This window comes from Ursus maritimus, unplaced genomic scaffold (genome assembly GCF_017311325.1).
Source record: "Ursus maritimus isolate PB19 unplaced genomic scaffold, ASM1731132v1 scaffold_15, whole genome shotgun sequence".
Classification (NCBI taxonomy): domain Eukaryota; kingdom Metazoa; phylum Chordata; class Mammalia; order Carnivora; family Ursidae; genus Ursus; species Ursus maritimus.
The window spans coordinates 41720851-41792939 of record NW_024423897.1 but is presented as its reverse complement, the minus strand read 5'-3'; positions in this window follow the sequence as shown (position 1 = coordinate 41792939).

Genomic DNA, 72089 nt, shown 5'->3' with positions numbered 1-72089 from the left:
ACATAAAAGAAAGACTTTCTACTTATCAAAAGACACCAAAAGGCAAGCTTCAGCATGGAAAAACATATTTGAAATACATATATTTATATGAAATATGTAAAATGTATTAAGAAATTCAAGAAATTTGTCAGTAAAAGTCAGATATCCTGGAGAAAATGAACAAGTTTTGAATAAGCCTTTCACAAAGATATCCACATAAAAAATATATTTATGAGAAAGTTAACTTCATTAGATGTCAGGGAAAAGGCAAATTCACACTATTTTCTACCCATCAGAAAAACTAACTTGAGAGATATTTTGTTTTGTTTTTGCTGAGATTCTGAAGTAATACCAATTAGCTTATACAACTAATAGTTGTTTAAGTCAAGAACTTTCTCATACATAACTTCTTAACTTCATTAGATGTCAGGGAAAAGGCAAATTCACACTATCTTCTACTCATCAGAAAAACTAGCTAACATTTTTGAACACGTATGAAACTGTCAACTTACGCTAAGTGACTTACATGTAATATCTCGCTGAATTTCTACAATAATCTTCTGTGCCAAGAAGTGCCATTATAATCCCTCTTTTATGGATAAAGAAACAAATAAAACCATTGGCTTAGGAAAGCTATTTGTAAATGGTCAAGAAGTGCTGGGAATGGCCAGCAATCCCTGTACCAATGGATGAAAGATTACTCCAAACTTTGCTGTGAAAGAGAGGAGAAGGCAAGGGAGTCAACACTCAGAGATGAAGACCCTTTGCTCTTCTTTGCTCCCGCTTTTATTGGTCCTTCAGGATAATCACAATCCTTATCACTGTTCCTCAAACATGAGATGTGTGACAAGGGGTCTTACTGGAACTAGGAGGATCTGTTCAAGGGAAAACGATATACTAATCTGTATGTTCTACGAGTTCTGCTAAGCATAGCCTAAGGGACAATGCCTACATCTCTCAGATCACAGGGCAGCTATTTGGGCTAAGAAAGCTCCAGGGGAGGCATTTCCACGGCAGAGTGGTCATGTAGGCCTCAGCATTCCAAAGACCTATGCCTGTCTCTGAAACCCTCTCTCACCCCCTGCGGCCTCTGTGTTACATTTTAGCAAGCCAGGTGTTATGGCTAATTTCATGCTCTACATGAACCCCAACAAAAGAAAGTTTTAAACCCCATCTATCTGATACCTAATCTTTCTCTCTCTAAAATAAAATCCAATACTAAGAATATTTTTAGTTTTTTTTCTCAATATGATTCACTTTCTACCCTTTAACCTCATTCCATAGCATTCTCTTTCTCTCCCATTATATTCTATGATGCTGAACTTTCATTTTTGGGACCTAAAAACCTAAACTCCTCAAACTTAACTAGCTCTGGAACTTGTTTGTTTTATATTAGGAAAAGTCTTCTTTCTTCCCAATGTACCTCGCCCTATATTGTGTTACACTTCCCTGTGGTATAGTCGTGGCACATTTTGGCTCTGCTTAGAACAAAGAAACCCGTCATGTGTCCAAGACATAAACTTGTTTCAGTCAGATTCTGGAAAATGTGGGAAGTTTGAGTGTGTTCCCAGGCATATGTCAAGTAGGTGGGAAATACATAGCTATGCCTACGGTATATTTACCAAGTAAGAAAGCAGATTGCCAGAGAGGAGGTCAGACACTGATCATTGGGTTTTTTTTATGTTAACTAATGCATTTTCCTTTGTAGTTATCCTCTTCTTCCTCCATTTCTTCTTATTTGTCATTTAAATTAATTTCTTTAAAATATTCATGATATAGGTCTTCAATATATAGAGAGGAAATCTGAAATTCACTGATGAAGGATTTAGGGACATTCACACAGCTACTACCACTCACACTGGAGGTCTGAAAACAAATAACTTATCTGATATCAAAGGTTTTTAATATTTTGTATGGAAATTTTTAGAAAGACATTATTTCCATGTTCTCTCTTTATCTCAGCCTTTATTTCTACGGATGAATAAATCTGCAAAAGTTTCTCTTTAGCCACTTATATTAGTTTTCATTTTATTTAGCATGTTGTGCTATGCTCAACACTATAAAAATTATTAATTAATCAAATTTAATGTCATGTAAAATACCTTTTTATTTATTTTACTTCACTTTGTCTTAACTTTCCACCCCCCTTCCCAGTACACTGTAAGATACTCTCCCTGAAAATATATTCTTCAAAATCTTAATGGAGAATTCATTGTTAAAATACTCTATCACTGTTATGCTGAAAATGTGCCTTACAGAACAAGCGACTGTAGCCTGATGCTGAATTAAGCTGCATTTTGACCAGAAAAAAAAATGAAACTTGCTTTATAGCTATCAGTGGGGAAGCATTCTACAACCAGTCTTCAAGGAGGTCTTTGACACTCCTTCTACACCATCCTTCTACACCATCAGTAAAAGAAGCTTTTTGGCAAAGAATAAGCAAAACCTCTTCTTTTAACATTAAATTTGATATATTGATCTATATTTGAAAAGATAGTTTGAGTGATTCAAAATTTGCATATTTTTACATGATACCTACCCTCACCCCACCTTTGGCATTCAAAGTGACAGTTAAGAATAGTAGCAGGGAGTAAGTGCTTGGAATGCAGTTAAATGCAGCATAAATGGATCCTTTTAAAGAATAACAGTTTTAATGGTTACTTAACCTACATATGACTCCATTTCTTCCTACAGAAAAATAGGGATAATATTTATCACTCATAAAACTTTTTAATATGTCACCTCATTAATCTCCTACCCCTTTGTGTGACCCTGAGAGAGAAAAGCTCTAGATAAAACACAAGAGCTATAAGGCTGGCACTCAATTTTAGATACAGAAACTGATAGACCCAAAGGCTTGAGCTATTGCTATTTAAAGCTGTTACGGGAGCTGCAATCTTTCACAACAAGCTGGAACTAAGTAACCTGGACTTTTGTCTCACTAAGTTACTTAAAAATATAATAAGTTGGTATATAAGGACGCACCAAAGCAATCAATATTTTGTGAAATTGCCAGACTGTAATGTGTTTTTTAAATGGCATTAGTGTTAAATGCATTAACTTTAATGAAGAACCTAGAAATGGTCTCTTAATAACCTTATTGGGATATGACTACTTTTAAATGGCTTTTACTTTGTCCTTGGAATTCATATGATGCATGTGACAGAGGCTTGTTCAGTGCTAACAGAGGATTAGAAGAAGGAAATTAATTAAAGCTTCCTTGCAACGTTTTCCCCTTGAGCTATTCAGTATGCTGAAGTGGTATGACAGGGTACCATCCTTTCTCTAAATCTAGTCATTAAATAACTCAATTGGGTTTAAACACACATCCTTTTTTTTTAAATTAGACCATAATTTTTCTCCTTGTCTTTCTAACCTGACCCCTTGGAGCCGCTGCCACCTCTGTCATTTGTAATTACTTTTAGCTTCCAAGAACAGGACAGCCACAAAGTGTGTCCATGTGTTTCAGGCCCACCAATTCACTTTCTTGAGACCTGTCTTCAATTGAGATGACAAATTTAAATAGGTTAGGGACATTTGTTTAACTAATCCCCTGGACAAATAAGTATCTAAAATGATTTCCTAGAACTGAAACCATAGCTATCAGTTATATTCTGTGATACTAGATGGAACACAGATCTATGACTCTTTTCAAATACTGTTCATACCACACTTTAATAATTCTAAGAACTATTACTTTTCAATTTTATATTTAAAAATGAATAGAATCATTTGTCTTTAAGTTCTCACAAATTGCAATGTTCTCTGTTTTTAAAGCATTCTTATAAATGTACTAATTCTTTGATATTAAAAACAATTACTTATAAAATGAGATAAAGATAATATTCACAAAAGAAAGTTGACTTTCCTTTTCCAGAAAAAAAAAAAAAAGGAGCATTGGACTGTAGCAATGACATGTGAAAGTAAATTAGGATATAATAGTTGTTGAAAAATTATATCAAGTTTGATGTTTTCAGGTAAGCAAATATAAAGTTCCTGGTTCCTTACTTACTAATCTCAATCAAATAAAAAGCCCAAGTTTTAAAATGTCTGCTTTAAAATGTCTGCCCTTTTGATGTCAAGGATGAAGATATAAAGACATCCCTCTAAATTTAAGATTAGACTTTCAGCCTTTCTCTTTTTCTTCATCAGGATACTGTTTTACACATGCTATTGATGAGGAAAACCAAGCTGGAAAAGGGGAACATGGCTTCTGTTTAAAATAATTATTTAGGAAATCAGATACAGATGATCAGTGGTGGAGTAGAATTAATAATGATCTCTGACCAAAACAGAAATCAGAATTTGCCCACCTGAATTAAACTCTATTTAAAACATTGATACTATAATTAAAGCTGCCTGTGTATGTGTGCATGTGTGCGTATGTGTACATTCACACACACAAAGCACTGTTCATCCAAATTGTTAATATACTTTGTTGACTGCATTATAGTAATAAATCTATGAAAAATCCAGTGCTATTTTTTATAATTTTTTATTATGTTATGTTAGTCACCATACAGTATATCCTTAGTTTTTGATGTAATGTTCCATGATTCATTATTTGCGTATAACACCCAGTGCACCAAAAAGCCAGTGTTATTATTCTTCATTACATTGGACTATATTTTCTGAAATTAAGAAACATGAAATTGATCACACTGACAAATATTACCTAATTTCTCAGGCTAATATAAAAATAAAGAAATCCATAGGATATGGTTAATATATTTGTTTATTCATTATTTTCATCACTGTAAGACTGACAGTTTTATTCTTCTGCAAATCAGACATGTTCGAATGTTGATCAACCTGATATCTGAGATTAAACACTTAAAATACATCAAAATGCAAATTTGCCCAGCTCAAATGTATTCAGTTTTTTTTCAGGATAGTGACAATTACGATAGATAGTTCCAAAATAATATCCTGCAAATATTTAATGAGATTCAGAAATATTATAACACATTCATGCAAAATTTTACTCAAATCATTAGTGAAAAGCATAGTAATTCAACTGTCTTAAAACATGTACATAACATTGCAGAAAGGATCAGAAACATTTAAACTCTCAAATAAGTCTAAAATCTCTAACTTGTTGTACATAATAATGAAAGATATTTTACCTGCTAAAAATGTGAATCCCAAACTTTCAAGATTTCCTGTAAGGAAGCAATCTGTTTCCTTATAGAATTTCTGATACATAGTTAAAGAGTATAATTGCAGTTGTAAACTTTCTTTTTTTAGTCTGAACATAAAAAAGTTCATCTAAGTCATAAAAAATACAAATTTTAATTAATTCACCTACCAGTTATTTCCTAGAGCTCCTTTTTTTAATAGACTGAATCTCAAAATAATCCCAATTAATATAGCTCCCTACGACATTCAAGTACATCATTTATAGTAAATTCAGGTAATGAGTTGGCAGCTGATAGGAACCCCCAAATACAGAGAAAATTCCATAATGTTTGCCTAGATTTAGGTGGGCATTCAAGTATGATGCAGTTCCCAGGAGTTACAGTGATTTTATAAGTTGTCTACGGTGGGATTTCTCAATATTCAATCCTTACAACACTTTAATCAGAATCAGCAGGAGTGCTTATTTCAAACGTGAATTCCTAGGTCCCACCAGAGACCAAATGAATCAGAATTTATATGGTAGAGCATGAATTTGGACTTTAATCATTTGTCCAAGTGGTCATTATGCACATTAAGTTTGAGAATGCATGTGCATTCTTAAATCCAAGTAAAGAATATATGGTATATATATCAAATAGTTCACAAAGCTGTCAGTCGCAAATAAAGCAGGTTATCAAGTGTTGATAAAATAGTTTAAGTAATGTTAACAACTGTAACCTGCTTCACAAACTGAGTATAAATAAGGAAGATTTTAAGACTCAGAGTACACCAAGGTCATGGACCTTCTAGCTTTGGTGATTTTCAAGCTTGCCTGATAAGTCTCATGGGATGCTTAGTAAACTACAGATAATTATGTCTCAATAGAACCTACTGAATGAAGATCTCTTGGAGCAGATGCCTGGTAATCAATATATTTAACTATCTAGTCTGGTGACATTTATCCTCAAGGAAGTGGGGATATATTCCTAGTGTATTCCCAGGCTGGCACTACAAAATAATCATAGTAACTTTGACCTTAATTGTTAAAATTTCTGAATTGCTAGTGTGGCATTATATCCTTAATTAGCACAATTACTTTAATCTGTTAAATTATGTCTTTGATATCTATTAGGTACACCCTATATGCTCTTACTTTTTTCTTACAAAGAATTGACTTAAAACTGACTTCCTATTACTATTCTTTTATTTGCATAAGATTGTTTTTAATGAATAATCACTAATGCCTTCAATATTTGTACGATCTAATCTGTGAGATGTCTGATATGATTTTTTCTACATGAATTTTCAAGTTTCTTCACATATGCAAATGCATTGATAGCAGTTAATAAATATACATATATTTTCCATAAATTCAGTATCTCAAAATATTTGTATACATTATGGCATATGATAGACCTAGAAATGATTACTCTTACTAACATACACACATACAAGTATGATTGATTTCAGGCTTGTAATTTAGAAAACATTGTTAGTAACATGAATAAAAACAGAAAAACTAAAATTAGGAATCTCTCAGTTGAGGAAACCATTATACAACTACTTAAAAATAACTGTAAAATTCAGTTGTCTACATTCAGAGTTCATTACAATCCATTTAAAACAACAACAAAAAGCAGTTCTTTAAAAGATTCTCCTTTAAGAATAAACTGTAGTTTAGAAAGGACTAAAAGCAAAGCCACCTTCACAGGTTTCAAGATATACTATAAAACTATAGTAATCAAAACAGTATGTAACTGGCACAAAAATAAACACATAGATCAATAGAACAGAACAGATAGTCCAGAAATAAACCCACACCAATATGGTCAATTAATCTATGACAAAGGAGGTAAGCATATACAACTGGGGAGAGAGAGTCTTTTCAATACATTGTGTTGAGACAACTGGACAGCTACATGCAAAAGAATGAAACTACATTACTTTTTTATACCATACACAAAAATAAACTCAAAATGAGTTAAAGACCTGAATGTGAGACCTAAAACCATAAAAGAAAACATAGGCAGTAATCTCTTGCACTTGGGCTGATAGCAACATATTTATGGATATGTCTCCTTAGAAAAGGGAAACAAAAGCAAACATAAACTATTGGGATTACATCAAAATAGAAAGCTGCTGCACAGCAAAGGAAACCATCAACAAAACAAATAGGCAACCTACTGAATAAGAGAAGATACTTGTAAATGATATATCTGATAAGGGTTTAGTATCCAAAATATATGAAGAACTTATACAACTCAACACCAAAAAATAAGCAATCCAATTAAAAATGGGCTGAGAACTCAATAGACATTTTTCCAAAGAAGACATACAGATGGCCAACAGACACATGAAAAGATGCTCAACATCATTCATCATCAGAGAAATGCAAATCAAAACCACGATGAGATATCACTTCTTACCTGTCAGAATGGCTAGTATTACAGAGACAAGAAATAACAAGTGTTGGTGAGGATGTGGAGAAAAAGGAAACCTTGCACACTGTTAGTAGAAGTGTAAACTGGTGCAACAACTGTGGAAAACAGTACAGAGGTCCCTCAAAAAATTAAAAATTAGAATACTATTCCACTACTGGGAATTCCCTAAGAAAATGAAGACATAAATTTGAAAAGATGTATGCATCCTTATGTTTACTGTAGCATTATAGCCAACATATGGAAGCAACCAAATATCCACTGATAGATGAATGGATAAAGAAGATATCACACACACACACACACACACACACACACACACACACACACATACACAGACAGACCCCAATGGCATGTTACTCAGCCATTTAAAAAAAATGAGATTTTTGGGCACCTGGGTGTCTCAGTTGGTAAAGCGACTGCCTTCAGCTCAGGTCATGATCCCAGTGTACTGGGATTGAGCCCCAATTTGGGCTCCCTGCTCTGCAGGGGAGCCTGCTTCTCCTTCTCCCTCTGCCTGCTGCTCCCCCTGCTCGTGCCCTTATACCTCTCTCTGTCAAATAAATTTTTAAAAAATCTTTAAAAAAATGAGATTTTGCCATTTGCAACAACATGGATGAATCTAGAGGGTATTATGCTAAGTGAAATAAATCAGACAGGAAAAGACAAATACCATACAACTTCACTTATCTGTGGAATCTAAAAAAAACAAAACAAACAAGCAAACAAAAAACAGACTCTTAAATAAGGAGAACAAATTGGTAGTTGCCAGAGAGGAGATTGGTGGGGGCATGGACAAAAGAGTTGAAGGGGATTAAGAAGTACAAACTTCCCAGTTATAAAATCAGTAGGTCATGGAGATAAAAAGTACAGCATAGGACATATAGTTAGTAATACTGTAATAATGTATGGTGACAGATGGTGACTGCCCTTATTCTGGAATGCATTGAGTAATGTATAGAATTGTTGAATCACTATGTTGTACACCTGAAACTAATATGGCATTGTATATCAATTATACTTCAATAATAAATTAAAAAGTAAAATAATTAAAAGTATAGCCATCCTGCCTATTCTTTGACAATGTTTTCTATGCTGAGAAGCAGAGACCACAAAAGGCAACACCACATTCTGGTCTTGTGAGTGAGACAGAATGGCAAGATTTGGGAGATAATGCTGGACTAATCATATCCTGAAGACCAACTATGTCACTATGTACACAATAAATTTAAAAAATATATTAACTGGGATACATTCACTTGGAGAATTTGAAACGGCAGTAATTTTTCCCCAATTATTATTATTTTACATCAGTAGAATCTTTTTAATATCTTTAATAATTCTATTATTTCTAAGACCTCCAGAAAAAGGACACTATAGTTCTTCAGTTTATTGCAATTTTTTTTTTTAAAACTGTGTCAGCTCTAATACTGAAACTATAATACAAATCTTTAATTACTGGCACTATACTATAAAGCACAATGAAGAACATCTTTAAATAAAAAGAGGGTAGGGGAAACTGAGTGGCTCAGTCGAATGAGTGGCCTCCAACTCTTGATTTTGGCTCATGTCATGATCTCTGGGTCATGAGATCGAGCCCTATGTCAGCCTCCATGCTGGGTGTGGAGCCTGCTTAAGATTCTCCCTCTCCCTCCACTTCTCTCCCTCCCTGCAGGCATGCTCTCACTCTCTCTCCCCCCTCTCTTAAAAAAAAAAAATTAAATAAGAAAGAGGGTAGCATTTCACTGGGGAATATCCAACAGATTTTCTATCTTTCCATATCTTCATCCAGTGATGGTGTTTTATAGACTAATTTCTAAACAGATGCAATTTTTTAAAAAACGATGAAAGCCATGTTTTGCTCAGGAATACTACTGTACACATATCATGTTGGTTTGTCTGACAGCAGATACTAGTTTGCCCAGTTTCAAAAGGCAAAACACTAAGTTTTGAGTTTAGTTTTGTCCAGCTTGTTTCTCCTCACCCTGGAGAATCTGGTGGCTTGTATTGCTGAGAGAACACCAGGTCACCCCCATTTTTCTTTCACAGACGAATCCACCATGACAGAACATGGATGTCCTTAAGATGCAACCTTAGCAAATAGCCTCTCACAATTCCACTGGATATCACAATGTTCTGTTTGATAAAATCTGTTGCTTCTTTGATTTTATTGTTGATTTCAGGTGCTTCTTTATTTGCTCATTTCTTAATCATGTCTTCTTGCTTTATGTTTTTCAACTCTATCCCTGTTGATCTGTACACCACCACCGTGATTAGAGAATCTGAAGAAGAAAGCCACTTCCTACTGCACATGCTCTGTTTTCCAACTTTCTAGAACCAAAATCCTGTACAACAGGCAGTCACTCCACCTATTACAATCTGGGTGGCTACTGGGCATTTTTCTACCTCAGATCCTGAACTATGGTCAAACACTCAGTTCTACCAGTGGTGTTCATCTTATATACTCAGTTAAATGCACCACTTAATAAGAATCATCACCACTTTCTTTTTTAAGATTTTATTTATTTATTTATTTGAGAAAGAAAGAGAGGAAGAGAGAGCACGCGTGCATGCATGCATGAGCAGGGAGGGGCAGAGGGAGAAGGAGAAACAGACTCCCTGCTGAGCCGGGAGCCTCATGTGGGACTTGATCCCAGGACCCTGGGATCATGATCTGAGCCGAAGGCAGCTGCTTAACCAACTGAGCCACCCAGGAGCCCCTCATCATCATTTTCATATTCAAGTGAAAGAAGCAACATCAACATTAGCCTGGTCTTAGAATCTAGACCCAAGTTGAGAGGACTCAGGTGTCAATGAGGAGTGGAATTGGATGAGAGGGTCACAGACACAGAAGCAAGAGCTTTAACACCTAGGAGAGCCATTAAGACTAAACAAATGGGGTTTCTAGGTAAAGCAGTCTTCTGGTACTGCAATAAATTAAAAGAACTTCACATTTCTCCCTCTCCAAGCATTCTCAACCTCTTTAATTAAAGGCACTTACCGCTTTCCTGCATTTTTAAAAATTAAGTGATTTACAAAATGAATTTATTTCTCAAAAAAAGTCTTGCCTTGGCAATATAAATATGAGGACAGTTCCAACTGTTAGCTCCTCAGAGGTGCTTGTTACAGGGTCTTTAGAGTCTATGCTACCTGGAATACCTGATAGCAGTTATCAGTGCAACAGGGTAAGTTCAGTGCAAAGGTATAGCAAAAGAAAAAGTAATACTGACAGCAACTATGTCAGGAGCAAACACAAGTATTCACACACAAACGTTCACAGACTTTTACTTAGTCTTTGATTTAAAAGACAGATTCTCTGTGTCTGATCAATGTGTCTCTTGGGATGCACTAAAACGAAATTCAAAAAAAGCTAATTCAAATCATTGTGGAGTTATAGACAATACTGGAAAGCCTCTAAAACACTGAGAGAGAGAGGGAGAGGGAGAGAGGGTGAGAGGGTGAGAGGGTGAGAGAGAGATAGAGAGAGAGAGAGAGAGAGAGAGAGAAAGGAAAGGGCATAAATGCACCTACCAGGCCGGGTTGCAGAAATCATGTTTTCCAGGAGTTGAGAATAAGAGTTGGGAGAATAGAAACTTCAGGGCAGGTGTTTCATGTGACAGATCTAGCAGATATTATATATAAGAAAAGATGTTAAATATGTTGGTTTTGTATTACAAACAAAATTTCTTTACCATCTCTGAGAGCCTGCTGTCAAGATTTAATATTTCATGAGTTTCCTCTCTGTCGATACCATTTTCTTTTCTATACTGGTCAACAGATAACTGTAAATTATTTGTGTTTCATGATGATGGGTATAATGGTAATGATAGCCAGAACAATGATAGTGCCTGCCCATTTCTATATACAATGAATTCTGTTGGAAATACCTATAAATATTTTATAAGCTGTATTACTTGGCTTAATAAGATCTGTGTTATTGTAAATAAGTAAAAACACACTACTCAATATGAGATATTAGTTACTATATTTCTTTTTTAAAAATTTCTTCTTCTTTGCTAGCTTTAAATGTTTTATTTCTTACAGATCTGATACTGATTTGAATATTCTTATATGTAGTGGAGTTACCAGTTTATGATGAATGATGCTCACTCTAGTGTTCAGACATGTTTTGACACATCTAAATTAGGGTGAGGAAAGTTCTTCCAGGACATGGAATTCCTTCTTTAGCAAAAACTGTGGGATGGAGACTTACTCTGAATAAAGAAGAAGTGGAAACTGGAAAGGTTAAAAAAGATTAGTCTAAAAATAAAAACTGTCATTCCCATTATTCTCGAGCTCAGACCGCAAGAACATGTGAATGCTTGGCACTAAGTAAATGGATTAGAAGAGACACATCTAATTTCTAATCTGTAATATACAAGTGAAAAATAAGATACCACCATTGGTGATGATGGAAGTGTTGTTTGTGAGAAGGGCTGCTGTATCGGTTATGATAGTATCTTTAGTAAAAAAACAAAAAACAAAAACATCAGTTTTGGGGTGGTAATGGAGGTTTAAAACTTGTTAGATAGGGAATCAAGCTTCTCTGCATATATGAACATATAAAGAAAATCTATTATTCCTTAAAACACCTGCATTATACCACTTTAGAGGTAAAGGATGGTTTCCTCCTTTATTAGAGCTTCTATTGATAATATATATTTTCATTATAACATCTTTTAAATGGTCTAAGTGGAAAGATTCCAGGTATCAATAACAGGGAATCCTGAAGTATAGGTCCTAAGGGAAATATTTTAGTTAAAGATGGAGCTGGTTAGAATCTCTTCTTACGTGAGAGGAAGGAATTGGAACCACATCAAGTCACTGGTTAATTTGTAGAAAGAATAAATGCCATAGGAATAGAAAAAATAGGAGTTGGTGAGTAAGAAAGGCAAGTTTCATTAAGATTTTGTTCTTGGAATATGTATACCCCAGAGTCTGTATGATACTTTTCATTTTATTTTAATTGATAACACATTTTTTCTATATTTACAAGGTTCCATAGCTCATATTAAAAAAATTTATTTGAAATATCATACATAATATTCTTACACATCCTGACATAGCATAGTTTTTCTCAGCTGCTGTACTACTTCTCCACTCTCCAACAATAAAACACACAAAAATACCTCATTGTATCCCTACTGCTTTTAAATTTTTAGAAAAATCTAAAATTACTGTTTAAAAAATTATTTAATCCATAAAAATAAATTTGTTATTTTGTGACACTCATTATAGGAGGTATTAACTATACAAGGTATTAACCTTGCAATTCTACATTTTTTCTTTTTTTAAAATTTTATCTCCTCTTGTCTTTTAACATCCTTTCATAATTCCGTCACCCTTTCGCTCACAAGAAAAAAAAAGTGGCATTTTTAAATATCAAGTAATATGTGTTAGAGCTCTGCTAAACATCTCATCACCAGTTTGTTGCAAGAGATTTATAAATCAGATTTTCATTAAAAAAGAAAAAGAATCAACACCATATGTTGTGCTGAATCCCATGCAGCTGCTGCTACAGCAGCTTAATAACGTGTAAACAGGAAGGCGTTCGTTACTTCGTACAATATACAAGACTGTAACTCCTTTCAAATATGATTTTTTAAAATATTAAGATTAAAATCTAAGAAAGCATGGTAAAAGGAAATAACTTAGAAGTGTTAACATTTATTTTATAGAAAAGAGAGTTCTCTTTGAATCAGAAGCTAAATGAGTATCTATAACTAAAATTAAAACACCAAAGTACTCTTGAAATTGAAATAGAAAAGCAGACTCGAAGAAGAATGTTGTGTATTAATGCATCTCCTCTAGTAATCTTAACTTTATTGCAATGTACTGTTTGCCTAAATATCAATCTAGTTGGCACTTTTATTACAATCCTGCAAATGGAAAGAGAGCAAATGAACCATTTACTGCCTTTATTTTCTAAGTATAATCATGTTTCTGTTTTCCATTCAATGATAGTCAACTTTTTTTCCCCTCCAACATAAAACATTCCTGAGTGTTAATGATCAGTTACGGTAAGAGTTTGCTATTGCGCCCGATGCTTATTTATATTACGATGTACAAAATGCCAGAATCAATTATTTATAAATTTTAGTTGAGAGGTTAGGAAATAATGCCCTATTGTAAAAACTTCCATAATTTAAATAATGTTTATGGGCCAAGCACATATGAGATATAAACTCTAACCTACATACACATCTTAAATTTACTGGATTTAAAATAACACTATAGGAGAAAAATCTTTTTTAAACACACCATAAAATAAGATAGTAATTTTCATTCTAAATGTTCATTTTCATATAGAAATTACATGCTTTCCTTCCATTCAAAAGAAACACCTCAGAATGATAATTAATTTTCCTGTATTAATATAAATTTACCTTATTTCTGCTTATATTATCAAAACAGATGAGTTCATGAATTACTGTGAAAAAATATGTTCTTGTCATAGAAATAAGACAGGTGGCTATTTCCTTCTAGTATGAGGATATTATAAGAATAATCTGCAGACCAATATTTTTATTAAATATAGACAATGAACCTTCAAAAATTACTAACAAAATGAATATAAAATATTGTATGTGATGACCAAGTGGGCTTCATTCAAAGAATGAATTGTCAATTTTATGTATGAAAATTATCAATGTAACATAATAGATTAATGAGAGTTAAATGACACACGGAGCACAAGAAAAACCATGTGCCACAATTCAACACCTTTTCATGATAAAGGTGCTCCAAAAGCTAGGAAGAAAAGCAAAATTCCTCAACTGGTTAGAGAAAACCTATGAAAAATTCACAGCTTAAATCAAAGTTCATGGTGAAAGACTGAATGCTGTATGCCCTAGATTAGGAACAAACACATTTACAGTAGAATGAAAAAAGAATTAAATTGTTCAGAAAAAATATGAAAAAAATACAACATAGAAATTAACAGCTCTTAGTGTTTTCCCATCTCTGAGGCTTCACCTTCTTTTAAAGGCTTACCTAAGTCAGTCCCACCAGGATGATCTCCCTTTTGATTAACAGAGTGGGCTTAATAGTAAACTAATCACAGCAGTGATGTCCTGGCGTAGCCAGACTGTACTCCTACTCCAGGGAGGGAGATGATGTAAGTCAGTTACACCAGGGGGCACGAATCTCAGGTGGATATCTTAGGATCTCTTCTACTACAGGATCCAAATACAGATGTTAATTATCATGATTAGTTTTTGTAGTCATTTTATGTGCTATTTCCATAATTTACTGTAATCATTTAAAAATACTTCAAGTATGCTTGAAGCATTAAAAAAAGGTGCTATTGTTTTAGAGGTGCACCACATTTGTTAAACATTTTAGTCTAGAAGTTCCTTCATCCTTCCTCCCAAAGGAAATCATTATCCTGATTCCTGACAATATATAAATTCTTACTCTCAGGTAATTTTGAAAATTAGTTCTGGAATTAGCCTTTCTCAATTTTTTTTTTTTACATTTTTCCTTCTTTTCATTTGCTTCAAAACTGACATCTCATCCTCCCCCTACAAAGCATGATAACAACAACAAAAATATGTATTTCCTTAGAGAAAATGAATGATTCTTAGAATTAAGAGGAGAGCAATTTCACTTACTAGCAGAATGTTGTAACTATCTGCTCCAACACCATTCCTTATCCCAGCATTCACTTCACCAGGTGTTTGGTGCCTCAAACAAACTCACAACTATTGAGAGTTCAGATAGCATGTGTGATATTATCGATGTTGCTTGTTCATTTTCCTACATTAGTGAACACTTTTGTCTTGATAGGGAAAAACTGATAGTTAAATCTAGTCTCGAAAATCATTTACATATTTACAAATTTGATGAGCTTATCTTGTAATAAATATTATTTGTTCTTGAGTTTCAATCTTCGTATCATTCAACAAGATTCAGCCTTCATTTCGTATTTCTAGAGGAGTTACTATTACTAAATTTAGTGGTTTTTAATGTTCATTTGACTCCCATAAATCTAACTTCAATAATACATATGTGAAAGAGACAGAAGAAGGGAATAAGAGGATAAATATGAAAACTTGAAGAACAGTGAGAAGTTGAGAAATAGGGAAAATGAGAAGGGAGAAAAGTTTACATTGCCTGAAAAATTCAGTTGTGATTGAGAGAGTTATTAATGGCATAGTGAATACTTTATGTATCGGTTAATTTAATTCATGAATATAGTGATTGATTTTTTTTTATTTTTTAAATAACCGGGTGATACACTGGGTTTATCACAACCCGACTTTTATTTTATTATTCCTAAATTCAGGTTTCAAAATCGTAAGTTAATTCTGTTAAAAAATGTGTCCTTTTATCTTGATGGTTATCAGGTAGGCTTACAACATGAAATTGTAAGTCAGTACGACGTTTTTATTTTGTTAAGGTTTTTATTACAGGAAGATACCCAAACTTTTTCATTTTCTTGTTAGTTTTATAGTCTTTTACTATTCTCAATCTTTTTTTTTTCAATATTATCTGACTATGTCATTATTGCAATTTTTTATTTAGGTCTTATCATCTGTTTGGCGATCCAAACTCTAGAGCTTCTCCCAGGAGTTTGAATGAAGCCTCTCTTTCAACTAACATCAACGTTCAAACTCTCACTGTTTCCGTCACTTCTTTATGGCAGTTTTTACTAAAAGCACTAACCAATACATCTCATGCGAATAACTCGCTGTCTCAGACATCTTTTCTAGAGAATTTCAATCTAACCAAACTTCTATCCATCAACTCCTTTCCTTTCTCATTCAACCTGCATTCCACTGAGAAGTGCTATTCTTGACAACCAACTTTGCAGTCTCTACTTTCCACTTCACCAATCCTTACTGACAATTACTAAGAAATCTAAAATGGGTACAAGTAGATCTTGTCTTTGTGGCAAGAGTTCACCTACCCCCAACAGGTGATCCCACTGGGAGAAGACAGAGGTTAGAAGAGTCATTGTGAGCACCCTCCCTACTTCATTTTTTATACTTGATTACGTCACGGCTTTCAATCTTTCGGTTGTTAAATCTAACGACACGAAGACAAAATTGTGCAAGAAGTAATGCCTGCATCCTGCCCATGTCTTTAAAAATGGCTAATTAAATAAAACCTGGAGTGGGCAGTGCATTCACAAATTTAAAACATCAAAAATTTGAAGAGTTTTACTTTAAACCATGCTTGGGTCATTTTGAAGAAGAGTAAAAACTTACTAAATGTTATATTTAAACTCAGAGAATTTCTACAAAATTTCCTTTGCATTTCCTCTCCCAAATTACATTTTCCTTTTCTGAATTTTGCATCTGGTCCCCACAGAAATTCTCAAATTTTTATCATTACATCACAATTGTTTTTTATAACCTACACTATTATATCTAACTGATTTACAAATAAGGAAACAGATTTTTTTAAAATGTCATTGTGTTAAAATAATGCCAACATATTTAATTACGACTGGAGTGAAAGTTCTTTCTAAAAATTTAGTAGTTTTAAGAGGCACCTGGGTGGTTACGTTGGTTAAGCATTCAACTCCTGGTTTCGGCTCAGGTCATGATATCAGGGTCCTGGGACTGAGCCCCTCTTCGGGCTCCATGGTCAGCAGGGATTCTGCTTGAGGATCCTCTCTCTCCCTCTTCCTCCGCCCTTCCCTTCGCATGCTTGCTCACTAAAATAAATAGACAAATCTTTAAAAATTTCTCTTAGATTACACGTCATCATGCATCACACAGTGATCAAGGCTGTAAGAAGGGGGCATCAAAGTGTTAGAATATTTAAGCATAAGAAATTTGGAATTTGTAAAAAAAAGTTCTAAGGTAGCCTTTAGAGTAAAATATATGATTTAAATTAGTTGAGCATCTCAGTTTCCCATGTGAGACCTAAAATGAGGAAAGGCACAGTTGCCAATATGAGTAAAATGTGTGTGCGCGCGTGTGTTTGTGTGTGTGTGTGTGTAGAGGGTGGTACAAGGGGAGAAACAGTAAAGATGTCTTAACTAGAGGTATTGGTTTGAATAGTTAAGAAATACGCATGACTGGAAAGAACACATTCTGTCAGTTACGGAAGTCTTAGATGTCTAAGGGATTTAGCCAGATTACAAAGACACTATGAAATAATGGTATTTTGTCAAAGAAATTGAAGCTGGCACATGAACTCAGAGTAGATCATTTGGAGGTACTAGGAATGGACATTGCCAGAAGGAACTGAAGCCTTCAAGTCTGGGAAGAGGGCATGCTGGACATGATATTCAACGCAAGAGAAAGGTCTAGGGAAAGAAGAGGCATAAGAGCAATTGGAAAATAACTTTTCTTTTATGACTATTACATTTGTCTGGTTGGGAGAAAATTAAAGTGCAAATATTTTGAAAGTTGTTTTGAATATATAACTAGAGAAACAAGTTAAAGCACTCGTAAATATGAGGGGTTCTTATCATGAAGGTGATAGTTGAAGGCATAAAAATAGATGAGCAATTTGGGAGAAGTATTCAGTGAGAACAATGGAGTCGTGCGCTTAGACTATTTTGTGGTGATACTCTCAGAAAAAAAGTCACACACGACTCAACAGAAACTTGCTTACTAGTGAGAAACCTGTGCCACAGCAAACTGCCCCAAGAGTCCGCACTAAAGAAAATAAATGGTTTGAACACTTTTACTACTTGCCTGCCATCTGTTATTAATTGCAGTGACTGAGTGAGTGACTATTTGTATAGCTGCTATAAAGTGAACTAAATTTCAGGAATAAAAAATATATGGCATTCTTTGAGTCAAAAGTAAAGTTGACGATTAAATTAAATACATAAAAAGGCATTCCTTTTAAATTGCACTTTAACTTCTGGGGTTGAAAATATTTTTCATACTTGCAGCAAAATTCATCCAACTATATTTATAATACAAGAGAACAAAACTAGAGAGACATAATTCAAAAACTGCAGAACAGAAACTTTCCATTTGATTAATTCCTAGAATTTGTTGATTAAGGTATCTGTCAGCGTATAAAATCATATTTTTATTTTAGCTTTGTTTTTATTTAATAAATAGCATTGGTTCCTTTTTAAGTGAAAAACTTAGAAGACTTACTAATTATTAACAATACTTAATGTCTACCAACTATTAAAATTACAATCATGACTGATTCAGGTTATATAATAAATCTATTAACAGACTTTGCTTTGCAAGACATATATCATATAATCATATACATATACAAGATAAATCATATACAAGATAAATAAGGAAAATAACAAAAATTTTATTGATTTGTTATTTCTAAAAGAAACACACCAGTCACTTATCTTAATATTAATGAAAAATTACTATTATTATATCATTGCATAAAGATTTTGAAAACATTCTCATAAGTTCACATGGAAATTCACCCTGCCACTTCAAATAGGCAAATAGGAAAATGGTGAAGAATCATTTACATAATGGACAAATGTAAATTCATTCTAGTTGTAGAGAGAAGCTCCCTGCTGTCTTGATTATATTATGCTTTCCTGCTGCTACATGAGCTCACACAAAACTGAAAAAAAAAAATTAACATTGTGCAGTTATGAGTTTGAAGCAAAGAAACAGGAGTGCAATCTTCCACTGATTTTTTCACCCCTACAAATCTCAGCTCATGAATTATCCTTGCTACAGATTTTGACACATAAAATCATCTGCTTGAAAGATAAACTATATGGAATGGCACATATGAGAATCCAGCTTTAACTGCTAACTTTAAAGAATTTAAGATAAAGGAAATTACATTTTATTGTGGTTGCTCATGATTGTTTGTTCAATGAGTTGTCACAGAATCCAATTTCCACATTACCCATTTTCTGTGTAACAAATTGATTCTTTTGTTTCATTTATGGTGAAGTGATATTTCTACAGTCTTCTTAACTTATTATGAAAAGTATTTCCTAAATCACCAGTCTTACAGAGGATGAAACTTATCTATTTACATAATAGTACTTGTTCAGTTATAATCAGTCGTAAGTACATGACGTGCAATGAGTTGACAGTATGAGAAATCTATTTCTAGTGACATTTATTTTACAACACGATTATATCTCACATAAATAAAATGGAAAATAATCTTACTTAATAAAAGTTAGGAAATAAATACAAAATAAATTCCAATACAACACGCATAACCCAAAGAGACTCAGTGTTCTAGAATTACTATTAATTAACATGTAACTCAAACGCTAAGTCTTCCCCTCCCACTATTCTGTGAATGGAGAGTATATGGTGTAGTGGTTATGAGCCAAGTCTACCTACTCAGACATTCTATGACTTTCATCATAAGAAGTTTGATCTCTGACAAGTTTCTTGATCTTTTGGTGACTCAGATTCATCACTGAAAACAGAAGGAACAGTAGTTCTTACCTCATATACTGTAGTGATAATTAAATGATAATCCAGGTAAAGCATTTCAACAATACCTGGATCAGATAAAGAGTTCATTAATAATTATTATTGTCATTTACATTATTGCTGCTACCACTATTGCTGTTGGTGTTACTACCATACATGTGTATTTTTAAACTTCCAAGGGAGTTCTATTCTTGTTCAGAAATTGTATTTCCAGCTCAGTCTGAAATCACCAAAATGGAGTTTTATCGTTTGCAACTGCTAACATTCTACAACTATGTCAAAAAGTGTCTTTTTGCTTTACTCTCCAAATAGTCAACAACAGCTCTGGTTGTATGCAGTAAGCAGCTACTTAAGATTTGGGCATAAGGAGGGAAATCATTAACCAAACACCAACAGCAAATTACTTACCTATGGAATCTCTGGCATGATTATATTCTTCAGAGTGTTCCTAGAACCCAATTATCACCTTGTAGCCTCTCTCAGCCCTTTTGTTTACACATTTTTCTCTTTTTCCAAGTTACCCCAAACTCTAGGCTTCCCAAACCCTAAAGGATAAATAAAAAATCTCTTTAGATGAAAATCAACTTAAACTTACTATTTCAAGTCAGACCATTTATCACTTGTCAATTTACTTAAACAAAAACAAGACAAAACAAATGAACTTTTTTTTTTCTGGCAGGGGTTGGGAACAGCAAGAGATATTAGGAAAGCACACGGTTCAGAGCTGGGGGCCCAGGGGAGACAGACTGCTACCACTAAGGCACCCCCTACTTCCTGCTTCCTTTGTCTTTGTTTCTCCTCCTTCAGGTGCTTGTCCTGCAAAAAAACATTTTACTCCCATGATTAATTCTTTAAGTTGCCTAAGACTTATTCACATGCATTTTGATATAAAAATTATTTTTCTTTAATTAATTATTTGCATAATTCAGCCTCCACCCTGTATAGAACTTTGCAAATCTCAATCCTTGTATTCATGTGCTTTGTGAGTAGCAATTGGTTTCCTTGAGATAAAACCAGTTCATGATGGGCACCTCAGGCTTCATGTTAACCAGTCGCCCTGTTTTACTACAGCACAGTAGCAAAAAGAATTGATTGCTCACAAGAAAAATTATATGTAGAATCTGTCATACTTTTGGTCCAAAATTCCAAAGCTCTGCTCTGTGAATCATTTATACCAGCCTACAAAATGTTCCATGCAACATTGCTTCTGCCACAGACACTTAAAACAAATTGGATCTGTTGGGTCATATGGTCCAAGTATCACAGCAGCTTTCTTGGCAGATGGACTTTTTGCAGAGACTTATTCTTGGTCCCACTCAAAACTGGCAGCTTTTGAGGATACTCAGTAAATGGGCATGAGTAATACAACCAGATCATGTAAGTGGCATCCCAAGTTAACAGAAGCCTACAGAGGGTTATGATTTCTCTTAATAGTAGGAGGGGCTAGTGGCAGCAATTTGACATTCAACTTGAAAGGGATATTTCAACATGCCTTCTGGGATGGACAATCTAGAAATTTTGTGGAATGCATTTGCCAAACTTTGGCATGCATGTGCCTTGTCAAACTCTAGAGTAGCTGATATCTCTTATTCACTAGATTCAAATTATTACCTTATACATGTAATGGATAAACATGACATCCTTTTGAATTGATAAGTGTTTTAGGTCACTACAGATTAGACTATGACAGAAAGCTTAACAGTTGATATAACCCTGTGCTAGAACAGTGCAGATATATTTCTAGGCCTGTTTGCTGAAAGCAAAATTACATCTTGTATTCTTTGCTAACAAGCATAGAGAAAGAGAGCATTTTCCACATTTACTGCTGCCTAGAAGTTGTCAGGTGATACAATGATTTGCTCCAGCAATGAAACTACATCTGGATCAGCAGCTGCAACTGGAGTCTTTGCATGATTGTATTTTTGATAACCCACTTTCATAATTATCATTCACACCTGTCCTCTGCACAGACAGAATAGGTAAGTTGAATTAGCTGTGGTAGGAATCCACTCCAGCATTTTTTTGTCATTCGGCAAACTTTTATTGAACATCTAATATGTTCAATGGACTGGCTAACCCTAAAATCAAACTTTATTCATAATATCTCTTGAGAGATATTCCCTTGACAGCACTGTTCCAATATATTTTTGGTTTTGCTTTAATTTTTTACTGAGATATAACTGATATAAAACATTATATTAGTTTCAGGTGTACAACATAATGATTGAAATTTGTATGTATTGCAAAATGATCACCACAAAATCCATCACCACACATAATTACAATTGTTTTTTCTTGTGATGAGAACTTCAAAGATACAGTCTCCTAGTGACTTTCAAATAAACAATACAGTATTATTAACTATAGTCACCATGTTGTATGTTATGATAAGATTTTCAGAAATATAAGCAGGATAGAGAAGACAAGGCTTTCTTTCATGGTAATAATAGAAGCTTTCAGTTCTCTTGTAAGAAACTTGAACAGGAAAATTAATGTCCTGAGCTCATTATTTTCTTGCTCCAAGTTTTCCAGCCCCTTTACATGCTACAAACAAACAAAACAAACAACAAAAAGTCTTCCAAGAGTAAAAATGTATCTGCATGATTCTGATGTGATTTTGGAACATAGGCAAGGTTCCGTGGGGTGAATTCTGGAGCCGACGACCAAGAAAGAATTCTTGAGACATCTTTGGTGCAAAATGGTGGTGTATTAAAGCACGGGGACAGGGCCCATGTGCAGAAAGAGCTGCTACCCGGGGTTGTGAGGGGTAAGGAATTATATACTATGGGATTGGGGCAGGTAAGGAAAAGGAAGGTTTCAAAAGGATTTTCATACCTTAAAGAAGATTCACAGGCCTTGTCCCTTGTTGTCAAGTTAAGGTAGTTTTTCCCTCTAGCAATGCATTAACATGAAGACAGTTGTGAGCTGCCTGGAGGAACATTACACTGTGCCTGCTTCAAGTATCTGTCAATGGGCTGCAGATTATAAGGACATTTAATTGTATCTACATTTCCTTCTGGAAGCTAGGTTATTGATAGAAATGCTTTGATCTTGTAAATCACGGAGACATTTGTAAACTGAGGGAGACTCAGGTCTTGCAGGACTGTGATCTCTGTAAGTTAACTATTTGTTTTTCCTTTCCTTAGCTTTAGGACAAATGTCACATATATCCCATGGGAGGGGGGTTTGGGGGTGTCAGCTTCTGCTTTGTCCTCAGCTTGCCTTCTGTTCCCTCATCAATTCTGCCTTCCAAATTTCTTGCAAACTGCATCATTTGGCCCATTCTAATCTGTAATTGTGTAGAAAAGAGAATTCTGGGAAAGGAAGTGTCAGCCTAAGAAGATCTACAGCTCTCATCCAACTCTACCCGGGGTAGTACAATCTACCACAAAGAACCTTGTTCAAATCATTGTGCAGGAGAAAGGAAGGTGGGACTTGGAAAAGGCATGCTAAAATGTGATTATAGTACGAGATAAAGTGGTATAAATTATTAAAATAAAAAACAAATGCAGAACAACCTTGAAAATTCCCTGAGCAGACAAAACAGTATAACCATACAAACAAATTTAATTTAGCTTATTTTGCAAGACTAACTGACCTGGGTCATTTGTTGCTTATAACTCCGAACACCATAAGCAAAACTTAAACTGTCCCCAGCACTGATATGAGGTAACCACTAACCAATTCCCTGTTATTTAAGAAAATTACAATACTGTAACCAATCACTAGAAAGAATCGTCACTACTTTCTCACTATACAGGCTGCTTTATAGCACTATATCCCCAAGCCTTATTCCGTGTTTTGGTTTGAGTGCTCGCAGTTTACAAACTGTCTTTTTTGATGTGTGCAGGATAAACTTTTACTAATTACTACATCAGTAATTCATTGGTTTTACCTCTGTTATTTCTGAACTTTGGACAAAATATATTTTGAGACAGAAGATGTATTAATTTGTATTTACTCTAAAATCAGTGGAGATAAATGATTGTGTAGACTGAGAGATGTGGAAATAGTTCACAGGCGAGACAGATTTTAAACTGGGCCTTAAAAATTATTTCATGGTGTAGACAGCCAGGAAGAACAGACTAGAGCGAAGGAGCAGAACATGAAAATTATAAAAGCATCTAAGTATCCTCTTTGTTGTTGATATCACGGATCCAAGCCTCCAATTATTTTTTTTTAACTTTGTTAATAAAGACTTCAATTCCATTTAAAGCACATATTATTTAACAATAAAATTATTCTGACAGTGATATGTTTTAATCTATGAATTTGTATCTTAATTTTAGTTGAAGCCCAGTGAGTATCTTTGTGATTGTTTCTTTAAATTCTCCATCAAGCATGTTACCTACACCTGTTTCACTTAGATCTCTGGCTGTGTCCTCATCTTGTTCTTTTATTTTGGAGGAATTCCTCCATCTCAGCATTTTGTCTAAGCCTCTGCCTTCTTCTTTGTATTAGAAAAGCCGGTTATGGGATGTACTGTATGGTGACTAACATAATATAATAAAAAATCATTAAAAAAAAAAAAAAAAAAGAAAGAAAAGCCGGTTATGTGTCCTGGTTGAGAGTAATGGCTTTTATGAAGAGGTCGTGTAGGTCCACGGCCTGGCGCCTTGGGGACTGTCTCTGGTGCGTGCTGGGTGCGCTCTTCTGGTGTATTTTGGCTGCTCTATCCTTCAGGCTTGTCATCTGCAGAGGCTCTTTTTCAAGTTTTTATTTAAATTCAAGTTGTTAACATATATTATAATATTACTTCAAGAGTAGAATTTAGTGATTCATCATTTACATATAACACCCAGTGCTCATCACAAGTGCCCTCCTTAACACCCGTCACCCAATCAACCCATGCTTCTACCCACCTCCCCTCCAGCAGACCTCAGTTTGTTCTCTGTAGTTAAAGTCTCTTATGGTTTGCTTCCCCCTCTCTTTTTGTTTCTCTTCCTTCCCCTATGTCCATCTGTTTTGTTTCTTAAATTCCACATATGAGTGAGATCATATGGTATTTGTCTTTCTCTGAGCTATTTCACTTAGCATAATACTCTCTAGCTTCATCCAAATCATTGCAAATGGCAATATTTCATTCTTTTTGATGGCTCAGCAATATTCATTACACACACACACACACACACACACACACACACACACACTACATCTTCTTTATCTATTCATCTGTCGATGGACATCTAGGCTCTTTCCATATTTTCACTATGTTGATAATGCTGCTATAAACACTGGGGTATGTGTATCTCTAGTTCTGATGAAACCCACTCATATTCACTATCATTTTTTAAAATAAATATCAATTAGTATTAGTACTAGTGTGAGAATAGAACTGACATAAAACCTTTCAAGGACTAATGGGAAAGTAAAATTTTCAAATATTTATTCCAAAAATTAATACTTTTAAATAATTGTACATTCTTATTTTAGGATGTATACTATAAATGATTATAGGTTTAAACATTTGCTTTAATAAAAGAAGACTAATGACTGAAGAAAAATGTATTTTTCTTTCTTTCTTTCTTTCTTTCTTTCTTTCTTTCTTTCTTTCTCTTTCTCTTTCTCTTTCTCTTTCTCTTTCTTTCTTCTTTCCTCCCTACCTAAAACATGGCATAAAGAATGTAGCTCCTATTTTGGGAGCCACTTTCAAATGTCCTTTAGTTCAGACCTGAGACTACTTCCCAACACTGCTGATCTCCAACTCTGGAATTAGCTCCCTTAGTGTTTTCTGCTATTTGTCCTTGCTTTTCAACTGAAGTGGCTCCTCAGATTCTTTCCTCTGCTCTCCTAGTTGGGTTTATGTCATTTGGTACCATGTACTAATCTTATTTATCTCCAAGGGATCCTAGAAAAAAACATATTAGTACTTCATGGTGACTTTCGAATTCTCTGGAGAGCAGCACTGAACGCAGACTTTTTGTTTTATCCAGAAACTTTACTGGAGTATGGAGTTAGGATGGGGAATTCTCCACAATCAGCAACTACAATAATTAAATGTCCTTAAACAGAATGACAGCCTTTACTTAAAAATTCAATGTCATCATCCAAAAACACTTTCTTTCACAAGAAATAATTAATTAAACACCATTTATAGAGCATTACTGATAAAAAGAACATGTATACTTTCTAAGTTTTTACGGCAGACATAATCTATAACGACCCATGAGTTACATGTTCATATGCAACTTTTTCTCCCCTAGAAATTTTTTCTTTTTTTTAAATTCTTACTGTGGATATTTTTTATATTTTTAATATAAAACATATGTATGAAGTCATATTTTCCTGTTAAAGAATTTTCATTAGAGTTCTCACATAGAATCAACACAGCTTACAATGCCCAGTCCAAACTAGTTTACTTCTGTTCTCACTTTCATTTCATCTTTTCCCATGTTCTTTGGTCTCCCCCCCCCCCCCCCCCCCCCCAGCAAAATAACAATAAAAACAACCTTTTCTGCATGCTTTGCTGTCAGGCAAGTGGGACTCTGCTAAAGGTTAAAGTTCCTTTTGTTTCTTGTTTCCCCCCCCCCCCCCCGCCCAGTTTTAAAGACATGTTTTCCTCTTCCTTCCCTTGGAACATTCTGCCACTAGACCTCCTTCACTTACATATCTTCTCAGTTTTATCATTGCAAGGGGTCTTTAGTTATTTTTGGTAGTAATGACACTTACCATGAGATCTACTCACTTAACCAATTTTTAAATGTACAACACAGTATTGTTAACATAGGCACTATGTGCCACAGGAAATCTCTAGAACTTCTTCATCTTGTATAACTGAAACTATTCAGGCTTAAAAAAGAAAAACAGACTGTCATATGTGACAACACAGATGAACCTGGAGACCATAATCATAAATGAACTAAGCCAGTCACAGAAGAACAAACACTGCATGATTTCACTTTCATAATATATCTAAAATAGTTACATGAATGGAATTAGGGAATAGAATTATAGCTGTCAAAGGCTAGGGAAGGAAGAAATAGGGAGTGGTGGTTCAACAAGTCATTCTCGACCACCAGACTTGCTCCTCTATCACTCTCTGGAATATGTTCTATTTAATTTTTTTCTTACCATTTATACCTATCTAAAATAATTCTACTCATTTTATTTTTGCACATATTTTTCAAAGCCTATCATCCACTGACCGAATAGAATGGTTTTGAATCCCAGGTATTTGAAATTTGCATTTTTATAATTTTTATTCCAATTAGAATATACACTTGATTTTTTAAGTTATGTAACAGAAATCAGTTAAAAATTAAGTAACAACCCCCATTTCAGCATTCCCTACAAGTACCTCAGTTTCCTAGAGGCAAATGCTTTTAATAGTTTCTATTTTTATTTATTTCTTCTTCCAGTGGTTACTTAATGTTACATATTTTGAAAGTGAAAACTTGATAGAACTAAAGTAAACCATGTGATTTTTGAGTAACTAATGGGGTGGTTAACTAAATTTTTAAAATATGAAGGGAAAGGGAAATATTATGTTAGGGACTTTATTATGTATCTTTTCCTTACCAACTCAATATAAAATTTATTTATAATGCTTTTTTCCCCCAAAGTAATAAAAGAAAATTTAATATCATGTAGCAAATATTTAAGCAGGAGATGAAATATTATCAGACTTTATCTCTAATATCCAGGTAAATCATGTTATGTGTCAAGAAAAGTAGCTCTTAGATAGAGATAAATTGGATTTAAAGAGATAAATCCAATCAACAAAGGATTCTTGTAACAGATTGAAATGTCAAAACCTAAGATGATGCATTAAAGAGACCAGTTTTGCAACTATAACAAAATTATTCTAAAGTGTTTAATTTTTTTTAATTTTACTTTAGCAGCTAATTTAATACTTGATGATAGACTAAGACTAAAGAAATGAAAAAGTGACACTGTAGATTTATTTTTAAAATGTTGTAAAACAAACATTGGTTTATTGTAAATGCAGCATATTGTACTATGGTATTGATAAAATAAAATATATCATATCTTAAGAGTGTATATTCATAGCTACTCTATGTTTCTGTTCTTTATGTTTTGCTTGGGAAGGACTTTATTTATGTTACAAATTTGTGAATAAGTTGTGGGATTTTATGGTTGGAATTAAGGTATCCCAATCAATAGTTTATACAGTCCAATCACTTCAATTCAGTATTAGAAGGAGCATAAAGAATTTATAGTGCAGAAGTAAAATTTTAATCCTTGTTTGCAGTCTCAATTCATATAATATTACATTATATATAACATATTATGTTTATATAACGGTCACAATATATTAATATATTCATATGTTCTGTTATTATGTATAAAATGAAATTGTATTTACTTATGTTTAATGTTTATAATTAAATTCAATTTTAAGGAAAATACTTTAATCTTTGGCTTTCTGGAAATTAAAAAAATAGACATAATGTAAAATCAATGAATGTTTTATTACTAAGGTCTAATAGTATACAGGTTAAGTTTTCCACCTGTCTTAAAATCTTAAGTCCATAAAACCTATTTTGTTTTGCATTAAATATTAAATAGTTATTTCATGCTCAGGTAACAAATATAAAAACATGGACAATAGGAATATATTAGTAGTTAACCATAATCTTAAATGAATAATGTGTTTTATTTGATAATGACATCATGCTAAAACTATTATTATTACTATTATTATTTTATCACTATCAATACCTTTGTAAAATCTTTAATTTGGTAAAAGATGACTTTATTAAAATTGATAGGTACTTAGCACAATTTCACTGTTACGGAAGAGTAAAAAAGTAATTCTTTCCATTTGATTTTTTCCTTAACATCTCTATCACCTTCCTCAAAATAACACTGCATTTCCCCTTTTCACATTCAATATTTAATTTCCATTATTAGACCATAATTTTTCATTAATGGATATACTAGATAGTAAATTCTCTGCATCTCAGAATCACTACTAATGGGTTAAGTCAAGTGCTCCAAAAAGAATAAGGATTGGTAAGTTTCATTAGTCTACCTCTGTATGATTTATAGTCTTGTCTCTTGAATAATGTAGTTTGAGACAATATGTAAGATCCTTCACAGCAAAGGTGCCTTTCTTCTCTTGCTACATATAAAGTATCACTTATTCCTTCTATGAATATTAAAACAGCGGCTTAAATTATAACAGCATCTTTCAGGGGTTATCGTTAGTACTTCAAGAACAAATTTAATATCTTTCATGGTAGGTGATCACAATAAATGAGACAGTAACTAAGGAACTCAAATAAAAAATGTAGGTCTCATCCAATCCATGACTTTTGACCCTAAATCAGTTCTTTTGCTCAGCAGCATGAGGACCAATTCACAAATTGATGTTTGAAAACTGATATGCAAGACCATATTTCAAAATTCCCATAATGATTGTGGAGAAAAATTAACAATAATATTTTCTTATTCCCATAAAATTCAGCTTCTGGTAGCATAACCTAAACCATTTCAAGTCTTACTCATACTTCCTAGTAATTGTATAATTTTGAATATGACTTTTGAACCCTTTGACCTTCAGTTTCCTTATTTTAAAAAGTTTATAAATATAACAAGTATAATTTGGGTTTCTTTGAGATTAGGTTAAAAAATAGAAAAGAAATTAAATGTGGAAAACAATATATGTTACAATTATGAGGTTCTAAAAGGACAGGGTAGGTACCAATAATAACCCAGTAAGTTCTTTTTTTAAGATTTTATTTATTTATTTGACAGAGAGAGAGACAGTCAGCAAGAGAGGGAAAACAAGCAGGGGGAGTGGGAGAAGGAGAAGCAGGCTTCCCAGCAGAGCAGGGAGCCCGATGCGGGGTTCTATCCCGGGACCCTGGGATCACGCCCTGAGCGGAAGGTGTGATCTTAAGGACTAAGCCACCCAGGCGCCCCCAGTAAGTTCTTATTATGAGGAAAATTTTCTTTGATGAAGCCTGCCACTCTATAGAAATACAGATCCATTAGTGAGGTAGTATTAGCCAAACCATCCCTAATAACTAATTAGAAGACATTCTGCAACCATGTCTACTATGTGCTATTTTAATTTCCACATCAAAGTTTGTTTGTTTGTTTGTTTGTAATTTTAATACTCTTTATCAGGAAAAGAAATCTCACAATGGACCTAAGCTCTTTGAGAAGATTCTATTAATGATTGATACTCTCAAAATGTGAAAAAGAAATGTGTGAAACTATATGCTATGTTGGAATAAACAGGCTGTTTTCTGATAATGAACTTGACTTGCTTTGTGCATTTTTCTTTGAACATAACTTTGAAACAGCACACTTCAAAATGGTGGGCTTAAGTATGTTAACAATAATTACTCAGTTAACAATCAAAAGAGTATTTCCTCAAATACACTTGAACATACTTCAGACCACCCTTCTGCCAACATTTATATAACAACAACATTCTCCAAGAGATTATACATGATATCATGTCTCCTGTATATGATTACCTTTAAATGCTTTATTAACAACAAGCTGAACACGGTCCTTTTATGTCTAATGGTCAGGGACAAGAATAAGGATTTTTTTTCTTTTTTCTGATAATGAAGAAAGTGAACTATTTCCTCTTTTTGAATATTAATTCCTTAGGAAAAAAAATAAATTAGACAAAAAGCAGTTGCCTGAGATACATTTTCCATATATGTGGGTATTTACTTCCTTTTTTAAAATCAAAGGGCAAGATACATATAGTCAAGCAAATGAAGTGAACTAAATCTACAAGTACAGTATGCAGATGTTTACATGTGTATTTTTCCATGTAATAACCATTCAGAACAAGATACAGAACAATGCCAGCACCCAGGAAGGTATTTCTTGTCCCTTCTCATTCTAAATTAGCCCCCAGAATTTACTGCAATTCTGAACTCTTTCATCATCTGTTAACTCTGTTGTAGAACTTCCCATAAATGGAATCATACAGCAGATACTATTTTTGTTGTGACCTAATTTCATTCAATATTACGTCTGTGAGATTTATTCACGTTGTACATACTACAAGTGTGTTCTTTTGTACTGCTCTGTACCATTCTATTATACAATTTGCCACAATCTATTCACTCTTCTCTATTTGTTAGATATATGGGCTTTTTCCAGATGTTGACTATCATGTGTAAATCTGTTCTGAATGTTATCTTTGTGTGGACTTACTTTTCTTATGTATACATTTAGAAATGGAACTAACGGAAATGACCAATTATACCCCCAAATTGCTTTATAATTTTACTTCCCTATCACCAATGTTTGAGAGTTCAGTTGCTCTCCCTATTCTGTACACTTGGTACTTTCAGTCTTAGTTAATTGTAGTTATTCTAGCCACTGTGTAATGATATTTTGCATATTTTTAATTTACAATTTCATGGTGAAGAGTGATGTATCTAATTTTTATTATGCTTATTAGGCATTAAAATTTCCTTTTTCTGAAAATTATTTTTAAAAGATCTTTCCCATTATTTTTATTTCTTTCTTATTGATTGAACTCACAAGTCCCTTGTGAGTTCTAGAAATGATAATTTCAAAAATATACATAGCAAATACATATTCTCTCCCCCAATTTCTTTGGTGTTTAAATTTTCTTCTTGATATCTTTTGATGGGGAGAAAAATCTTAATTATGAAAGCCAATTTTTGTTTTTTTTTCTTTATTGATTTTTTCTTTAGTGTTTCCTTGACCCCTAAATTAAAGATCTTTTCCTATTGCAAAGGCATGTAGATCTCCCTCTGTGTTTTCTAATGGAGTCTTCAGATTTTTTTTTTCTTTTCACAGTTATGTCTATGAACTAAGCTGTGTCAATTACACTGAGTTGTGTTAGACAGTTATCAATTTTATTTTTTTTTCCATTATGGACATCAGATTACTTGATTCAATGTCTTTGACTGATACATTTCTTCAAAATCATTTCCTCTGTTTAACCTTTGATATAAATCAAGCAACTATATATATGGATCTATTTTGATACTATCTATATTGTTCATCTATTCTGATGGCAATACCATGTGGTGCTACTAACTGCAGCTTTCTTTTGCAGTAATTTTTGAAGTCTGTGATATATGTCTTCCAATTTTATTCTTCGTTAAGAATATATTGACTACTCTAGAGTCTTTGCATTTCAAATACAATTTTAAAATTAGCTCACTTTCCACCAAATCTAAAAAAAAACCCCAAAACGAAAGGTTTTTTAAATTGGAATTTTAGAGGGGCACCTGTGAGGCTCAGTCGGCTGATCATCCAACTCTTGGTTTTGGTCAGGTCATGAGGTCAGGGTTGTGAGATTGAGCCCCATGTGGGGCTCTACACTCAGAGGGGAGTCTGCTTGAGATTTTCCTCCTCTCCCTCTCCCTCTACCCCTCCCTCTGCTCTCTCTCTATATATAAAATAAGTAAATCTTTAAAAATTAAAAAAATAAATAAATTGGAATTTTAGAGACCACTTATATCAATGTTAGAAAGATTGATATTTTGACAATATTATCCATAAATATCATATTTCTTTAATTACTTATGACTACTTTAAAGTTTTCACAGTAATATTTTGTACTTTTTATTGTGGAGGTACCGGAAATCACCTATTAAATGTATCCTCTGATTTTATATTTTTGATGTTATGATATTTTTAAGTTTTATATTCAAATTGTTTGATGATGTTATTATCAATATATGCTTAATTTATTTATATCAACTGTGTATCCAGCAACTTTGGTTAATATACTTATTACCTGAAAAATCTTATTTAGTGATGCAAAGCCATGCTTATCTATTTAAAATTCACTGTAATGTTAAGCAAAAAACAAGCTTATGGAAATTAATTGTACAAAGACTTTTTTTTCTTTAATAAAAGGCTCTGGGATGGGTTGACTCCCAAGCATTAATAATATAAAAAACATAAGATACATATGAGAGAGTAAGAAATTCATAGCGAAAATAAGTCAGAACAAGCAAGGTCATTGACTATATATATCTTCTAAAATTAACAAATCTATTGAGGTCATTAACATTCCAGAGTTTAATTTGGTATAGATACTATTCTATGTACATTTTAATAAGTAGGTCCTGGCTGACATTTGTATAGCTATATATTCACTTGTTTATGTGTGTGTGTATACATATAATTAGCATCTAGCCGTGGTGGATATTTTTGTACCCTAGTAATTTCTCCTATATAAGGAATTCAGAAATAAAAAAAAAAACTAGGCCAATGATAGAATGACAGGAAAAACTATAGTTTAAGAGGAAAGAGGCAAAACAGACAAGTTTTATGTCTATTGTTTTTCTTTGTTGAAAAAAAACTACCCTTTTTTTATGAGAGTTAAAAGATTAATTCTTTCCTTTGCTCAACATACTAGCATGCATTCTTCTATCATAACACACAAAACTTTCTCTCTTCCCCAAGAAGTTAAATAATTGTATTTGTGTTATTCATTGTGTCGCTAACGGCCTGTCGGGAGACAGAATTCGTTGAAGATGATTTGAAGAGCCTCTTGGAGCATAAGAGGCAACAGGGAGGTGAACATAGGCACCACTACCAACAGTTAGTCCCAACTGCCAGATGTGTGAATCAGGCCACCTGAGAGATCCCAATCCCAGTGAGGTCATCATGTGACTATAGCCATATGAAAGATGTCAGGCAAGATCAAGAGAGGACCTCTCCAGACTGTCAACCCACAGCATGATAAGAAATAAATAACTGTTCTAGGTCACTTCTGTCTGGGGTGATTGGCTACGCAACAATACATAAAGGAAACGATGACCATTTTATATAAACTCTTTCTGATAACAGCAGATGGAAAGTGATTCAGTTTATTTTATGAAGCAGTATTTATCATAACACTAAAAATTATAAAAGTGGAACCACCAATAAATATATGATGATATCTTGAGTAAAATACCATGTTTTCTAATGGAGAAAGTTCTAATGAGTGGAGTTCAATAAATACTGAAACGTATACCCATGACTCCTAAGGAAATAAGGCAATCTAGAAGAAAACCTGATACTGCATGAAGCAAAAAATCATTTAAGAAAAATTCAACTCTTGCTTCTGATTTAGAAAGGATGCAAAGCATACAAACAGTATATATACACATGTGCTCATACACATATGCATACACACACACACACACACACACACATATCTTGGCACAATAGACAGAATGATAAAGAAACTGTGCAAAATAATATCATTCTTACATTCCTAATTTATTTTCCCCATTCTATATCCATTACCACTGCCTAACTTTCCAAGTTCACAACTATTGGTTTTTTGTCCATTTCTTTATAATGTAGTATTATTGACTGAATTATACCCCCCCAAAAATTTATAAGTCAAAGCCTTAACCCCCAGTACCTCAGAATGTCTGTAAAGAGGTAATTAAGGTTCAAAGAGGTTATAAGGGTGGGGCCATAATCTGGTAGGACTGACATCTTTATAAAAAGAAGAGCCCCTGAGGGTTCATATGCACAGAGAGACTAGGTGAGGACACAAGAGAAAGCCAAGGAGAGGGACCAAAGCTGCTGGTGCTTTGATTGGTGGACTTACGACCTTCTGAACTGTGAGAAAATAAATGTCTTGTTTAAACCACCCAGTCTACCAGAACAAAATATGGCAGCCCTAACAGATGTAAGGGAGGAAGACCTTCCCTGTACCCTCCTAGGTTCAATAGCTGAGTCTATGAAATAAACTGGCAACAGATTAACAGGAGAAAAGGTATACACATTAATTCATTTTAATATCATAGGTACGAGGCATCACAGGAAAAAGATGAATACCCAAAAATGTGGAGATTTGAGGATCTTATCTACTGTCTTAATAGAGGAAGGGGAGGGAGGATGCAGACAATTTAGGAAAAAGTAAATCATTTTTTAGGAAAGATAAATGGGCCTTTAAAAGAATAGACGGGAGATATGACAGTTTGTGGCAAGGTTTTTCTGAGAGTGGTGTCAGCTTCTAGTTTCTTCTCTTGTAATAAGAGTCAATCTTTCCTGGTTGATGAAACTACCAGACGGGGCATTTATGAAAATAGGGTCCCTTTGGAGAATTTGTTTTTAAGAGGATAAGCGGAATCCAAAGAAAGTCCTTCCGTGGATTTGCTGTTTTTCAAGTGCCTTCAGTTCAAAATAATCAATGCATCAAAGGACCATATTTTAGGGTGGCATGTCGATGTCCTGAACACCTTCACAGACTGATATATGTAACCTTATCACATGTATTTTTCCATTGCTTATTTCTGAGATTTCTTCTAAAATCATATGCCAATTCTTTTCTGTGAAGATTTTGCTAAATTATGCTTGTTTTCTCTATTAGTGTTAATCTTGCATTCCACTTTCCTTTAGGTGTAATATTTTATTATTTTTCTTGAAATAATTATTATTGGGTGTGAAAATATGTATGTCTCAGCTCCCCTGACTCCACACAAACATTGTGTCTAAATTACAAGCTACTTCAAGGGGAAAGATTACTGTTATCATAGTTAAATTTGGCCAAAACATATAATAATCTGGCCCTCAATAAATGCATATGAATACATTTGTGGTATAAGTGTTGTTTTAAAGGTAGATGGAGTTACATTGTAAATAAAACCCTACCATTTTAATGATTACCCTATACTTTACATTTATTATTGCATTTAAAATAAAATTAGAATCTATCTCATCTTATAAAATCAAAACTTAAGAGAGCAAGCATTTAATAAAACTACTGTCAAAATACTACAGATAGAAAAATAAGCATGCTGTATGTCTTTTGAAACAACTTTTAAAATTTTCCTTTGACAACCCATACTCAAGAGGCATACCCCAGGGTCAGACTTAACACTTCTATTTCTTTTTTCTTTTTTTAAGACTGTTGGTACAAGCACGCGCTTTAGTTCATTTTGTTACACTGATGTGATGTGTCATGAAGGATTATTAGTGATTAGGAGCAATATTAGGTCAACATAAAGTTGATGTTTAGTTTCAGAAGAATGGCATGACAAATCTGAAATACACGTCTGTCAAAGCTTGCCAGGTATTCTATTTAAAAATGACAAAATTGTCTGGGTTTTGTTGTATATATTTTACAAGCACTGAAAATATTTTAGACTAGTTCAAAATTCTCCTTAATGCCTGGTCTATTAACATCTTACATAATCTAAATGTGAGAACAAAAAGAACAAAATGTTACTAGGGCTTCATAAAATATCATAGGAAAAGTGACATATACCATCCTACTTTCAACATTTTAAAATAAATTCACTGACTTATCCTTGATAAGGTTGAGCAGTTATGATAAGCAATAGACAGAAAGAGCATTGAGCTACTGTCCTTCACAATGGCTGAATTCTATTGTAAGAAAAAGAGCATGTGAGAAAAACTTACTGCTCAGTCCAAGTTTGTATATGGATTTGTTAAGTATCATGGCTGAACCTGGTAAAAATGCAGATTAATGTGCCTGTGTTCAGCTAGTCAATCCTCAGAAGCTAGAAAGCACAGAAGAAATGTCTTGACGTGACCAAAATGAATTGTAGTTGAGAAGGAAAGTCTGAGGTCAGAGCATATGAGACATCACCAAGAATGATATGTAGTAGGCAATGAGAACAAGGAATAATCAAGGAGCTAAGGTGAACCCCCCCCAACACACACATAAACCATACATTAAAACACATTAAAAAGGAGGCACAGGACTTAGAATAAGATAAAGTTCTGGAGAACTGCTTTATTAAGGGGAGTGACTATAGTATGAAGATTTGAATGAAATAGACAATTACATAAAACCAAGCCTCATGAACATTTAAAACCCTTTTTTCCCCCTGCCACTAACTTGGTTAAAAAGGAAGCTAACTCAAGTGTTTTCATGTACTTACACCTACACACAACCAACACAAAAAATGATTAACAGTAATAAAAATGATGTGCAAAATTGCCCCATAACTAGGGTGAATAGTTGAAAAGAGCTACATTACCCCATTATAACAACCAAAAAAAAAAAAAAATCCAAGTGGTTCACAACAAAAATTTATTCACTGATCTTACTTATCCATTTGCAATAGCAAATAGGGCTCTATCTCCGCACATACTTTTATAATTTCTGAAAGAAGGAAAAGAGAATGTGGTAAACCACTCACTATTTCTTAAATCCTTAGCCTGTCAATAACATGTCATTTCTACTCACATTCCATTAAATAAAGCATGTCATAGAGCCATCTCAAAGCTCAACAGAGAAACACTGTATAATACTGCTTCATGGCCTGGTACCACAGACACGGTAATGAAGATGGGTGAACACTAATATATTCTACAATACCAGAAGTACAGTAAAAGGATGAATGTGTGTCACTGGAGTTGGAGATTTAGAGGCCAAAATCAGCTGAAAAATTAGAAATAACAAATAAATTAGGTAGCCGACATAAGGACACAACAACTTAGTATTGTTATTATTTTTATTAACAATAAAGTTATTAACTATATTTATTATTAACTATCACCTCTTCTGGAGGGGAAAAAAGGAAACTTTATTTTAACAACATAAATCCCTATCTCTAGCCATAATCTTCAAAGTTTATTGGCCACTTACTGAAGATTGGTGGAATGAAGAAGAATGTAGGTCACTTATGTATTACCCCTAAGCCTTGGAGTAGAATAAAAAATAACCTGAAGTTTAGGTCACAGTAAAAACAGACTTTCTAATAGGTAGTAGTCAGAATGGTAATATGGCCCCCAAGAGTGCACCCTTGGTGGGTATATGCCCTTTAATCATAATTTGAAAGTAGGCAGAATCTAGGAATATGATGGCTGTAACCCCCATGATTGGATTATGTGATACAGCAAATGTGATACGCTTTTTGCAGATGTAATTAAAGCCTCTAGTCTTGTTGATTTTAATTTAATCAAAATGGAATTATTCTGGGTGGGCTTTACCTAATCAGATGACCACTTTAAAGATACTAAAACCAGGGAAGATATTTGAACAACAGAAAATTAATACACAATATTAACTTGACCACAATAATAAAATCTAAGCATGAGGATGGCTTAATCAAAGAACATGGAATGTCTTTGTGGGTGCTTAGTTTCAGACTTTTTCCCTAGGACAAGTGCCCTAAAGAACTGAGACTGAAAAAGATACATTATTTTGCTAAGTAAAAAGGCAACATGGAATGCTTCAGAGGGAAAAAGGAAATGTGCCTCAAGGTAAATACTAAAAGCAAACAATGATACAGCACATATAATATGCCCAACACAGCTCCAAAAATTTACATATTATTTATTTATTGGAGACCATATATGAAAGGAAATAAAGTAAATAAAAAATAAACTTATTGAGGGTATATTTGAACAATAAATTGGAAATGGTAAGTTTTTCTTAGATGACTTCCATCAGATTGTGAACATTCTTTTTAATTCTTAGAGAAAAAAAATATTCTCATGAATGGGTGTTAAAGGTCTTGCTAAATGTATTTTGTGCATCTTTTGAAATAATCACATGTTCTTTATCATTTATATCCTTAATGTGGAAAATTATATTAATTAATTTTGAATGTTGAACTAACTTTGTATTCCTGGGATAAGCCCTAATAGTTCCAGCATGCATTATTTTTTTAAATATATTTTTAATTCATTTTGATAACACCATGTTAAGAATTTCTGTATCTAAGTTTCATAAGCAATATTATTCACAATTTTCTTTTCCTGTAATATGATTGTCAGGTATTGACATTAGGTAAATACAAGTTGGGAAATGTTTTGTTCTCTCTTTTCTGAAAACAGTTGGGTAATATTTCAAGTTTTTTCTTTCTTTTAGGTTTTATCGAGGTGGGAAAATTCAGTTTAAGCAACAGATATTTTAAGAGCTGAATGAACTGGAGTGCTGGGGTAGCTCAGTCAGTTAAGCATCTGCCTTCGGCTCAGGCCATATTCTCAAGGTCCTGGGATTGAGCCTCCTGTCATAGGGCTCCCTGCTCGGTGGGAATCCTGCCTTTCCCTCTCCCTTTGGCACTCCCCCTGATTGTTCTCTCTCCCTCTCTCTCTCAAATAAAATTTTTTTTTTTTTAAAAAACGAGCTGAATGAACTAACTAAATTTGTAACTGAAGTATGATAACAAAAACTTATTCAAAATGTTTATCATTCAAAAATCTTACAAAATCAAAGATGTTTTAATTGTTCAGTGCTTTAAGAGTATTGTCTTGAAAAAAACCATATTTAATAGTCATTTTAAATTTTTTAACAGGAAAGTTAAAAGCAACTTTCAATAAAAAGAATTTTATTTTCAGGGCACCTGGATGGCTCAGTCAGTTAAGTGGCTGCCTTTGTCTCAGGTTATGATCCCAGGGTCCTGGAATCGAGCCCCACATCAGGCTCCTTGCTCAGCGGGGAGCCTGCTTCTCCCCTGCCTGCGGCTCCCCCTGCTTGTGCTAGCTCTGTCCCTCTCTCTGTCAAATAAATAAAAACTTTTAGAAAAAAGAATTTTATTTTCCATTAATTTTTGTTTATAGATTTTGATGTGACATTAGTTCAATAACCTCTTGATATATAAGACTCTATCTCCACATTTGTATAATTTCTCAGTGTCTTATACAGGCATACACAAGTATACATACATTTGGGTGTATGTATCCATAAACCCACACTGGGTTCATAGAATGCCCTTACATTGGTAACCTTCAAACATAAATCCTGACATTTGAAAAATCTGCAAGGGAAATTTGGAAGCAATATTCAAGAAATAAATGTTTCTTTATTATTGAGGAAGAAACTAAGTAGTAATTTAAAATAGAAAATGTTTCCTTAATTGTTTCCTTTGCTGTATGGAAGCTTTTTATTTTGATTTAGTCCCAATAGTTTATTTTTGTTTTTGTTTGCCTTGCCTCCGGAGACATATCTAGAAAGTTGTTATGGCCACTGTCAAAGTGGTTACTGCCTGTGTTCTCTTCTAGGATTTTTATGGTTTCAGGTCTCACGTTTAGGTCTTTAATACATTTTGAATTTATTTTTGTGTATGGTGTAAGAAAGCGGTCCAGTGCCATTCTTTTGCATGTTGCTATCCAGTTTTCCCAGCACCATTTGTTGACGAGACGGTCTTTTTCCCATTGGATAATTTTTCCTGCTTTGTTGAAGATTAATTGACCATATCATTCTGGGTTTTCTATTCTGTTCTTTTGATCTATGTGTCTATTTTTGTACCAGTACCATACTGTTTTGATCACTACAGCTTTGTAATATACCTTGAAGTCTAAAATTTGATACCTCCAGCTTTGCTTTTCTTGTTCCAGGTTGCTTTGGCTATTTGGGGTCTTTTGTGATTACATACAAATTTTAGGATTGTTTGTTCTAGCTCTTTGAAAAATGCTGTTGGTACTTTGATGGGTAAGGAAACAATCAACAAAACCCGAAGGCAATCTATAGAATGGGAGAAGATACTTGCAAATGACATATCTGATAAAGTTTTAGTATCCAAAATATATAAAGAACTTTATAAAACTCAACAAGCAAAAAACAAATAATCCAACTAAAAAATGGGCAGAAGACACGAATGGCATTTTTCCAAAGATGACATATAAATGGCCAACAGACACGTGAAAATATGCTCAACATCACTCATCATCAGAGAAATACAAACCAAAACTACAGTGAGATATCACCTGACACCTGTCAAAATGCCTAAAATCAACAACACAAGAAACAACAAGCGTTGGTGAGGATGTGGAGAAAGGGGAACATTCTTGCACTGCTGGTGCAAATGCAAACTGGTGCAGCCACTCTGGAAAACAATATAGAGGTTCCTCAAAAAGTTAACAGAACTACGCTACAATCCAGCAGTTGCACTATTAGGTATATACCCAAAGAATACAAAAATACTAATTCAAATAGATACATGCACCCCCCCCAATGTTTACAGCAGCATTATCTACAATAGCTAAAATATGGAAGCAGTCCAAGTATCTATCAACTGACAAATGGATAAAGAAGTGAAGATATAGATAGATATATAGATAGATATAGATAGGCACACACACACACACACACACACACACACACACACACGGAGTATTAGCCATAAGACAGAATGAAATCTTGCCATTTGCAGTGATGTAGATAGAGCTAGAGAATATTAGGCTAAGCAAAACAAGTCAGTCAGAGAAAGACAAATACCGTATGATTTCACTCATACATGGAATTTAAGAAACAGAACAAAAGAGCAAAGGGGAAAAAAAGAGAGAAGCGAACCAGAAACAGACTTTTAGTTATAGAGAACAAACTGATTGTTACCAGAGAGGTGGTGGGTGGGAGTTAGGTAAAACAGATGAAAGAGTTTAAGGAGGGCACTTGTTTTTTTTTTTTTTTTTTCTGGGTTTTTTATTATATGTTAGTCACCATACAGTAAGTACATCACTAGTTTTTTGATTAAGTGTTCCGTGATTCATAGTTTGCGCTTAACACCCGGTTCATGCAATATGTGCCCTCTTTAATACCCATCACCCGGGCTAGCCCATTCCCCCCCGCCCCCTCCCCTCTAAAACCCTCAGTTTGTTTCCCAGAGTCCATAGTCTCTCTTGGTTCATTTCTCTCTCCGATTTCCCCCATTTCATTTCCCCCTTCCTTCTCCTAATGTCCTTCATGCTATTCCTTATGTTCCACAAATATGTAAACCATATGATAATTGTCTTTCTCTGCTTGACTTATTTCACTTAGCATAATATCCTCCAGTTCTGTACATGTTGATGCCAATGGTGGGTATTCATCCTTTCTAATGGCTGAGTACTATTCCACTGTATATATGAACCACATCTTGTTTATCCATTCATCTGTTGAAGGGCATCTCAGCTCCTTCCACAGTTTGGCTTTTGTGCACATTGCTGCTTTGAGCATTGGGGTGCGTATGGCCCTTCTTTTCACTACATCTGTATCTTTGGGGTAAATACACTGTAGTGCAATTCCTGAGTCATAGGGTAGCTCTATTTTTAACGTCTTGAGGAATCACCACACTGTTTTCCAAAGTGACTGTATCAACTTGCATTCCCACCGACAGTGTAAGAGGGATCACCTTTCTAAGGAGGGCACTTGTGATGAGCATAAGGTGTTGTATGGTATTGTTAAATCACTATACTGTACATCTGAAACTAATATTACACTGTATGTTAACTAACTGGATTTTAAATAAAATATAAGCAATTAGAAATTGTTAAAATTTAGAAAGCTTTTAATATAAACATTAAAAATTGATATATAATTTCCTTGTTGATTCTTTATCCAAGAAAACAGATACAAAAAGACCATTTTGAAGAGATTAGCTTTACCTAGAGTATTTCAGTGATTATAACCAATGAATATTAACAATTGCATGAAAGAAAATGGTATATTCAATATATGTCCTAATTAGGAGAAATTATGTAACATGGGTTTTTTTTCTGTTTGTTTTTTTTTCCTTTTCTGATATTATATCTTTAATAGAGAGCCAGGAGGTTTTCTACTTAAATGTTACATAAAATAATTTATATATACTTGCATTTTTATCTATAACAATGAGTCATGTATTGTGTTTAATCAAAATAAAAAAAATGTCATTTATTCTAAATCTCCAAAAGGGATCACTTAAATGTAGTTAAAATGAAATTATTTTCTAGCTGTTTTTCATTTTAAGCATTCTGTAAATTTAATGATTTTTTGCAATCTGCCTCCCATCTCTGTCAAATACTATCTTTTAGATAGTGTAATGACACAGCTATTAATAAACAAAACAGAAAAAAGCATAGCATCAATTCAAATGTCATCTGACCAAAGCACCACTGCTGAATAAAACAAAGACTAGTGGAAAGTCTTGGGACTTTTTTTAGCTTTTGAAATCATATTTATTATTTTAATTATATTTTTATTTCATCTATCTATCAGCATCAGTTTTTTTCCAAGTATATTCCCTATATTTCTACATTATTGACTGTTGCCATAAATACAACCTGAAACATTTGCAAATTCTATATCACCAAATATTACCAACGTTTTTAATTTTACTTGCCTAATCTGTGAAGTGGGACAAATTCAAAAGTCCCTCTGATGATTAAATGAGACCCCATATTAAATCAGGTGAGTGGCACTACAGAGATGATGCCAGACAGTGGGAGAGGCTGTTCAGTACCTCAGGTACTCACACAAGTGAGACCATTCAGCACGAGATGATTTTTACTCATGTTCTGAAGTCAAGGATTTCTGAGGGCTCTCCACTTTGTCGTCTAGAAAAGTATACATATGATATGCAAAAATATCAAGTGTCTACTTGTACTAAGGAGTCTGACTCGAGTTTTTTTCTTTCTTTCTTTCTTTCTTTCTTTCTTTCTTTCTTTCTTTTTTTTTTTTTCTGACAGTTTTTAAGTTTCACAATTTCCTCTTCCCCATTTAGGCAAGCTGTTAGAAATCTCAGGTGTTCCTTCCTTTCACCCCTGCACAGGGGAACCTTCGGCCCCTGCTCCACTCCCTAACAACCAGAAAAATCCCGAGCTAATCTTTCTCTACTCTCAATCCATTTTCAGACCCCCTTGGGAGCTACCCTGTGCTCCCCAGAAAGACCCCTTATTTCAGTAATAACCTTTTTAATTATTTTTTTAATTTATTTTTAAAGTAGGCTCCATACCCAATGTGGGGCTTGAACTCACCACCCAAAAATCATGAGTCTCACATTCTACCGGTTGAGCCAGCCAGGCGCCCCAGTAATAACTTTTCGTACCCACTTGATGTGTATGTGTGGCATCATCGGTTTCAATGGCTGAACCAAATTTTGGTTGGGAGACTATCCATTTATCTGCAGATAGCTACAGTGCTACTTTATGATCCTGTTCTTATCATGAAAGTAATAATTAATAAAGAAAATAAAGTTTTATTTTGAGTTTTCATAGACATTTTTAAGGGAAAAAGTATCAAGTACCACGATTCTTATACTTAAAGTAAATGAATTTTTCTTAAGTTAATGCAATTTATATAGCTTTAGTCATTAGAGCTCCCGAATCAAAAGTCATATTATTTCAAGTCTTATTTACAAGATGAGGAAACTATCTACAAAAAAATCTAACCACTTTTACAATGCTAAAATGCTAACTTTTTATGATTCTTTTACATGTATGTTTATAAATGTCATATTGCATGTTTTTTAATTCAATTAACATATAATGTATTATTAATTTCAGAGGTAAAGTTCAGCGATTCATCAGTCTTATATAATACCCAGTGCTCATTACATCACGTGCTCTCCATAATGCCCATCACCCAGTTACCCCATCCCCCCACCCCCCAGTTCTATATTACCAAACCCTCCAGCAACCCTCAGTTTTTTCCTAAGATTAAGAGTCTCTTATGGTTTGTCTTCCTCTCTGATTTCATCTTGTTTTATTTTTCCTCACTTACTCTATGCTCCTCTGTTTTGTTTCTTCTATTCCACATATGAGTGAAATCATATGATAATTGTCTTTCTCTGATTGACTTGTTTTGCTTAGCAAATACCCTCTAGTTGCATGTTCTATTAAAGAAGATTTTGTATATCGCCTTAATGATAAAGTTAAAAAACACTCATGGTTTAGGTAATTCATTGCTATCTAAAAATATCTTTTAAAAGTATTCTAAAGGCTCAATTAAGAAATAAAGACAAATAATTATTATATTTGGTTCATTTGCATTATAAATGTAATATATTATAAATATGTGGCATGCACTTTATTTGGATTTTTTTAAACATTGTCATAATAGACAATACAGTTTCTGGGCAGGTGGTTAGAGAAGTCATGTGTAGGTTTTTCAGCATGGAACTGTAGTGTAGTTGAGTTCCCAGCTGACTGGGAGCATCAACTGCCAAGCATACACACGTATAAACCTTTATATGAATCCTGCATCCAGCCAAGAGTTGGTCCACTCCAGCTGATGCTACTCAGTGCACAGAGGGGTTGCCCCCAACGGTCCTGCCCAAGTTGAAAACTGTAAGCAAAATAAACTATTTCTTTTTGAAAATAAGTTATGGTTCTTGGATATATGGTAGTTTTCAACCTTGTACCCATATGTATTCGCTTATTTATTAAAGTTCAATATATATTCATTGAAGGGTAATATGTCTAGGCTCTGATGACACATTGATTGAGTAGGGGTATGTTCACCAATACATCTTGACATCACACACACTACGCATACCAAACACGACCCTCATAAATACAAATAACAAAATACATGTGCAACACACTCAAGCATGTGTAAGACAAAATAGACACGCAAATGTTAATTGAATAACTGACTAAGAAAGAGACTGTGATTAAGAATTTTTCTATTATTTGATTCAAGTTGCAATATAATAATTTCCAATTTTCAGTTCTATTATTCTTTTCAAGTATTATTTTCTTCACTATTTATCTTTTCTTTTTACATTTCTAAAAGACACAGCAACCGATTTCCTATATCTCTATTTTAGCTTTCATTTGGAATTACTTTTACATTTTTTTTCGTTGACTTTTATGTCCAAGTTACTGACCTGGTTGTAGTAAGACAATCTGTCTTGAAACCTTATTATTACTACCTTTAAGTCCCCAGGTAAAATCTTACAAATTCAACAGTGTGATTCACTGAGGTTTCATAACAACAATTTTTGCCTTTTATATAAAAGCCAAAAGAACCTTTGTGGGAACAAGTTCAATGAAATGACAAAATGTGATGTAATATTTCCTTTGGGGAATCAGGCACACATTACTCAATTACACACAAATCTGTGTAGTTGGTTTCTGTTTAAAACAAAAGTGTTGTTGTTGTTATTGTTATTTCTTTACTGGATTGCTAATATCACATATATTTTATTTGTTGGCTAATGCATCTAATAATATTGGCTTTCAAAGTATTATATATACAGTAATTCTTACCACTTTACAAAAGGATTTGGCAAAAGTGAAAAATTTTCACTTTCTAGTTGTTCCTCGAGTATACTTTGAATTAAAAGAAAATTAGTTACTCATTTATTATAAAAACTGAGGTACCTTGGTCAACTTAAGCAGCTATGACAAAATGCCATAAATTGGGTTGCTTCTCAAAAACAAATTTATTCCTCATAGTTTGGGATGCTAGAAGTCTGTGATTGGGGAGAGCAGAGTGCCAACTTGGTCAGGTTCTGGGGAAGCCCCTCTTCTGGGTTTTACACTGCTGTCTATCTTCACATGGTGGAAAGAGAACTAGCTGACTCTCAGGCAGTTTTCTCATAAGGGTATTTATCTCATTCATGAAAGCTCCATCCTCATGACCTAATTACCTCCCAAAGGCCTTACTTCCATCATCACATTAGGACTAGGGTTTCAACATATAAATCTAGGGGGAAAATAAATATTCAGTTCATTGCAGAGAGTATATGTTAAATGATCTTTCTGTTTAAAAAATAAGGAGTTAAAATGTGAAAATACATGATATCTGACCAGCATTTGTACAAGCAAAATCCCATTTGTTTAAAAAAATATTATGTGAATTCAATCTGAAATTCCATGAAAAATTATATTATGTTCTTTTTTTTTTCTTGAAAAGAATAAAGATTGGTTAAAGAAAGTATATTGTGTGTTCTTGTATAGAAAATCAAAATCCTCAACAAGGAGCCAAGAAATGTAGATTCTAACTTTAAATCCATCAGTTATTAAAGATATAAACTTGGGTCAGGCTGTTATGCAGGCCAATTCTGCCCATGTAAATAAATAAGCACAAAATAAATGAGGAAGGGTGCCTATAGAGAGCATGACAGTCTGAAGACAAAGACAGTGAATGCATATCTTCTAATAAAACATTCTATGAAGCAATTATACTTGTAGCTGATATCAAAAGCAAGAAAAAGTTGACAACACCCCTACCCTCAAAAAGGGAATGCTGAACCAAGCAATGACTGAAATGAGAACCCACAGAAACTACAAGGAAGCTTAAACCCCAAAATCAGGTCTAAAGTGTGAGAACAGTATCAAAGGTGTATGTCCTATGTTTTTCAGGCTTTCAAGGATCTGAATCCAAAATATTCTGGTCATCGACCCAGATCTGTGTTAGCAAATAGCTGCCAAATCTGACACATGGATACAAAAGCGCCACGTGAAAGATAGGAAACCGTCCTTGTAGTGTTGCATGTAAGAGCCTGAATTGCACTATAGAAATACAAAGGTTTCAACAACATCAACAATAAAAAAGTAAGAAAAGCCTAATGAAAACAACTGGTTTTAGATAAGCAGTGAATGCCTAAACTTAGATCATTGTAATCCAACTGAGAAAGACAACTTTTGCTGAAGATAAGCTCACAAAACAATTATAAGATATACTATAGAGTTAAAGATAATACATAGATCCAAATAAATGGAACAACCACTTAAAATGCTATAAATTATAAAATAAACTGCAAGTCTTTATAAACTATTCTGAATAATAGAAGATAGGATAAGAATCTTCATAAATAATTGTAGTATAGGGACGGCTGGGTGGCTCGGTAGGTTAAGTGTCCAGCTCTGATTTTGGCTCAGGTCATGATCTCAGGGTTGTGAGACTGAGCCCTACACTGGGCTCCACACTGGGTATGGAGCCTTCTTAAGATTCTCTCTCCCTCTCCCTCTGCCTCCCCCCCCCCAAAAAAAAATAACTGCAGCATAAATATAGGTAGGTTAAAAAATTACCAAGGAGAACTACTAGAAATTAAACAGTAATAACAATAGAATTATACTGGTGAAAAAAATATAAAACTTAAGTGATGGGTTAAACCGACATCACAAAACTGAAGAAAGAATTAATAAATTTAAAGGAGGAACAAGAGAAATTTTTTAAAAGATTTTATTTATTTGAGAGAGAGTGCATGTGCACAAGTGGGGGAGACAGAGGGAGAGGGAGAAGCAGACACAGATCTAAATGTAAAGCACAGAACAATAAAACTCTCAGAATCAGGAGAAGATATAAATGACCTAGAGTACAATGACGACTTCTTAGATATAAGAGCAAAGGCATGATCCACAAGAGAAATAATAAATAAGGCAGACTTCATTAAAATTTTAAAAATCTACTCTGTAAAAGACAATGTCAAGAAAATGAGAAGGTAAGCCACAGACTGGGAAAAAATATTTGCAAAAGACAAAGTTGATAATCAACAGTTATCAAAAATATGCAAATAACTTTTAAAACTCAATAATAAGAAATCAATTCAGATAAAGGGTGAGCCAAAGACCTTACTAGACACAAAATATATCCAGATGGCAAATAAGCATATGAAGAGATGCTCATTATATGTAACCAGAAAAAAGCAAATTAAAAACAACAAGATTCTACTACACATTTATTAGAATGGCCAAAATCAGGTATACTAACAACAGCAAAGGTTGACAAGGAGGTGGGGCAAAAGGAATTCTCGTTCACTTCTGGTGGGAATGCAATGTGGTGCAGCCACTCAGGAAGACAGTCTGGTGTTTTTTTACATAACTAAACATACTAATAATATGATCAAGCAATCACGTTTGATGGTATATCCGAGGAGTTGACAACTCGTGTTCACACAAAAACTTGCATCAGGATGTTTACAGCAGCTCTATTTGTAATTGCCAAAACTTGTGAGCAACCAAGATGTCCTTGAGTAAGTGAACAGATAAATAAATTGATACCTCCAGACAATGGAATCTTATTCAATACTAAAAATAAATGAGCCATAAAAAGATGCAGAGGAATCTTAAATGCATATTACTAACTTAAGGGACCCAATCTGGAAAGGGTACATACGGTATGATTCCAACTATATGATATTCTGGTGAAGGAAAAATATGGAGACAGTACAAAAGTCAATGGTTTCCAGGGATTGTGGGGGTGAAGAGGGATGAATAGGCTGTGCAAGGAGAATTTTTAGGGCAGTGACAATACTTTTTATTTTACCATAATGATAGGTACATAGCATTATACATTTAGCTAAACCCAGAAAATACAGAACACCATGAGTGAACCATACTGTCAACTATGGACTTGGGTGATAATGATGTGTCAGTGTAGGTTCATCAGTTGAAACAAATTTTGTATTCTGGTGGGGGTTATTGATAATGGGGGAGGCTGTGCATGTGTGGGAACAGAAGTTAATGGGAAATGTCTGTACCTGCCTCTCAATATTGCTGTAAACCTAAAACTGCTTTAAAAAAATAAAGTCTTACTTAAAAGACAATCTATACCCATTTGTTTAAGAAGCAATGAATAAATAAAATTTAAAAAACAACAAAAAATAAACCCACAGAAAGCAAAAGGAAAGAAATAAAATAAATCTGAAAATAATAAAATAGAAAATAAACATATAATAGCAAGCATTTTTAAAAGTAAGATAAGGAAATTAGTAATGGGGAAATAATAGGATGCTAAGAAGTATGCACAAGTAGAATACAAGAAAAAGAAATAAGAGAGGTTAAAGGACTTATGCTGTTAATTTAGTACCAGAAAAGTAGAGCACTTATGTAATGGCTAAGATTTTTCCAGAATTAAAGAAAAGTATTTGTTGTTATATTGCAAAGCACATTGAGTCACTAGCAGGGTAAATTAGAAGGATAAAAAACAAAACAAAAACAAAAAATTGAACCATTGGATTCTTTTTCACTATTGCTCCTTACACCACCTTGCTTCATTCTAGTTTCATTTATTCAAGTTGAATACCTAGAGGGAAGAATTATTAGTAGTATGCTCTCATTATATTTGAAATGTATTTAGTCTATCTTCACTATAATTGACAGTTTACTTGGCTATGGAATTCCAGCTTCAGTTATTTTCTTTAAGACTTTAAATAGATTATTCCATTGTATTTTGGTTTCTATTATTGTGTGTGAAAAGCTGCTGTCAGCATGACTGTCATTCAATTATATGGAATCTGTCTCTCTTTAATGCCTTGCAAGATGTTTCCTCACTAATCCATGTAAGAAATTTAAAGATATAATATAATACAAAAGAAAATTATATCTGAGTGTATCAGTCAGAAATAAGAAGCAACGATGAAAAAAATTGATCAAATATTGATAAACCTTTATAATTATCTACAGAAAATAGTAATATATATGTGAATTAAATGCCAAAAATAATACTATTAAAATAGGAAAAAAAACAAAGGGACAGTTCAAGTTTCTTAAAATTGTGACATGGCTGAAGGAAAGGATAAATACATGAATTAGCATTATAAACATAAAAGGAGACATAAATTAATGCAGATATTTATTTGTGATTAAATAAACTTGAATCATAAAGACTGGCTTGACAAATTTAGTCCATCCATGTAACTCAAATTCCCCAGTACAAGTTTATATGAAATTGGCAATTATTTTGCCAATGACTATCAGATAATATGTATATATCTTCATATATACAGTGAGATGCCACTTTAAAGTCATGAATTTGTTTAAAAATAATTAAGTATAATGAAGGTTTCTCAACCTTGGTACTACTAACACCTTAAGTTGGGTGTTCTTTGTTGTGGGGCCTGGGCCATAACATGTATTATAGGATGTTTGTAAGTATCCCTGAACTCTACCTAGTGGATGTCAGTAGCACCCCTCAGGTTGTGACAATCAAAATCTTCAGATAATAATGGCCATTAAAGAAAAAGAAGGAGGAGCAGTAGGAAGACGAAAAGGAGGAGGAGAATGGAAGGATGAAGAGGAAGAAGGAGAGAACATAACAAGTGTTAATGAGAATGCAGAGAAATTAGAACACTTGTACACTTCTTATGGGATATAAAATGGTGAAGACACTTTGATAAACAGTATGGTAGTTCCTGAAAATTAAACACAGAATTACTATATGATCTAGCAATTCCACTTCTGAATATATACCAGAAGAATGGAAAGTAGGGACTTGAACAGATATCTCTACGCCCATACTGGTAAAAGCATTATTCACAACAGCCAAAAGGTGGAAACAACATGCATGTCCATTGACAGATAAATGGGTAAACAAAATGTGGTAGGTTCACAGAATAGAATATTATTTGGCTTAAAAAAGAAGGAGATTCTGATCCATGTTACAACAAGAAAAAACCTGAGCACATAATGCTAAGTGAAAGAAGCCAGGAACAAAAGGACAATTACAGGCTGATTCTACAGGGTACTAAGAGGTACTATAAGTCGTCAAATTCATGGAGACAGAAAGTACAATGGTGGTTTCCAGGCAGTGGGGGTGAAAGGGTAGTGGGGAGTTAGTGTTTAAGGGGTACAGAGTTTCAATTTAGGAAGGATGAAAAATTTTGGAAATGGATTGTGATAATGATTGTACCAAAATGTGAATATTGTCAATACCATGGAATTATACACTTATAAATTATTAAAATGGTAAATTTTACATTTTAAATATTTTGTCACATACACACACCAATAAAACTTCTAGGGAACATACTAGGAAAAAAAACAAATGAACAAACAAAAAAACACCAGACATTGCCACGTACCCTAGGGGCAAGATTATCCTCCAATGAGAATCAATAAGGTATGATAATATCAAGTATTTTCAAATATGTAGAAAAAAGGAAACAATGTTTCAGCTGCAAATTATTTCAGATTTTGGACAGAGATTTGGCAATATCTGATATATTTAAAAATACAATTACTCTACAAAATGACAATTGTATTCCTAAGTATATACCTTAGAGAAACTCCCACATCTGTGCGCAAGGACGAAGGGGTCACAGAAATGTTATCAGTGTTGTTTGTATCAAAAAAAAAAAAACCTAACGACTTGAATGTTAATCAATATAACAGTTCTGAATATATCCTAGTGTATTTATGACATGGAATAAACTATATTCTTGGATAGAAATCAGAATGCCACAAATGATAGAAACAATAGGCACCAATAGCATGTAAACTTGCAGATTAATACCATATACTTATTTACAAACAAATGTAGCAAGGATCTGTAAAGAAATTTAGCTAAATGACACATACACATTCTGGAAAGTATTTGCCTCGAATGGGGTAGGTTGAAGAGAAAAATTAAGGCAGAGATCAGGGTGCATTACACAGGAAATTTCAAAGCTGTTTTTATTATTTTATTATTTAAATTTCAATGGTGGGCACACTGATACTTGTTGTATCATTCTTATACACGTCTGTACTTCTAAACATTTCCTAGATACATTTTAAAATGATATAAAATAAAAACTATGTGTAAACAAAATCATCTCCTCGTTCCTAAACTTAATGGACTGGTACAATTTTCACTTCGATATCTATTAACCTCATGAGAAATTATACAAAGTAGTGCATTCCTTTGGGCAAATGCTATTTTATAGCTCTTCTCTCATGTTTTTTATTTTTTTTTATTTTTTTTTATTTTTTATTTTTTATTTTTTAGATTTTATTTATTTATTAGACAGAGATAGAGACAGCCAGTGAGAGAGGGAACACAAGCAGGGGGAGTGGGAGAGGAAGAAGCAGGCTCATAGCGGAGGAGCCTGACGTGGGGCTCGATCCCATGACGCCGGGATCACGCCCTGAGCCGAAGGCAGACGCTTAACCGCTGTGCCACCCAGGCGCCCCTTAAATAATATAAGAACAAAAGCTCTCTATATGAGATGACATTTCAATATAAAAAATCCTATTATTGTAAATATCCCTCTCAAGTTGTATTTGTCAATGTATTTAAGAGTGTATTTTAAGGCAGTCTACTTGCTTAGAAAATAATACACTGTTCCACTGATAGTTATTAAATTAAAATTAATTTAAATAAAAATTAAATAACAGGTTATTTAAAAAGGGGTGACATTTCCTACCTTTTCAATCATGCAATACAAATTGCAATATGTACAGTATCTAAAAGAAGTATAAAAAGTAAGACTGGGATAGTCATGGGAGGAGTGCATTTAACTTTTAAACTACATCAAATATTCTAATATTCTGAGGGTGTTTTTTTTTCCCTATACTCTGTATTGTTAAAACTTCTATCTAGAACCTAAAAAAAAAAATTGATGGTGAATGAAAATGGAAAATGAAAACAGTAAAAAGGACCCTTCCCCAAGTTCAAAGACTATAGAAATTCAGGCAGTGATTGCTTTTGACATGCATGACAGCTCATTATACCATAGGTTCATAGACTAGAGTGAATTTAAACTTTGGTATCTTGCCATATTTCCCTCATGTTGATAAATATCAATTTTAAATTTGTCAGATGAGAAGATGTCTTGTGCACTTGGTGGGAAAAGATATCCATTTATTTTTAAATATCTCTTGCTCTAATATTAGGTCATAAATTACCTGACAGTTGAAGATGGCAATGCATTTTGCTGATAGAGTTCTTGGCCAGATGAAAAAATTTTATGGAGTTTTACAATTTGAAATCCTGAAAAAGAGGTCAAAGTGATTTAAATTCTGAAAGAATGCCATTGTCAGAGTGAAGAGTCTTTCATCACCTTCATATTATCTGCCAAGAATATTTAACTTTCACTCAAATTTCAACTTTTTGAATGATTTTGAAAAGTTAGTTACCTTATTAATACCAACCAGCATTAATAATAAAATAGCATAAGCAAATAATTTACTAGGCAATGAGCTGCTCCATAAACTTAGTGAAAAGGTAAGGTAATTTATGAATGCGGAAATGTATAAGCACATTTCTTCTTGTCAATTTAATTTTTCATTTGGATGAATACAAGAAGATAAAGTGACACATTTTTCTTTGTCATAGGTATAAAAATATCTAGATCTCATGCACAAATGCAGAAAGAATAATCAGAGAGATAATATATACAGGTAATAAAAATGTAATAGGTGAAACTTGTTATTGTAGAAGTGTGTTCTGAAATAAAGACTTAACTGTTGCATACCTTCATTTTGAAAAGATTTTGTAATATATAAGGACCAAAAAAATCCACCAGTTCTCTACTTCCCTACTGTAACTCAATCACATCTTGTCTGGCCTAAGTTTCAGAGTTTTCGGTCTTCACCTGCCTCCCAGCAAATAATTTTCTGATTAGTTAATGACTCTACACTTCTTTTTTAAAAAATCTAAAAGTATAAAAGTCATCCTATAACATATTTTCACCTTGTAAAAATCTACACGAAAAATTTACCTGTTTGCCATTGTTAGGAAGACTATATTTAATGAAAACGTAATAACATATACACTATTTAAGTACTAGCTAAGGAAAATATTACTCCTCCTAATGGACAAGATTCCACTCTTCAAATAATTCAGTAGCTTCCCTACATTTACAGAGATGTCATCTATCAGTATAAAATCAGAGTCCTAGGGTGACTGTCAAAATCTACTATACCATTTGTGTGTTTCCAAATACCTACCAAAGTACAAATAAATCAACTATGTGATAATGTTAAAATAAGATTGTTTGACCTCCTCATGTCACTGACTAGTTTTTGTAAAATTTCTCCTAAATAAAGAAAAAAGAAAAAAAACAAAAAACACGTGAACAAAACAGAAAAAAAGTCACAAGGCTTTTTCTTATATTATTTACACACTATTTTCCTTTCTACATTATTAAAATTTTTAATTGTGGTAAAATGCACATAAAATTTACCATCTTAACCATTTTTAAGTGTATCCTTCCTTCAGTGTGTTAAGCATATTCACATTGTGTACAACCACTTTCCAGATCTTTTTCATCTTGCAAAACTGAAACTCTATACCCATTAAATATTAGCTCCCCATTCCTCTTTCTCCCCAGGCACTGGCAACCACCATACTACATTCTGTCTCTGTGAACTTAACTACTCTAAGTTAAGTATAACAACTTATAACAAATAATAACTGTCCTTACTTCACCTAACATAACGTCCTCAGATTCATGTAATATGTATCAAAATCCCCTTCCTTTTCAAGGCTGAATATTCTAGTGTGTATATATGTCATATTTTATTAATTCATCCTTTGACAGACACTTGGGTTGTTTCCACTTTTTGGCTGTTGTGAATAATGTTGTTACAAACACAGCTGTACAAATATCTCCTTTAGACTCTGCTTTTAATCCTTTTGGGTATTCAGAAGAGAATCCTGGTGCTCCATGCATTCTCCATACCCAGGAGTTGGGGGTGTCCTACAAACCCACTGCCCCTGCTCCCAGCAGCACTTCTACTCCTGCAGGGACCTGGTACTCCAGTCCCTACAGCTGTAAATGTCCCATCACCATCAGTCTAAATCTGAACTAAAGTCAAAGATACCTTATTTGGAAAAAATATCTACCATGAATTAAACATTATAATAAATATATCATATTTTTATATACATACACACTTGTACATTTTGATAACCATTACATATACTTTGGGGGGATGGGAAATGAAGGATACAAAAGGATACATTTTTCATTTTCTTAAATCTTTGATTACCCCACATCACCCAGAAATAAAGACTCCAACCAGGAGACTCTAATACAGCATTTTTTTTTTCTAATACAGCATTTTTATATGAGCATAGAACTTTTTATTACACTCTTGCATCCTTGTTGATATAAATGTATACAAATACGTGAAATTGTAATAAAGTAAAAAAAACCATTTAAATAACAATGAATGGTATTCTTAGTATTTAATTAAAAATGACCTGTGAGGAACACCTGGGTGGCTCAATCAGTTAAGTGTCTGCCTTCAGCTCGGGTCACGGTCCTGGGATTGAGTCCTGCTTCGGGCTCCCTGCTCAGGGGGAACCTAATTCTCCCTCTGCCTGCTGTTCCCCCTACTTGTGCTCTGACAAATAAATAAAATTAAAATAAAATAAAATAAAAATAAAAATGATCCGTGCGGGGCGCCCTGGTGGCTCAGTTGGTTAAATGTCTGCCTTCGGCTCGGGTCATGATCCCAGGGTCCTGGGATGGAGCCCCATGTCAGGTTCCTTGCTGTGTGGGGAGTCTGCTTCTCCCTCTCCCTCTGCCTGCCCCTCCCCTGCTTGTGTTCTCTCTCGCTCTCTCTTTCTCCCTCTGTCAAATAAATAAAATCATTAAAAAAAAAAAAAAAAAAAGATGATCTGTGAGACTTCAAGCTGTGGCCAAAAGCTTCCCAAATTTGATGAAATGATGGATATACAATCCATATACAATGACTGATATACAGAATCCAAGTAGTTAAAACTCAAAACAGACCGACACAGAGATGCATTATGATCAAACTGTTGAAAGGCAAAGATGAAGGGAGAATTCTTGAAAGCAGCAAGAGAAGAGTGACTTGTTAAGTACAAGGAATCCTTAGTAAGATTATCAATGGATTTCTCCGCAGAAACTTTGTAGGCCAGAAGTCAGTGGAGTGATATACTAAAGTGCCGAAAGAAAAAACTGTCAGTCAAAAATTCTACTTCTGATAAAACTGCCCTTCAAGAATAAGGGAGAAGTTAAGACATTTTTTTGATAAATAAAAGCTACATGGCACTTCGAAGCCATTCAAAAATATGAAGTTCTCCAATAAAGGTAAATACATACACAAGCAGTATTATTGTAATTTTGGTTTGTAGTTCCACTTTTAATTATTCTATAGGATTTAAAGGCAAAACCATAAAAATATTTATAAATCAGTGTTAATGGATACACAATATATGAAGATAAAAGTTATAACAATAATACCATAAAGAGGGAAAGGGGCTGCAAAAAAAGTAGAATTTTGTATGTAATTGAAGTACAGTTGGTCAGTTTAAAATAGATTGCTGTAACTTTAGAATACTATATGCAGCCACCAATGCTAAAGACAAAGAGAATATCTATAGAAAATATACAAAAGAAAACGAGAACAGATTCAGAACATGTCACCACAAAAAAAAAAAAATCAACCAAACACAAAGGTAGTCAGTATAAAAGGCAATGAGACATAAAGCTATAAGATACAGAAAACAAACAAAATGGCGATACTTAAATCCTTAACGTATCAGTAATTATTCCAAATGAATTAAGCTTCTGAATAATTACTCATTATTATAAGTAGTATAAACTCCTGAACAAAAAGATACAGATTGGCAGAAAGGATTATAAAAATAGGATCCATTTATTTGATGCCTACAAGAGACTCACCTTAGATCTAAGGACATGCACAGGTTGAAAGTGGAAGGTTGGGAAAAAATATTCCATGTAAATACTAAGCAAAAGAGAGCAGCTACAGAGGAGCGAGTGGGGAGGACGGCAGAGGCTTCCAGGACTGCCCCTGAACAAATTACCAGAGAGTAAACTTTGCAAACTCAGAACATTATCTGGAGTGGCCAGGGCTGCTGTCTTTGAGTGGTGATTGTTGCTGAAACTCCGTAGGATGTAATGAAACACTCTAAAGATCTGTCAACTCTTTCAAGTCTATAATATAGTCTTACATCAAAATCCTCATCTTTAGAAGTAATTACAGATATATCCATATATTTACTCTCAATAGAGGATCGCAATCTATGCCATTCAGATATTGTCAGTTCCTATAATAAAAGAACACAATCCATCCATTATTTCATCAGCAAGTAGTTTCTATTCTCCCCTCACCTTGCCTGAGGCTGTCTGCAATCCACTAGAGGCCAATTATTAATTCCTCAGAAAAGAAACATCTAAGGAATGTAGCCTTAGAACTTCAAAATAGAGAGCTGTGCCAAGGATTCTAAGAATCCGGATCTCCAGCACTCTGTCATTACAAAAGCAGACGAATTCCTGACTGGCAGACTAGAAACTCAAAGGCAGCAAAACAAGCAGATGATTTGGAGTGTTAGTCTACTGACCTCAAACTGTCAGACAAAAATTAATGATATAAAACTGAGGGAGAGGTATCAGAAATTGTTTAATTGTTTTCTTTGGGTTGTGTTGGATACTTCTTTTGAAAGTCTATATACTGTTTTATATCATCAAGTCTTATTCTTTATTCTGGGTTTATTTATAACCTCAATTTAACAGAACACTTGAAAAGAATGGTTGAAATGATAGTTTTAACAATCCTTAGTCTATTTATTTGCTCTTTTTGCTACCGCAAATATGCTTCAAAAATCACACATAGAGAGATGATACAAAGCATTATTAGTTGTACGAGTTTCAAATGGTAAAGACCAGAAGATCCCAGCCCAGAAAGTAGCAGAAAGTATACAGGGTTTATCTTGGTTCAAATGTAATGAACTATTTGGAAAAGCTAGTGAGATCTGGCAAAAATTCCAAAATGATTTACCCAATATAAGGAAACCTCATCTTTACTGAGCTAGAGATGAATCAGAGTCCAGTACTGATTACAAAGTCGTAAATAAGATGACTAGTTATATATAACAAGTGTCATTGGCTCTGAAATTACCCTCATATATATTCTAATACGGACTATAAATATTAGAAGACAGGTGTTACCATATCTTCACAAACCAGCCTTTTTGTCTCATTTCAGTGAAAGGAGCCTCAGATGTATCCCATTGGGTATTAACTCCACTGCCTTCCTGCCTGTCAGAGTTTTATGAATAAAGACTCTGAATGTTGCTGTTTTGTTTTGTTTTGTTTTTAAGTTCTCTTCTCTCGCTTAGTATTACTGCCATTTGTATTAAAACTTTACTTGCTTTTGCTAAATTGTTACATGCTTTTACTCAAATTGAAAGTGTCAAAAAATGTGTCAACTGGTAAAGACTGGCCATATCATATTTTAAGATTTAAGATTCTAGGGGCCCCTGGGTGGCATAGCGGTTAAGCATCTGCCTTCGGCTCAGGGCGTGATCCCGACGTTACGGGATCGAGCCCCACATCAGGCTCCTCTGCTATAAGCCTGCTTCTTCCTCTCCCACTCCCCCTGCTTCTGTTCCCTCTCTCGTTGGCTGTCTCTATCTCTGTCGAATAAATAAATAAAATATTAAAAAAAAAAAGATTTAAGATTCTAACACTTTTCTTGAAAAATAATCATTTCTTAATATTGTGCTTGCATACACACCAAAAGTTAGTGAAAAACATTAATGCATTTACCTAATTGGGTAGTAATACTTACACCCATGTTCTCAACTAGTAGAAGATGACAAAAGATTTATATTTTTTTCCAAAAAATACATGCTGTGCTTGTACAGTACACAGATTAACAGTCATTTTGGATAAATTTAGATTTTAAGTTGACTGTATCACTAAAATAGATGCAATTTATATTGCACTAAGTGTGTGGTCTTTCATAGATTTACAATTTGAAATATTTTGATGATAGAACTTTTTAAAACTGCATACACCATTTCTCTTCATAGAAACATACATTAAGTTTACTGAAAAACAATTAATTTAAAGTTTTAGTTCTTTTCTCAGTTCATTAATTTTTTATATATCCATCATGGTTCTTAAACTTGTTTATCTAATAAAGGCATTTAATTTGAACTTCTTTGTAAAAACATGTTTTCACATAAAACATATGTAAATACTCTTCCCTTCAAAAATTGTATGTTCTTTTCCACTTTTTTTTTTAATTTAAAAAATAGCCAGAGATGGAAATAAACCATAAGAGGTTCTTAAGGATAGAGAACAAACTGGGGATTGATGGAGGAAAGTGGATGGGGGATGGGCTCGATGGGTGATGGGTATTAAGGAGGGCACTTTTTGTGATGAGCACTGGTGTTGTATGTAAGTGATGAACCACTGAATCCTACTCCAGAAACCAATATTGCACTGTATATTAACTAAGTAAAATTTAAATAAAAAGAAATAAAAATAAAAAATATCCTATTGGTCAAATGTCATAATTTATAGATTTTATAGAAAATAGGGAACTAAGAAGATTTTATTTTAACTTCACTGTGGAAAATAGGATCCAATTGTGATAATAAATACTATTTGTTACTGTGACTTAAATTTAGGAACACGTAAGGATTGGCAAATGATGGGAAAATAGCATAAGCTATGTCCAGAGGACATGGTCACTCATTGCTAGGGTTACATTGATTCTTGCCTTGCGGTACGAATTCAGACCCCCTGTTGCCAAATATATCATTTCTTCAAGAGCATTATATAATTTTGTTTTATATGGCATAAACCAAATTTAAAATAATAATTTGATTCCAAAGTATACATAACTCCAAACTATCAGTAAGAGAGTTTACATATACAGAACCAAGAATAATCTTACCCCTTTGGTGTAGCTATTTCTAAAATCCCAATGAGTCAGGTGTACTAGGAAGAGAAACCTCAAGCACTATTCTGTTTTCAGTGGCAGTATGACTATTTGATGCAAGATACAAGTCCACGAAGCTGATACCGCTGATACCATTCTCCTGAGAAGCATCCTGGCTAACAAAGGATTCCTGTATTAAATGTAGATCCTCCAATATAATTCAGCGACAGTATAAATTAGGCTAGTAAATAGGTAAAAACTAAGTCTAGGCTGTAACAGAACTCATAAAATACATTTCTATTTATTTACAGTCAGAAGTAAGAAATTACACCAGGAGGCCTGTGATTCATTTCTCTCCAGATTATTAAAAGAATATTCCAGGAGAAAATAAGTCAGCTGTAGATAAGTAGATGTGGTCTAATCTCCTTGTAAACCTACTGATCATGGATCTTTCTGTAAATAGATTAATGGTATCTGCTAGGAACAGATTACTAACTGTGCATTGCTCTGAGGAGAATGATCCTAGCTTAGTACTAGTAATAGTACAAAAAACTGGAATCTATGGGTTTATAAGGCATGGCTCTTTGATCAATGTTATGTAAACTACACAGCACTCTGGGAGGTAAAATAAAGACATCTCAAAACTTAAGCATTCTCTGCAGTGTAAGATTATCCACCTAGCTCATTTAGAGAATTCATCTACTCCAAGTCAGAAAGCAAGTGTCAGATACGAAACAGAAGGATCTGGATAACTGTCCTGTGTTTGTTATTGCTGTTTGCTTTGGTTTTGTTGTTGTTTGTACCAAACCTCTTATTGTTTGACTATGCCCCCTGATTCTCTGCATGCATGAAATTATTAAAAAGGCTAGATCCTAGGAGTAAGGTCTTGATTCATGTGAGTCTAATTTGACAATTCGATTATTCATGTTAGCACAGCTAGATCTTTCCCAGGTCACTCAGAGCTTATGGATATAACTACATGTTTAAATCATCCAAGTTACAACACCAGTGTCTACCAAAAATATCTTTTTTCCCCCTGATTTCCTACTTAAATTAATTCCTAATTTGGTGAGACATGATGGCTGTAAGGTTATATAGTGAAGCATTAAAAATAAGATTACGCGCCTTAAAAAAAATGAAGAACAATGAAATATCTGATGTAGAGTGGGATTTGAATATGGGGAGATAAAAATCCCTGCTCAAAACCATACACTATCCCCATTAGAAATAACCCTTATTGATTTTTGAAAGCTAAGGAAAATAAAAACAGTAGATCCTTGGGGGTTCCTGGGGGGCTCAGTCGGTTAAGCTTCTGCCTTCTGCTCTGGTCATGGTCCCAGGGTTCTGGGATCAAGCCCTGCATGGGCTCCCTGCTCAGCGGGAGTCTGCTTCTCTCTCTCCCTCTGCACCTCCCCCCACTCATGCTCACTCGCTCTCTCTCTCTCAGATAAATAAAATCTTTAAAAAAATATGTCCTTCCTAGTCAACAGGGTAAATTGTTAATTTAAGGGTAGAAATTTTGTTAATAGTAGAGTTAGGGGAAAACTTGCATTTTATCATTAGGACATGCTCTAAGGTGAATGTTCCTGTGTGTTTGTGAGTGTGTGTGCACTTGTGTGCACATGAGCGTATGGGCTGAATCACATCCTTAAATCAAATGGGACAGTTTAAGCTTAAAGTTGTCAGTGTTTGCTAGCTTTTGAAATGAGAAGGATTGTATCCATTTTTCATCATATTCAAAAATTTTCATCTGATTAAGAAGTTCTTAGTGCTAATGAACATGTTGTCTCAGGAAATCTGAAGTAGGAAAAGATCACAGAGAATATGGCCATTATACGATGATTTACATTCCATAAAACTTAGAAATGAGTTGTCAAGAGTAATCAATATCTTCGGTGAAGGAATCTTCTAAATTATGAGATTTTAATTCCAAACGTTTTGCTTTAGACAACACATTAAAAAAAAATAAAATAAAACTGAGGAGAAAACTATTTAATCTCTCGTTCAAGTAACAGAAGTTTTATTTAAAGAAAAATAGGACTTGTAACTTCTAATATACCAACAATTACAAACTATGGAAACATATTTATAAGTAAAGTAGTTAACAAACTATACCTCTACTCTTAACTACTTTGAAGTATATCTGAAGTTTCTATGAAGTATTTTACAAGGTTATTGTGTGAAAAAATAAAAAAAAAGCATTGTAAGCAATATTTAAGGGATATATACTACTTAATTATTCCACTGACATTAGAGTTATGTTAAAAAATTATTTCATAAATTATTAAAAAAGGAACTTTAAACTGTACATACATATGAATTACATGGACCTTTTCAATGAACCTAACAAAAGATTTAGGAAAAATGTTTTAAATCTTTCTGCTTCTTATTAACAAACATTAAGTAGCCTGCCATGTAAGGTAACTACACAGATGTTCTGAGGTAATTAAATTTAAGAAGCTATTAACAAATAAAGTGCCTATTCATTTTCAAGTAACCATTAACTACTTAATGGAAGAGTAATAAATTTTAGACATTAAAATAAATCTCTCTAAAATTGGACAATTCATTATAATTACCTATATATAAGCCTTTTGATATTAAAGAGTAAATTACATTCCTAGAAGCTTTTTTCCATTTTTCTCCAAGTGAAAAATAATTAAAATCAAATTGAAAACAAGATAATAATAAAAGAGATAATAGTGGTAAAAAAACATTTACTGTGATGTCATATGACTAGCACTATATTGTTCATGTATTATCTTTGCAATCATTACTCTCTCTGAAGAACTATTATCCTAATGCCAACAAAGAGCGCAAGTGCAGGCATTATACTCTTTAGTCTTCAGAACCTCTATATAATAGGCAGTCTTATTTTGCTCATTTTATTCATTATTTTTGTGTATGTGATAATTTATTTTTTTAAATTTTATTGAAGTATAATAAACAAACAGTGTTATTTCAGTTTCAGGTGTACAATATAATTATTCAACATTCATACATTACTCAGTGCTCATCACAGTAAGTGTACTCTTAATCGTTTTCACCTATTTCATCCATCCTCCCACACACCTGCCCTCTGGCAACTGTTATTTTATTTAAGAGTCTGTTTTTTGGGGGGCACCTGGGTGGCTTGGTTGGTTAAGTGTTAGACTCTTGATCTCAGGTCAGGTCTCGATCTCAGGGTTGTGAATTCAAGCCCCACATTGGGTTCTGCACCCAATTAAAAAATTAAAAAATAGTCTGTTTTTGTGTTTCTCTCTTTTTTTCTTTGTTCATTTGCTTTCTCTCTTACATTCCACATACGAACGAAATCATATGGCATTTGTCTTTCTCTGGCTGACTTATTTCACTTAGCATTATACCCTCTAGGTCCATCCATGTTGTTGCAAATGGCAAGATCTCATTTCTTTTTATGCCTCAGTAATATTCCATTGTATGTATTTACCACATCTGCTTTATCCATCCATCTACTGATGGACAATTGGGTTGCTGCCACGTCTTGGCTATTATAAATAATGCTTCAATAAACATAGTTGCATGTATATCTTTTCAAATTACTGTTCTCATTTTCTTGGATAAATACCCAGTAGTAGAATTACTAGATCATATGGTAAGTCTATCCCCAGGCAAAAGAAGCAAAAGCAAAAAAAAAAAAAAAAGAACTACTGGGATTACACAAAAATATGAAGTTTTTGCACAGTGAAGGAAATCATCAACAAAACTAAAAGGTAACCTACTGAATGGAAGAAGATATTTGTGAATGGTATATCTGATAAGGGGTTAATAGTCCAAAATATATGAAGAACTTCTACAACTCAACACAAATTAATTAATTAACTAAAATGGGCAGAGAACCCTGAATACACTTTTTTTTCTAAGACAACATACAGATGGCCAATAGACACCTGAAAAGATGCTCAAAGTCACTAATCATCAGGGAACTGCAAATCAGAATCACAGTGAAGTAGCACTTTACACCTGTCAGAGAGCTAGAATCAAAAGGACGAGAAATAAGAATTGTTGGTGAGCATGTGGAAAAAAAGGAACCCTTATGCACTATTGGTGGAAAAGCAAATTGGTGCAGCCACTGTGGAAAAAAGCATGGAGGTTCCTCAAAAAATTATTTTGCCCATTTTAGAGATGAGTCAATTTTTTCTGTAAAAAGTTAAGCAAATCGTCCAAGGACACAAAACTTAGACTGGTAGAGCCTCAATATTAACTCACACTGTCTGAAATGAATGTGCTTAATCACACAATTACACAACCTCTCAGGAATGAAACAATACCTATCCAAAACAAACAAGAGCACTAAAGACCTTTTGATAACCAGAAAGCCAAAGATATAAATTATTCCATTTTTATTTTGCTTTTCTTTAAAAAAATGTGTTTTTCCAAATATTTGACATATTTTAAAAAACGAGTTAATGTTCATGTTATTGATGTAGCTACCGGTCAAGTATAAAGATATACTGCACGAAAGCACTCTGAAGTGTTCTACTTACATATTCACATGAGAGATGGAAAGATGACAGGACTAGAATTTCCCTTGTTTCATTACTACAATCAATATTAAAAAGGTCAGGAATGGCTGATTTTTATTTAATCCTGTTGTATTAGTTTCTTAGAGCTGCTGTAAAAAATTACTATAAATTGGGTGGCTTAAGAGAACACAATTATTTTTTCTCTCACTGATTATTAGGTCAGAGACCAAAACGAAGTCTCATAAGGGGAACATTTCCTCCAAAGTCTCTGGGGGATTATCAGCTCCTTGATTCTCCTAATTGCTGGCTTCAGATGTTCCTATGGTTCCGAGTAACTCCAATCTCTGCGTCCATCTTCCCACAGTCATCTCCTCTGTGTGCCTCTTATAAGGATACCTGTTACTGGGTTTAGGGCCTATCCTAAATATAAGATAATGTCATCTTGAGATCTGTAACTTATTTATATCTGTAAAACCCCTTTTCCAAAAAAGAGCACATTCACAGGTTCTGGGAGTTAGGAGTTGCACATAACTTTCTGTGGGGAACACAATTCAACCCACTATATTTGTTTTCACAAGAAAGACTGCTCTGCTAATGGTTGGTTTACCTTTTATTTACAACCAGAATAAAAAAATACCCAAATTAAGTTTCTCTCCATTTTCTGAAAATTCCAAGACACCCTAAGGCTTATTCAGTTCTGAAGCAAACAACGCTGAATCTTTTGTTTTGTTTTGTTTTTCATTGTGCTTAAATCTGAACTCAGAATACGTCTTTTGATACTACATAATACCATTACTGCTTGCAGACATTATCACTCGTGTAGAAAGACTATGCACTCACTAACCAGGAGGTGGTAATGCATCTGACTTGAGCGAGGCAGGGAAGGGACTCCTCCATAACTAGTTCTGCTGAGGTTTTGTAGACTACGTACATCTGGCTAAGGCTAGGCTTCTAGTCAGGCTATTATGGCTTAAATCCTGCTCTGCCATTTTCTTACTATTCATCTTGGGTAGCTGACTTATGTATCTAGGAAAGGTTTCCTCATCAGGCAATGCTAAGGCTCCTAATTGTAGAAGATTGCAATCATTCAGGGCCAGTCTCCCTCTCTCCCCCTGGCTTTCACTGGACAACATTTTGTTTTTTGTCCCACTAGAAAACATTAACTGGTACCAAATTAAAAGCCAAGAAACAAAGTGACTATATTTTCACACCCATATTCCTCCAAACTATCAACTGGCTCTGTACATATAGGAGTATTAAAGTGGTGGGTCTCTCCCTTAGCAAACCACAAAAATGGTGTCAGGAGCAATGAGATCCTTATTTATTTGCATTTGATGAGGAAGACGTTATTCAAGGCATCATTTACAGTGTAGAAGGAAAATGTGCTTTAAAGTAATTTCCTGTTTCCAACAATATACTACTAACTAACTACTAACTACTATGAACTAACTACTAACTACTAACACATCTTCAGTGCAGTGTTTTTAAAACTACTGGTAACTTTCTGTTACACACACATATATATTTGAAAAATGAGAAACAAGAGGAATGATTAAAATAATTCCTTTAAGTTGCTGGATCTTATTGCTTTTTCATCTTATATCTATATTTTAATCTAGAATGCATTACAGATGTTTAAAAATGTGTAATACATGTATATATGTACACTCTAGGGTAAAGACTGAGTTTGCTCAGTTATGAAAGTGAGCAATGAATATTTTATTTAACTATATGCACTTAGCAAATTAGCATTGGAAATCTTTTTCTGTTTTCTTCATTTTTCCACTTCAATTTATTCCTGACTTGCTATACATTTAAATTTATTTTTATTTCCCATGCTTAAAACATTTCAGTGGTTCCAAACATCGTTGAAAACTAAAGTTGTCTACATCTTTTAAATTTCAAGAATCTTCCCACTTTGTCTCTTATATAAACAATATACACAGTGTGTGTATATATATATGTATATATAGATATAATATCCATTACATATACACATTATGTTATATAAATTAATATTATATTTGTTACGTAGAAAATGTGTAAAAATATAATATTTAAATTTACATTTTATTAACACACTCTTCTTACTCTTAATTCTCTGAACTTTTAACTAACTCCTCTTTATATTACCAACATTTATTTATTTTTCAAAATCAGCTCACATCCTTCTTATAATAATCTATTGATTATCACAACCAAAAATGAATTATCTATTAGCTTATATTTAGATTTTATATAAGGACAATTTAAATATTTCAATTTGTTAAAAAATATTCTTTAATTATTTTAGTATGTTTTCCTATGTCTTAATTTCCCAATTGAAAATTTCCTGAGAAAAGGAGCCATATTTTATATATATTTTTTTGGTTTCTCCTATAATGCCAAGAAAATACTATTATAAACTTAAGAGATCATTAAAACAAATTAAACTACTTAGTTAAACTTATTAAACTTGTTAGTTGAATTTAATAATATGCAATTAAAAGTTCATTAGTACTTTAGAGGGAGCGGTACAGTACCCTTGAATTAAAGAAATCAATGTTATAAGTGAAAAACATTACTATTTTCATCTAAAGAAATGGATTACTCCTTGGAAAAATGTAACTAACAAAACCAATGTTATCCATTTGCCTGGGTTCAGTTGGCGGGGTTTAAACTTAGCTCTCTTGGAGAGTTTTCAAAAATAAAAATGAAAAATAATAGAATATGGCTGACAGACTTAAAATATGCTATAAATATGTGTGCCTGTGTTGGGGGGATAAACTAAAGTCCACAGTGCTATGTTTTTAATAATAGCCTTTGAGTAGTTGGGAAGACTTCTCATGGTAGCCAGGTATATTTCAAAGCCACAGTGTAAGCATGAGAGAAAACTGCCCTAAAGTGTATGAGGTATGCTAGCAAATGGCTATTTATTAACATATGCAGTTCAATAAAAAATAATAATTTACATTAAAATATACATTATAATTTGATTTTGATAGGTGGAAAGAAATACTGCTATTTCTAACACTAAATCTGAATTTTTTCAGGCTCCCTATAAATCATTGGTAAAGACTGTAATATCCTGCTCAAGGACCTGCCCATATTTGTGAAACATTTTGTCAAATATCTTTGAGAGTCCAATTTAAAATCTAGCTAAATATTTTGATTGGATTTAGCATGAAGTGCAATTAGATATGTAAATGAAGATAGTTCTAAGCTTCAGGAACATACCTAGGTTTTATATTGTTATGCTTATTTCTTCTTAGCTTTAAAAACTCATTATGTAATATTTATATTTATAATATTATAAGGTTATATATATTTCCATGAAACCCACTTTTACTGTATATGCTAATTTAATTAGTATAATGACTAATTTCTTTAGAGCTGTAATTCTTTAGGTTTATGCCTTTTCTAATGATAACAGGCAATTCACATGTGATGTTCTTAAAGATTAACTTTCAGAATCTAAGATCAACTTTTTGAAGTGAAATCTGAAATTGATTTCAATTGAGAGTTCTGCAACTTATTCATTAATAACAGACATTAATACACTGGGTAAATATTCTAATTCCCAAATCAGTGATTCAAATTGTTTCTGTAGCATTAGGATGGTCCAGGTAAGTTTTGAATCTTATCTCAACACTCTTGATTTCATAGATGGTTTAGATATGTTTAAAGTTCAAATGTTTAGAAAATCTCTGAGTAATAAATCTACAGACATATTCCCTGTGAAATGTTGCAAACTGCTTCAATATTTACAAACATATTTAATGGTGAGTTTATACATTTGCATTGATCATTTGTAAGTACACTGAAGAATTAAATGTTAGGGTTCAGGTGTATTTTGGAAATAGAAAATGAGGTAAGAAAGAATGTTTAATTATGAATTTCATTATATTTTAAGTTTTTATTTTAATTCCAGTTAACATAGTGTTATATTAGTTTCAAGTGTACCATATAGATATTTCATTATCTATAAATAAAGATTTCATGACAATCCTTCTTGCTCCATTAAAATTCATTATTACTTGGATTTTCCCCTTAAGCTATTATTTTTTCTTAAACTCCTAAAAAAGCTTTTCTTTGAGAAAATGTGGCTGTCAATACTTCAGCTTCATGTGATACTATAAATATAATGCAAATTGATCATCTTTTTTTTTTTTTTTTAAATATAACTGGAAATCAAAGAAGAAAGAAACTTGGAAAGCCATCTCAACAAACATTGCCAAAACAATTACATATTTGATGCATTATACACAAACTTGTATGTATGTTCAATTAGTAATGTTATCACAAATAAAGTCAATTTATTATGTGAATATAAGTTATGACATACTTATTTTATATATTTTTTAATTTTTACAAAAAATATGCATAAAAAATGCTCATCACAACATCATTTGTAACAGCCAAACACTGAAAAAAATTCCAGACAACAATAAAATAGATAAATTATTGTACGATCACAGTGGAATACTATGCAACACTGAATTACCAAAAACACAGACAACAGTATGACTAGATCTCACAAATACAAAAGAGCAAATTAAACACCAAAATATATAAATTTATATAAAATTCAGAAGTAGGCAAAACAAGTATATGGTTTAAGAAATTAGAATAGTGGTTACCCTTATGAGGGTGTGGAGACAAAAAAGGAACTCAAGGGACTTCTGGATCATTGATAATGTTTATAAATCTGTGTATTGTTTACCTGAGTAGTTTGTGAAAATCCAGCAAGCTGTATACTCATAATATATGTGGTTTTTTTTTAATATTGACACTATGAGATGCTTCAATATATATATTTTTTTAATTTAGGTTTTAAGGTCTCCAAGTCCTTTGCTCTTCTTGATAATTCAGGTATAAGTCATAAATATTTATTCATCTTAAATTCCAGAAGGTGGGGCACCTGGGCGGCTCAGTCTGTTAAGCATCCAACTCTTGATTTTGGCTCAGGTCATGATCTCAGGCTCATGAGATCAAGCCCCACATTGGGCTCTACGCTCAGTGCAGAGTCTGCTTGTCCCTTTCCCTCCCCCCTGTTTGCATGCACACTCTCTCTCTAAAATAAATAAATAAATAAATAAATAAATAAATAAAATCTTTTAAAAAAATTCCAGAAGGTAATATCTATTCAAATATGACTTATTAACCATGTATTTTATAGCTCTGAGTTGCAGGAAAAAAAGAAAAATCTATGAAAAAGACCAAATCTGTTTCAACAACTATTTTAAAAAGATTTCATGTATTTCTAAAAAAAATGAATAGCAATGATAATAATAATAGTAGTAATGGTTAGTATTTATTAAGCACTAATAGTTGGTGGGTATTATGTCATGTTCTTTATATCAGTTAGCTCATTTAATTCTCAAACGAACCCAAAATAGTTGACAATAACAATTTTTGATCATAAAAATCATATTTGGGGTAACATGTTCCAAAAAATTCTTCTACATTTGTTTTGAATTTTCCATTTGTATCTTCATTTTTATTATGTTGGTGAACGGTTCATGGTATAAATTTATGATATATCATAGTTGTTACTTGGTTGTTTCTAGGGACAACCTCTAGTGTTTCTGAATTCATTAAAGTGATTCAGGATGTTTTCCACACATGAAACACAAGAAGTGAATTAATTAGATGGAAGGGTTGGAATGCTAGCCACCCTCTAAGAAGGCCTTAAAAGATACCCATCTACTAGTATCCTTTCTCTTTTCTTGAGTATGAAGTGAACTTATTAACTGCTAACACAATATGGCAGAAGGGATGGAATTAGACTGTGGCTTCCTTTTGGGGTACATAATATGCCCTTGGATGTTTTCTTTCTTGCTCTTTCTTAGCTTGCTTACTCTAGAGGAAATCAGACCCCATGTTATGAGGCATCCAAGTTAAGAAGCTCATGTGGCAAGAAAATAAAGTTAAAACAGATGGATAAACACGGACTCAGACCACTCTTCACCTCTGCAATTGAATTTACAGATAAAACCACAATCTCAAGAAACAACTTGCCAGTTAGGTAACCATATGAAAGCACTATAACAAAGGCACCCAGCTAAGCTGCACCTGATTCTTGACCCTATATCACACAAACTGTAAAAGATCAAAGATTTTCTGGAAATTTGTTATATAATAATACATAAACAATATAGATTTTGGTACCAATAATTAGCAGTAACAAACACCTAAAATATGGAAGTGGCTTTGGGACAGAGCAATGAACTTTTAGAAGAGTGTTTGCAAAAAAAGTAAAGATGCCTAGAACACACCATAGAATTTTAGACTTGAAAAAGTTGCTGGTGCGTGCTTAAAGGACAGTGACACCTATCTTACTGAAATGGTAGAAATGTGTATTCTTGTTATTCAGGGGCATAACATTTAAATGGAGTATAGCAAATGTGTCTAATGAACTGTATACATCTAATATTTTAACCAAAGTCTTGAAGACGTCACCTGACTTCTTCTTGCTTCTTACAGGAAAATGTGAGAGGAGAGATTAATTGAAGAAAAACCTATTAAATAAAATTTCAAGAATTCTGGAAGTCCTCAGCCCCTTCAAAGGTGTTTGATACTAAAATAAAGAAATAACTTCCAACAAATGACTTCTAAGCGAAGTTCACATTCAGGATCCTGCAATAAAAACATGGTCTAAATATGAAATCAAAGACAAAAACCCTCAGAGATTTTAAATGTAAACATCATAGGTCCTTTCAACTAAATAGTAGGGCTTCTGAGAAAAATAAGGACATTGTCCCTCAGTAGAAGGCCAAGGCAGAAAGTAGTTTATCCTGAAAACTCTGCAGGTGAGGCCTTTGTCTAACTCAGTAGTCTCCAAAAAGATTCCCAGAAGATCCACCCATTTCCTAAATGAGTTACATATACAGAAACATCAGTAGCATTTACTGAGGGAAGACAGAAACACTACAGCATCAAGAACGTCCTTTGGACCGTCTCAGTCATACTGGCAGGAAGCAGGCTGCAACTTCTATTTGGCAGCACTCACAAACTAAAAGCAGTATGGAAAAGGAAGAATAACTCAGAGGGCAGAACTAAGATTCCAAGACGTGACAGAAGAGCAATGGAGAATGATTTCTGGGGCTTGTATCTAATCAAGAAACTCCTAATATTCGACTAACTAGATAGCAGAACTGATATGCGACAATGATTCCTTTGTTCCTCCAACTGTTCCCATTTTTAAACAAGAATGACTATAATGGTTATCTTCTGTCTACCCCACCATTACTACTGAGTGTGTGTGAAAGGCAGATAACTTGCCTCCTGGATTTCACAGGTAGAGATCAAGTGGAACGGTATTTAAGAAGAAGTACTTAAGGAACCAGGGAGCCTCATTCATACCTGGACTGGAGAGAGAAAATAAGATTCTGGATTTTAAGCAGATGCTTTTTGAAAACCTTTGAAAGGCGTGAATGTATTTTGCATAAGGGAAGGACATGACTCCTGGGTGCCAGAGAGCAGACTGGGGTAGGTATCCTCAAAAATGGCCCTCAATTCTCCCATCTCCTGATATTTACAGTCTTTTGTAATTATACCCCCTTTATTTTTATTCAGATATTGAACATTTAATATGCTGTCATTTTAGTAACAGATGATACTGGACTATTTTGGAAAGATTAAAAAAGTTGGGAAAAAATAAGGAAAGCAAAGAAAATAAGCAAAAAGTTTATCCTTAAGTTTACTACAGGAAGATGTTTTATGCATTGCCTGCCATTCAGTTATGTGTCATTTTCTCTTTTTTAAAATGGTCATAA